This window comes from Cnephaeus nilssonii (genome assembly GCF_951640355.1).
Source record: "Cnephaeus nilssonii genome assembly, chromosome: 5".
Classification (NCBI taxonomy): Eukaryota; Metazoa; Chordata; class Mammalia; order Chiroptera; family Vespertilionidae; genus Cnephaeus; species Cnephaeus nilssonii.
In genome coordinates, this window is record NC_137076.1 from 102,053,435 (window position 1) to 102,125,523 (window position 72,089).

General features: G+C 40.8%; 2 protein-coding genes across 4 annotated transcripts in view; both read left to right on the plus strand.

The window, feature by feature from the left end:
* The first annotated feature begins 29,537 nt into the window (after positions 1-29,537).
* On the plus strand, positions 29,538-52,117 carry SPDL1 (spindle apparatus coiled-coil protein 1). Of its 3 annotated transcripts, none has more exons than XM_079772608.1 (12): positions 29,538-29,666; positions 34,242-34,423; positions 36,587-36,763; positions 39,557-39,751; positions 40,596-40,745; positions 40,839-40,937; positions 41,013-41,123; positions 43,489-43,629; positions 45,407-45,510; positions 46,088-46,275; positions 49,310-49,640; positions 51,545-52,117. In XM_079772608.1, exons 2-12 carry the CDS (start codon positions 34,265-34,267, stop codon positions 51,690-51,692), a joined length of 1,803 nt encoding a protein of 600 aa, XP_079628734.1. In that variant the 5' UTR covers positions 29,538-29,666; positions 34,242-34,264; the 3' UTR covers positions 51,693-52,117. The 3 variants fall into 3 exon arrangements, with proteins under 3 accessions (XP_079628734.1, XP_079628736.1, XP_079628735.1); XM_079772610.1 differs by having other exon boundaries at positions 51,522-51,650; XM_079772609.1 differs by having other exon boundaries at positions 29,559-29,666; positions 34,245-34,423.
* Positions 52,118-66,508: 14,391 nt separating this feature from the next.
* The window catches only part of DOCK2 (dedicator of cytokinesis 2), a 365,999-nt gene continuing 360,418 nt past the window's right edge, over positions 66,509-72,089 (plus strand). Inside the window, exon 1 of the mRNA XM_079772611.1 lies at positions 66,509-66,620. Coding sequence (XP_079628737.1) covers positions 66,578-66,620 — 43 coding nt within the window. The 5' untranslated portion in view covers positions 66,509-66,577. The remainder of the gene's footprint in view (positions 66,621-72,089) is intronic.

The window sequence follows — 72,089 nt, forward strand, 5'->3', positions numbered from 1 at the left end:
TCTTCTCTAATAAAATGGTAATATGCAAATTAACCATCACTCCGCTACATAAGCCACGCCCACCAGCCAATCAGGGCGAGTATGCAAATTAACCCCAATCCAAGATGGATACAGCCACAGTGAGCAAGGTTTCCCAGGTAACAGAGCAAGCCAAGTTTTCCATAGCCGTTGTAGGCCTAAGCCTCCACTCAAGCTACAAAGTTTCAATTATAGAAGGTAAACAAATTCAAACAAATGGCGGCAGAATGGAGCTTGAGAGAGCAGGCCAGGGTTGCCGGCGGCAACAGGGGAAGCAAAGCTTTAAAGCACACCCTGGCTGGGCCCACCCGCTTAAGGCAACAAAGTTTCAACTGTAGAAGGTGAATTAACTGCCACAGAGATGGCTGCCGCCCCGGAGGGAACAGCAGGCTTGGCTCCGCCCCAGGCTACAAAGTTTCAATTGTAGAAGGAAAATAAATCCCAGATACCAGGGCCTCCACTTAGGTTGCCAGGGGGCGTGGCTGGCCTGCAAACCACCACAGGCCCCTCGCTCAGGCCACCCCACGCCCCAAGGGAACCCCACCCTGATCTGGGACACCCTTCAGGGCAAACCAGCTGGCCCCCACCCGTGCACCAGGCCTCTATCCTATCTAATAAAAGAGTAATATACAGATTGATCATCACTGCAACACACAATATAGCTGCCCCCATGTGGTCAAAGATCCTGCCCCCATGTGGACACAAGATGGCCACCACAAGATGGCCAGCAGGAGAGGGCAGTTGGGAGGCACCCGGCCTGCAAGGGAGGGCAGTTGAGAGGGACCAAGCCTACAAGGGAGGGCAGTTGGAGGTGATCAACCCTGCAGGAGAGGGCAGTTAGGGGTGACCAGGCTGGCAGAGGAGGGAAGTTGGGGGCAAACAGGCTGGCAGGGGAGCAGTTAAGCATGAACCAGGCAGGCAGCGGAGTGGTTAGGGGGTGATCAGGCTGGCAGGCAGAAGCGGTTAGGGGCAATCAGGAAGGCAGGCAGGCAAGCAGTTGGGAGCCAGCAGTCCTGGATTGTGAGAGAGATGTCCGACTGTCCGTTTAGGCCCAATCCCACCAGTATCGGGCCTAAACGGGCAGTCGGACATCCCTCCAGGAGTCCCAGATTGGAGAGGGTACAGGCTGGGTTGAGGGCCAACCCCCCGCCGTGCACGAATTTCGTGCACCGGGCTTCTAGTAAGTATATATAAATGCATGGAAGGACTGCTATAGCAACAATGATCTCTACAAAAAGAATTGAATTGGATGGAAGGAGGAACTTAAAGGAGATCTTCACTTCCTTCCTCTCTGTATTTCTGCTCTTAAGGAATTGTTTTATAAGCATAAATTTATATATTACTTGTATAATTTTGAAAATATAAGGAGACAAATAAATAAGTAAATGAGCAAACCGAAAATAGTGAAAACAATTCTGAACAAGGGAATGCAGTATTGGAACAATCTGAGTTTCCTAGGAAAAAGGAAGTAGGACTTCTCAGTCTATGGTCACAGGTCTAATACAAGGACAGGACTATGATATGGAAATTGAGGTGGCCAGTAAAAAAAAAATAAAGGAGACACTTATTTTAAGGGCCATAACTTGCACAAATCTTGGGCCTGGCTCTGGTCTAACATTACATTGAAAACATCCTCAAAGTCAAGGTTCTGCTTCTTAGCAGTCAGGATTGCACAAAGCCAATGTCCAGGTCTGTATAATATTTATAGACTTCTCTCTCTCTCTACCACCATTTTAAAGAAAAAATATAACTTAATTGATTTTTAAACCATTGTTTTTTAACCTCTGGAATTTAAGTCTAATGTATCCCAGGTGCAATCTCTCAGAATGCAAACTGAACAAAAGCCCCATCCTCTTCCTAGCTATTCAATTTTCCCTCTGGGAATGTCATCCTGCCCCCCGCCCCCAAAAAAGTAAATAAAAATTTTTTGAATGGAGGTAGGGGAAAGTTTTCTGAATTCTTTTTAAATGTTTTAGTACTAAGCTTTAGACTCTCAAATGGTTTGACAGGGAATTCACCTTCTTCCTTTGGTTAGTGTGATGTCAGCATAATTATTTTTCTAGGAAGCTAGGGGTAGGAATGCAGTATGATGCTGACCTAGAGAGAAATGAAACAGCCAAAACAGAGTAGTATTTGTCTGTTTGCCTGAAATGCCCCAGTATGGCCCTACCATTTGTTTATAGAAGATATTAATTTTGATTGGTCAGTGCTCATGAATTTTTTATCTATCATCCTATCTAATAAAATAGTAATATGCAAATTAACCATCACTCTGCACAATACTTTAACTCCATTTACCTCCCTCCTGCCTATGGTCAGATATACCCACAAGCTACACCCACCAGCCAATCAGGAGCGAGTATGCAAATTAACCCAACCAAGATGGCTGTGGCCACAGAGCAAGCAAGAGGCTTGGGTTTCCCCGGCAATGGAGGAAGCCAAGCTTTCCGCACACCCTGGTGGGCCCAGGCCTCCACTCAAGGCTACAAAGTTTCAATTATAGAAGATAAATAAATCCCAACAAAAATGGCGGCAGCCACGGAGCTGGAGAGAGGAGGCTTGGGTTGCCCGCGGCAATGGAGGAAGCCAAGCTTCCGCAGCCCTGGCCTGCCTTGATCTCTGCTCAAGGTTACAAAGTTTCAATTATAGAAGATAAATAAATCCCAACAAAAATGGCTGCGGCTTGCCCTAGCTGGTTTGGCTCAGTGGATAAGCATCAGCCTGTGGACTGAAGGGTCCCGGGTTCGATTCCAGCCAAGGGCACATGCCTGGATTGCAGGCTCAATCCCCAGTAGGGGATGTGCAGGAGACAGCTGGTCAATGATTCTGTCTCATCACTGATATTTCTATCTCTCTCTCCCTCTCCCTTCCTCTCTGAAATCAATAAAGAAATATATTAAAAAAAAATGTCTGCAGCCACGGAGCAAGCAGGAGGCTTGGCTCCGCTCAAGGCTACAAAGTTTCAATTATAGAAGATAAATAAATCCCAGATACCAGGGCCTCCGCTTGGGTCGCCGGCCAGCCTGCAAACCACCACAGGCCCCTTGCCCAGGCTGCCCCATGCTCCAAGGGAACCCCCACCCTGATCCAGGATACCTTTCAGGGAAAACCAGCTGGCCCCCACCCCCACCCGTGCACCAGGCCTCTATCCTATTTAATAAAAGAGTGATATGCAAATTGACCATCAATCCAACACACAAGATGGCTGCCCCCGTGTGGACACAAGATGGCCAGCAGGGGAGGGCAGTTGGGAGGGACCAGGCCTGCAAGGGAGGGCAGTTGTGGGAGATCCGGCCAGCAGGGGAGGGTAGTTGAGGGACCAGGCCTGCAGGGAAGGGCAGTTGGGGAGACTCAGGCCTGCAGAGGAGAGCAGTTGGGGGGGACCAGGCCTGCAAGGGAGGGCAGTTAGGGCTGACCAGGCCTGCAGGGGAGGTCAGTTAGGGGCAAACAGGCTGGCAGGGGAGCAGTTAGACATCAATCAGGCTGTCAGGGGAGTGGTTAGGGGGTGATCAGGCTGGCATGCAGAAGCGGTTAGGGGCAATCAGGAAGGAAGGCAGGCAAGCAGTTGGGAGCCAGCAGTCCTGGATTGTGAGAGGGATGTCCGACTGCCTGTTTAGGCCTGATCCCGGGCATATGTCACTCTCAGCCTTCTCATATGCCAGGAACACAGAGGGGTCCTAGATTGGAGAGGGTGCAGGCTGGGCTGAGGAACACACACCCCCGTGCACAAATTTGGTGCACCGGGCCTCTAGTACCTAATAATAGACAAACATGTAAATACCCACAGCCAATCAGAGTATGCAAATTAACTCAACAAAGATGGAGGTTAATTTGCATACGTCGGTGTCCAGCAGCCTGGGTCCTAAGAACTTTCTCAGAACCCAGGTCACTCCGAGGTAGGCCCCGCGTGGGTCCTGAGCAACCTGGGAAGGGCCTGAGCCAGGGGGCTCCTGGGAAGGGGCAGAGCTGGTGAACAGAGGGAGCTGGGGAGCAGGGGTGGAGCCAGCAATCAGAGGGAGCTGGGGCCCCTGCCCAGGCCCCGAGGCTTTAGGCCTTGGCAGGGGTGGAGCCAGAGATCGGAGGCGATAGGTGTGAACTACAGAGGAAAAGCCTTTCCTGACTGCTCATTGGCTAAGCTCCCTGTATGCCACTGGTAATATTCTTAGTAACTTGGGTATAAGAATCCAAAAAGGTTATCTAGGGCTTTTCCACCACATTCCTGGAGGAAAAAAAACGAAGGTCCGCTGCTGGAGGGACTAAGAAATGTCATATCCTGCCCTAGCCAGTTTGGCTCAGTGGATAATGTCTAGACTTGCCGACCGCAGGGTCCAGGTTCAATTCTGATCAAGGGAATGTACCTAGGTTGCAGGCTCCTCCCTGGCTTGGGCCCAGGTCAGGACTCATGCAGGAGGCAACCAATCAAAGTGTTCCTCTCACTTTGATGTTTCTCTCTGTCTTTCCCTTTCTCTTCCACATTCTCTAAAAATGGAAACATATCCCCTCCATCGGGGGTGGGGTGGCCAGATGACTGCCTGTGGCCCCTCCCCCCGGCCAGCCCAGCTCCATTGGCCCCCATTGGGGCAGGCCAGCTGGACCCCACCTGTGTACAAATTTGTGCACCGGGCCTCTAGTCTAATATAAATGAATTCTTTTCCCATTTCCCAAGAAATTCAAGAATATTACAATACTTTAACTCCATTTACCTCCCTCCTGCCTATGGTCAGATATACGTATATTACCCACTTAGAGATACTTGCCCATTTTCCTATTGTGTTGCCTTTTTTCCTTATTGATCTGTGGAAACTTTTATTTTCAACATTCTGGATATTAGTCCTTTTTTGATTTTACATACTGCAAATATTTTCTCCTAAACTATGCTTTCTTTTTTATAAGACATCTTTATTGAGGTATAATTGACATATGATAAACTGCACATATTTAATGTGTACAATTTGATGAGTTTTGACATATCTTTAGACTTGTGAAACCATCACCACAATGAAGATAGTGAGTACATAAATCATCTCCCAAGTTTCCTCCTGCCCCTGTATAATCCACACCCCCTCCCTCATCTCCCCTCCTCCCTACCCCCACCTTCAGGCACCTACTGGTATGCTTTCTACCTCTACAGATTACATTTACTAGAATTTTATATGAAAGGAATCATACAATTGATACTATTTTTACCTGGCTTTTTTCACTCAGTATAGTTATTTTGAGATATATCCATGCTGTTGCCTCATTCCTTTTATTATTTTTCTGAGTAGTATCCCATAGTATGGACATACTAATATATTCAGATGTTGATAGACATTTGGGGTGCTAATACTTAGTATTAGCAGTCTTTTCATCTTTAGGCATTCTAGTAGGTGTGACGTGGTATCTCATTCTAGTTTACATTTCCCAATGACTACAGTTAATCGGTGCCCTTTTCTTCTGTTAATAAGGTGCCTGTTTGTATCTTTTGCCCATTTTAAATTGGGTCATTTGCCTTCTTATTGTAGAGCTGTGAGAGTTCTTTGTATATTCTGATACAACTCCTTTATCATACAGGTGCATAGTGAGTATTTTTTTCCAGTCTGTGACTTAACTTTCAAAGAAAAGTTTTGTTGTTTTGTTTTTTCTGCACATCTTAGAAGCAGCAAAGCATGTTCTGAGGGTTGGTTGAGTAAATACCAGAATCTGAGCTCAACTGTTTATGCTATCATTTGAACAAGATTACTCTCTGTTTCATCAGTGAAGTATTTACACACTATCTCCCTGATGTCAACTAAATACTGCCTAGAAGAGCACAAAGGCCCTTAGTTCACTGTCATAAAGTTGTCAGCTTTATAATACATATAAGCCTTTCAAAAGTAGTGAGTTTGTCATGTTGAAAATCTGCAACTGATTTAAAGTTCACAAGTTATCAGCTCTAATTAATAAACTGAGCTCATCCTCCAAAAGACAATTTCAGAGACTATCAGAAAGCAGACACTCTTAACTTGACACTTGAGGCTGCTATTGTGCTTTTAGCTACATGAGGCCTGTGTGAAAGTAATTCACTTCCTCATGAGGATCCTACAAATTTTCATTTGCCAAATCACTGATTTCATATGTGATCTACATGATTGTCCTTCTAAATTTAGTCAATGTCCAAAATGTCCCACCAAGAAGCCAACTAAAAGTATTTGCTCTTTGGCATCAATTATAATAATATAATAGAGGATGGGAATTAGGAGAACAGAGAAGGAGGAGGAAGAGAGGAGAGGGGGGAGGGGGACGAGGAGGGGGAGGAGGAGGAGGAGGAGGAGATGGGGACAGGGAGGAAGGAGGAGGAATCTATAAAAGACATTGCTGGGATGATTGAAAATTGTTAGATATAAATATATATTAGTAATACTAGTAAAAGCATTGTGTCATATTAAATTCTCAATGTGATAAGGTAGAAGAATGTGTTGCTCTTGGTAGACACAGAGTGAAGTATTTCAGGGTTAAATGGTATGATGTGAACAACTAACTTTCCATTGACTCAGGAAAAAAATGTGTGTGTATATAAAGAGAGAAATAAAGCAAATGAGACTAAAGTTAAGTATTGGTATATCTAAATAAAAAGTACATAATCCTCTCTAATAAAATGGTAATATGCAAATTAACCATCACTCCGCTACACAAGCCACGTCCACCAGCCAAGCCACGCCCACCAGCCAATCAGGGCGAGTATGCAAATTAACCCCAATCCAAGATGGCTACAGCCACAGAGAGCAAGGTTTCCCAGGTAACAGAGGAAGCCAAGCTTTCCATAGCCATTGCAGGCCTAAGCCTCCACTCAAGCTACAAAGTTTCAATTATAGAAGGTAAACAAATTCAAACAAATGGCGGCAGAATGGAGCTTGAGAGATCAGGCCAGGGTTGCCGGCGGCAACAGGGGAAGCAAAGCTTTCACACCCTGGCTGGGCTCACCCGCTTAAGGCTACAAAGTTTCAATTGTAGAAGGTGAATTAACTGCCACAGAAATGGCTGCCGCCCCAGAAATGGCTGCCGCCCCAGGCTACAAAGTTTCAATTGTAGAAGGAAAATAAATTCCAGATACCAGGGCCTCCCCTTGGGTTGCCAGGAGGCATGGCAGGCCTGCAAACCACCACAGGCCCCTCGCTCAGATTGCCCCACACCCCAAGGGAACCCCCACCCTTATCTGTGACACCCTTCAGGGCAAACCAGCTGGCCCCCACCCCTGTACCAGGCCTCTATCCTATCTAATAAAAGAGTACTATGCAGATTGATCATCACTGCAACACACAATATAGCTGCCCCCATGTGGTCAAAGATCCTGCCCCCATGTGGACACAAGATGGCCACCACAAGATGGCCATCAGGAGAGGGCAGTTGGGAGGCACCTGGCCTGCAAGGGAGGGCAGTTGAGAGGGACCAAGCCTGCAAGGGAGGGCAGTTGGAGGTGATCAACCCTGCAGGAGAGGGCAGTTAGGGGTGACCAGGCCGGCAGAGGAGGGAAGTTGGGGGCAAACAGGCTGGCAGCAGAGTGGTTAGGGGGTGATCAGGCTGGCAGGCAGAAGCGGTTAGGGGCAATCAGGAAGGCAGGCAGGCAAGCAGTTGGGAGCCAGCAGTCCTGGATTGTGAGAGGGATGTCCGACTGCCCGTTTAGGCCCGATCCCTGGGATCGGGCCTAAACGGGCAGTCGGACATCCCTTGAGGGGTCCCAGATTGGAGAGGGTACAGGCTGGGCTGAGGGACAACCCCCCTCCGTGCACGAATTTCGTGCACCGGGCCTCTAGTCTTCATTATATTAGTCTTACAACTTTTCAGAAGGTTGATTTTTTAAAATATATTTTTATTTATTTCTGAGTGGAAGGGAGAGGAAGAGAGAGATAAAAATATCAATGATGAGAGAGAATCATTGATTGGCTGCCTCCTGCATGTCCCACACTGGGAATCAAGCCTGAAACCAGGGCATATGCCCTAACCTAGAATTGAACCGTGACTTCTGGTTCATAGGACGTCGCTCAACCACTGAGCCATGCCAGCTGGGTTAGAAGGTTGAGTTTTTTAAACTTAACATAGTTTTTGAGATAAAAGAAAAGAGAATTAGAAAATAAAATAGTGAGATGCTAATCCGGGGCTCTCAGCAAAGAGGCTAGTGTTACAGGGGAAATGATAAAATGCTCAAATGTGATAATAGAAGGGACTTGTACCCCACTTCTACCTGGATTCCTGGGAGACAATGGCCTTGCCTGGAGGAATAAGGCAGAGTGCTGAGGGCCAAGAGGGCTCAAGACAGCCAACCACATTACCCAAGGCGGAGCAGGGCAGCTCAGCTTTGCATCATTTTTAGAGTGCTTCAGAGGGATTTATACATTGCCTGCAATGAGCTCATCTCCCCGATACCACGATTCTATCTGCCACTCTAGGAAGAAGGATGGAGAGAAAGAAACTCTCAACTTCCTGAATTTAAACCTGGAAAGACTGAGTTTACCCACAAGTGACTAATTTTATGTTTCATGCCACTCAGCAGAATGGGGCTTGATATTGAGATGAGGGTTAAAAAAAAAAAAAAAGAGTGTTAGGTTTCTTGTACACCTGAGTTTCTGGGGCCTCGGAGTCTATACCCACAACAACGTTTTCTCTCTAATAAGCAGATATTACTTGGAGGTTGGTAAGTTATTCCAAACCTTGGGCATTGGTAATCTAATCTGTATTCTGTTCCCAATAATTCTCTGCGATCAGTATTAATGACCTGGGCAAAAAGAGAGAAGGTGATTTCACATTTATGAACATCAAATAAGATTACCCAGATTTTGCCTTCTAGCAGCCAAATTCCTCTTCTGGGAAATGCTTCTCTGTTAAAATGACAAACACTTTTAAAGTGACAAATACTTTTAAAAACTAGTGTGTGGGAAGGCTTTCTAAAATCAAAATCCAATTTCAGTGATAACACAGTTGTTTCTTTGAGCTCAGGCAAGGCACCTCACAGAATTTTGGGAAAATTTACAGCTACAATTACCAGCTTAAATTGCGTTTTACCAGTAAATGTTAGTCCTCTAAAAAAAAAAAAGAGAGAGAGAGAGAGAAATACTCCTTATAGTCTGTGTTATTAAGCTAGATTTTTACTTGGCAGCACTCAAGGTGGGGATTCTTGCAACATTAAAATAACAATCTCTTCTCTGTAGATTTTTAGTACCTTGGGAATTCAAAGATCAAGTTGCTTAGAGACCCCATGGAATTTGCAGAAAAAGCAAACTCTAATCTAGACATCTGTAATTAATGTTTTATCTTACTCTAAAAACTCAGTGTGCTGGCAGCTTAGCTGAACTTTGGAAGTGAATAGTGTTCTTGCTACACTACATCCCACATGACTTTCCATCCCGCATGGGGTGTGGGGGGGTGCTTTAGAGCTCTATATGGGTTCTTCTCCTGGGTCACAGAATTAAGCTCTTGCTCTTGTTATGCAGTAGTTGCAAAGGCCTAGGTTTCTTTTCAATCCAGCTCTCTGCAGGTTTCCTCAGCAAGGCTAATGCTGGCCTGGTTTCAGTACTTTTTATACTGAGATCTCAGAACAATGTTTATGTATGAGTAAAGCACAGGATCAGTTGAAGAGTGCAAAAATATCTGTGCAGCATAATATGCAGTGAAATGTGAAGATATCTGTATAATTCTGGCACAATTTAAAAAATATATCTTTTCCTCAATAACCCAGACCCGTGGTCGGAAAACTGCGGCTCGCGAGCCACATGCAGCTCTTTGGCCCCTTGAGTGTGGCTCTTCCACAAAATACCACGGCCTGGGAGAGTCTATTTTGAAGAAGTGGCATTAGAAGAAGTTTAAGTTGAAAAAAATTTGGCTCTCAAAAGAAATTTCAATCGTTGTACTGTTGATATTTGGCTCTGTTGACTAATGAGTTTGCCGACCACTGACCCAGACCATTGGCCATTTAGACAATAGCATTATAAAACCCTGACTTAGATGTGTACCCACACATACACACACATACAAATATCAATTTTAATGGGACCAAGTAAGGCATACGCTAGTTCTAATTGCTCCAATATTTTTCCACATATTTATATTGTAACTCTTTGGACTGAGATACACAAGCACTTGGCTAACACAGAGATCAATACCATCATCAAAATTAAAGAGGGAGAAGCCATCTTTCACCTCACTCTTAAAGACAATTTCTGGACTTGACTTTGAAGCTAAAGCTATTAGAGAGAGCATTGTAGTCACCCTTTCATTCATTCAACAAATATGTATTGAGCTCCTACTCCGGGACCTGGCATCTTTGCAGAGGATGCCACAGTAAACAAGGCAGAGTAGGTCTTGCTGCCTCTAATCTAACATGCTAGTGAGTGGAGAGAGACAATAAACAAGAACAAAAATTTTAAAATAATGGTTAGATGGTGATAAGAGCCTAGAAGAAACTAAAATGGAGTGGTATCTTAGAGTGGCTTAGGGTGGCCCCAGATTGAAGGATCAGGGAACATTCCACCGGAGGTGATTTTTGAGCTGAGAGCTGACTCACAAGTGTTTAGGACATAGCTCTGTCTTCTGATTTTTGGGGTCATTTTATGGTCTAGCCATGAGAAAAAGATATCACTGGTACACATTCAAATGTAGTTATTAGAATAAACATCTTGTGGGTGGGGTTCTATATTATACCCTCAGTGTCCCCCTTCTTCCTTTTTAAGCTTCATTCTAAAATGATATTATACCACTGGAATCCACTTTGGATATATAAGTGGCAAGTCCAGACCCATTAGCTGTGAGTGATACAGAAATCCCAAAAAGATGTTCCAGCAGAGACAAAAATAATGAGTTCATTGCTGTGCTGGCTGCCATAGGCTTGCACATCTCAGCTTCTATCAGTGACCAAAATCATCCAACAAAATGACTCTTTAAGTGCTTATGATGAAGAACAGCTACCAACACACCCAGGCAAGCATTCTTCCAATCACATCTTCTGCAAATTCATCAGCCAGCAGTTTCATGCTCAGGGCAAGGAATACACATATTTCTCGTCAGGCAATTTATTGCGATGCTATAGGATGTTCACAGTCTATCATCTGTACTTCATGACTTATGAATAGTAGTCAAGACTTACGACTTAAAGACTTACAACTTACAGTCAACAGAAATAGCCACCTGAAGGTGTCACCACGCAACATTCTAAAAATGGTTATAGAAGAAAATAACCACCAGTCGTATAATCATTTACTCTCCCTAATTATTTTGGGTATGTAAAAAGAAGAAATTTAACTAGATGAACTCTAATTCTAAATCAGTATTTAGTCTTCAAGGATTCCATGAAAATGATTCAAACAATATTTCTTTCTATGTAAGGTAAGATACAAAACATTTTTATAATCAAGTAAGAATAATACTTGAGCATTTTGAGCACTGTATCCATCGGGAATATGCTTGGCTGCAACTAATAAAAGAGTTAACAATGGCTTCAACAAAAAAGGGTGAGTGTGTGTGTGTGTGTGTGTTTCAACAAAACCAAAACTCTGAAGATAGGCTTCAGTAGCACCACATGTGAGAATCAGACTATCTTTTGATCTTTTCTTCACTTGCAGCCTCAGGTTCACAAAATGGCTCCTACAATTGCAAAAATCATACCCTCACAACTGGCTGACTAGCTTGGGGGAGAAAGGCGTGGTGCCAGTTAGGTGTGATCTTTCTACCTAGAAAACAAAATATTTTGTAGAAGCCCCTCCAGCAGCCATCCCCTTTGGGCTCATGGGTCACATGGCTGACTGAAGGGCCAAGGATGGCTGCAAAAGTGAGTAGTCAGCTTTTCCAGCCAGCAGAGTAGTGATCACTTTAATGGCTCTAGGGTCAGTCATGTAGCCATGTCCATTCCTATCATTTCAGTATTATATCTTAATTTATCCACATATCTCCTTCATTACAACTCTCAGGATAGTTATACCTAGGATTTCACTAACATGCACCAACATGAAACTAGTAAATAATTGAAATTTAGGAAGGTACTGGCTTACAGGAAATGCTAGCAGGGAAAAACGAATACCAATTGAGTCAAGCAGGAATGCCTCAACATTTGTTAAAACAAATTAAGGCTAAAGTTGGCTCATTTAAAAAAACACACACCAACTTTCTAATTGTAAAAGAAACACCGGCTTATTAAACAAGAATCTTAGATTGTTAGGAATTGTAAAGAAAAAAAGTGAAAGTTGTCCCAAGTAATCCCTGACATTTGGTATAAGACCTTTCAAATGTTTTTTTTCTAAGCATTCTACATATGTTCTTCCTTCCTCCACTCCATTCTTTCTGTAACTATGCTATATTCTTCTGAAATCTACTTTCCTTCACTAAATATGTCCTTGTCCCCTCTTCATGTAGTTGCTGCGTCATATTCCATGTGTAGGGGTTAACCCTACCAGACCTGAGGCCCTGAACCTAACTGTCCCCTTAAACCACACAAAGTCAATTCAAACACATGGGGGCAGACATTTGCAATGGCTAACCATGAGGTTTGACCACAATTGGTTGGCAAAGTACCGAAAATTAGGTACAGCGGTATAGCGCAGATTCGGAAATTACCGAAAAATCGGTACAGCGGTTAAGAGTACAGAATCAAGCCAGACTGCCTGGGTGCACCTCTCTCCCTTCCCCTCCGCCCGCCCCCCCCCCCGCCCCCGCGCGCGCGCGCGCGCGCACACACACACACACACACACATACACACTCTACCATGAGCAGCCACATAATCTTGGGTAAGTTACTAGACCTCTCTGTGCTTTACCTTCCTCATTTTTAATGTGAGATAAGAATACTACCTACACAGAGTATTATTTGAAAATATTAGTTGAGTTAATCCCTATTAAGAAACTAAGTACAGGTCAGGAAAATAGTAAGTGCTCAGTAAGTGTCAGCTATTTTTATTGTATGGAGCTATGTCAACTAATTTCATTAATCCCGAATTAGTGGATATTATTATTGTTTTAAAATATTTGATTTGCGAGTGGCCTTGAGAATAAGATACATTAATGTCCTTGAGAATGGGATACATCTTTGGACACATATCCAATAATTTTCTAAGGATACATGCCCTCAAATATAATTGCTGGGCCAAAAATATATCCAGCATTTTGAAATTTGACACTTACTTCCAAACTGCCCTTCAGAAAACTGGTTCCAGGCCATGTAGGAGTGCTTGTTTTGTGCATAAGATTGCCTGTTTTTCCACACCATTTCATAACTGGTCAGTGGAGAATCTCATTACTCTAAATTTGTATTTCTCTGATCAATAAAAAATGTTTTAAACAAAAAATGTTTTAACCATTCAAATTCCTTTTTAAAAAAATGAAGGATTAGATCCTTCAAGGCTTATTTGATATTGTTGTTGTAGGTGGTGGCTAGCCTATATGCTCTTTAAATTACAGACTCCAGTTGCAAAAGTGAGCCTAACAATTTTCCAAACACTTCTTTTTACATTCTCAATGTCTGCTACCGAATTTTTCTCAGTTTGACAAAAATATCTAGTCAAGAGAAATTTTCAGCCTTTGTGAGATATGTATCGCAGAAAAATCTATAAAAAGAAATATAGTGAAGAGGTGAGGAACAAAAACAGAAAGACAACGATTTTAAATGAGAATGGGTTTCTGAATTACTTATTTGATTATTTTAAAATGTTGATTATATTTGATTTGTCCCAAATTGCCAGGGACAAAGGATCCAACTCTCCTGTTTGGCTGTGCTCCTGGTATACATCTTTAGAGGAAATATAAAACACTCAAGGACCATTTGCCTCAGCATCACTCAGAGAACTTAAACATCTGATTCTGAGTCTCAAAAGATACAGACTGGACAGCTCTATCTCTTAAAGGTCCTCCCCAGAGGATTCTTATACTCGCCAATGTTGGGAGAACATTGGGCAATGCCAGTTTATGAATATTTATTCATTCAATTGTTCAACCATTCATTCAAAGAATAATTGAAATTATTACTGAGCACCTACTATGTGTCAGCCACTGTTAAGACATGATGGAGGCGTGTGTGTGTGTGTGTGTGTGTGTGTGTGTGTGTGGAGCAAAGTAGATTGTGTGCACGTGCATTTTATTTCTAGGAAGAAGTTCTATAGATTTTATCAGATTCTCAAAAGAGAAGTTAGATCAAGGATCAGCACTCCTTGGACCTTAAGCTGGAATATCTAATTCAGCTACAGAAGGCTCATAGTTAGAATGAATGTCACGGGATACTATTTCTATACTGATGTTAGCACATTGGCACTCTCCCTCAGAATCATAAAATGCCTCATGCTTTGTAAGTTCAGTTCCCTGGTCAGTATGGTAAAGGCTTCATATTTATGTAAGAAGACATGTATTAAGCACTTTTTAAAAATCACCATGTTAGATACATATTGCTGCATAATAAACCACCCAAAATTAATACTGTTACCTACTCATGGTTCTGTAAGGTCAGCAACTTAGATGGGGCTCAGCTGAATAATTCTCCTATCTAGGAGTTCCAAGGCCTGGGTTTGGAATCCCACATCACTTTTGCCACATTCATGAGTCGAGGCATTTCACAAAACCAGAAACAGACTCCGCCACCTAATGGGAAAAACTGCAAGTCACAGTGCAAAGGGGCTACACAGAGAAGAACAGTGTGGCCATCTTGCAAACATTCTACTACACCTGCATGTGGAGAATTTATGATTAAAATAATATCATATCTGTAATTTGCTTGAAAAAATCCAAGAAAAAAATTGATAGGGCAATAGTTGAAACAAAAACCGTAAAAAGTGACCATTGTTAAAACTTGATGATGAATTCGTGAGGTTATTTACATTAATATTTCTTTTGGGCCCTTTTTTTTTTGGATTTCTATCTCTCTGCTTACATTGCCCATCTGTTATTGCATGCTGTCTAATTTATCCATGAGAGCCTGTAGCATATTAATCAGAGGGGTTTTAAGTTCCTAGCCAATAAGTCCAATATCCCTGCCATGTCTAATTCTGACTTGCCCTGTCTCTTCAAACTGTGGTGTTTTTTGTTTTGTTTTACTTTTGGGATGCTTTGTCATATTTTTCGTGCTAGCCAGACAGGATGTACCTTTTCACTCCTGTAAATAGGCCTTTCGGAGTGAGGTGCGGGGAAGGGGACCTGCACCACAGTCCCATGGTCAGGCTTCAGACTTCCAGTGGGCCCATGTCTCTGGACTGTGAATGTCACAAGCGTTTCCCAGCTGGTTTCTCCCCGCTTAGGTGGGACAGAATGGTTAGAGCTCACGAGTATTCCCCACCCCCAGGTCAGTAAGCTCTGATAACACACCAATGTTGGGCTCTGGTTAACTGCTTTCTCTAGAGTCAGGCCTTGTTAAGGGACCAGAGTGCTCGGTCTTATTTTAAAACGGTTCCTTTCTCCTTCCCCTGCTGGAAGCATGATGGGATTTTTCTCTGATATTTGCTGTGGGAGCCTGGTCAAGCTCCTGGAGGTAAATCTCACAATATTGTGGGCCTCTCCTTATGCGTGGGTCCCTTGGAGTTTTTAACTCTCAGACTTGTCCACACTGAGCCTCTAGCAATTCACCCCTTACAGCTTGGGGTTTCCTATGGGCTCCCGAATCTCTGCTCCAGGAAGCCATGCCTCCCTGCATTCAGCTGTCTGTCCCTCCAATCTTGGGGGCAAGGGTTTGCCTTGTGTCCTCCCCTCTCCTACAGATCCTAGAAAAGTTAATTTTTCAAGTCGGCTTTTTACTGGTTGTTAGGACAGAATGTGACTTCTAAGTTCTTTACATGTGTAACTGGAAACTGAAGTCACATTAGTTTCTACTTTTGTATGTGTTTGTAATTTTTTTAAATAAAAAGGTTAAAATTAAATTAACAAAACACATGCACTGAATTAATCCCTACAATAATTCTCTTCGTTTATATCTGAGGACATTGAAATAGGGGCAGTCAAGAGACTGGCCTTTGCTAAGGTGACACATTTAATAATAATGACTGATATTTTCTAAAGACATGCAATGTGCCAGTACCTTTCCAATTAAATTACATATGTCTGCTTTAATCCTCACAACACTATGCACCAGATGGCATCATCTCTGTGCTGAGATGAGAAAACAGAAACACTAGGAGGCTGCCCAGGGACAGAACAAGTGAATAAAGCAGGACACGGATCCAAGAAATTTGGCTCCAAAGCCTCCACTCTCAGACTGTTCCCTAAAAGGTAGTAAAGCGGAGATGAGAATCAAGATTTGCTTGTCTCCAGTGGCAAACTTACCCATAATATGGTGGCAGGCCGGGACTTTCAAAGCTGGGTGCTTCTGCCAGTCATGTTTTTTTCATTGCCTGTCCAAGTTTTTTCCCCCAAATTTGCACATTTTACTACAATTAATACACCATATTCAATCAGGGCTCTGACTAATTGCACAACCCATTTTCCACTGAGTAACTTGATGTTCTTCTACTAAATAATATATTGCACCTGTAAGTGCTTCATAAAATGTAAGGTAACATGAAAAGTTCACTCATCCTTCAACTTAACTAGCATTTTAAACCAACAACTATTTGAAAAGTTATTTTTAAAGACTTGCAATAGAAGCCAAAACTTGTGGTAAAGTTCCCCTTTGGGATTTTCCTCACCAGCATCTGTAACTGTGAACGTGTTTTGTTTTGTACCTGTGTCATTCATTGCAGGGTGAGAAGCAAGAAGACTCATGAGTGAGAGGGGATTTTGACTAAGAAAGCCTGTTTCCAAGAATGACTTGACAGTGCATGGAGCAGTCTGGGGTTTTTCAATTACTCTTCCTTCTGAGCTGAGGTGCTCTTGTCACTTCCAAGTACTCCCCTGTCTGTGTGTCAGAGCCTCAGCCATCCCGGCATGAAGCCATAGCTCACCACTCCTGACTCTGAGGCAGTGAGAAAGTGTAATTTACCAAAATACTCAATGGGGAAACAAGAGGGAGGGGATTTCATGTCTATGCCATGTGAAGTGCCACTAGGCCTTGTTCAACTCCAACAACAGCAGTGCCACATCCCAACTGTAACAGGAAGGTCTAGAGATGCAGTTTAGGGAGGTGTTTGTGTGTGTGTGTGTGTGTGTGTGTGTGTGTGCATGTATGTGTCTATTTTAATGTTTATTTAGAAGTCAAAAGAGGTCATAACTTATTTAGAAATTTACCAAAAATAATTTTAAAGATAGCAGTACCTCTAAGAGCTAACTGCTGATACAAAATGTTGGTGCAATATTTTGTTGAGATTAAGCATTAAAATAGTTTCCCTGGGGAGCTAAAATATCCTTTTGTAAGTTGAGCTGTGTCCCTTCCAGGATGGATGGAAAGTAAATAAAATAGTGTCTTCCTCACAGACACAAAACCTTGGATCTACTTGTCAGTATTATTCCCCCAACCATCCCAGCTTTGCAGAGGGGACATTAAAGGACTGAGGATACTAATTTATTGATTGACACTGAGCTATGCAATGTTCTCTGATGCTTCACCTTCTTAAGAAATGAAAATTAAGAAGCATGAGAAAGTACAGTGAGCCATATTTAAAAACTTAATATTTTCAAAATACAGAGAGAGATGGAAGAAAGAGAAAAGCAAGAGAGACAGAGCCAAAAGGTAGGCGACAGAGAGGCAAGCTTCCTACAGACAAGCTCTTTAATCACCCAGGTCTCAAATGCAGTCAATTACACTAACACATAAAACAGTCAAATATTTAATAAAAACACAGTCGGAACTTGACCTCCAATACACTTAGGTGCATTGTATGTATCAGGTTTCCCAGAAACAGGAGTAGTAAAAACAGATTATTTGTAATGAAGTATTTTCTTTCCCCATCCAAGTAAACTCCTCCCCTGGTAACCACACAGCTGTTACAGTAGTCTTTGGGAGAGAGGTCATGTGCTAATTTTCCATTCTTTAAGTCCCCTAACACTAGACAAAGGTAAAGCAAAATTTGAATTCTCCTTAGCTTTCAGAATTTCTGAGAAAATAACAGTCCATACCAGAAAACTGGACTAAGTCAATTAGCCAGATACTGAGAGCACTGGAACTGCTAGATTTTAAATTTTAACGTCAGTGTCACTCAGCCCGGAATGCACTCTAGGTCATAGCCCTTAGCACATACCCCTTGCAATCATGGCCACTATTTTTCTTTCACTGTGGGAATGTGTCAAATCCTTTCTCTTTGTGTGTGCACATTTGAATCACAGGAAATGGGCTTTACATTCCACTCACAGGAATGAATGAGGTGTGGGAACATTTTAATTTCACATAAATGCTTCATGTCTTTATCAGGCTGGATTTGTCTTTGTTTCTTTTATATAACTATTTAAAAATTCTAACAATTATAATAGTGATGTCGATTCATGATGGAAAATTTTGCAACACAAGAAAAGAAGTGGGGGATGCCATCTAAAGTCATTCAAAGAAAATTACTGCTAGCATTGCCTTTTTTAAGTTATGTTTTGGTTTTAATATATTTGTATTGATTTCAGAGAGGAAGGAAGAGGGAGAGATAGAAACATCAATGATGAGAGAGAATCATTGATTGGCTGCCTCCTGCAGGCCCCACATCAGGGATTGAGCCTGCAACCTGGGCATGTGCCTGACCAGGAATCGAACCGTGACCTTCTGGTTCATAGATCGACGCTCAACCACTGAGCCACACTGGCCGGGCTGGAAGCCTTTTTAATTAAAAATGAATTATAATTTTTTCATTATTAAGGATCATCCTTATGTATTCAAGAGAAGTACCTATGAAATGGTTCATAATTTCATCATACATAACTGATGATTTAAAGGCCATTATAACAATGTTATCATAATTTTTATTGTAAATTATTGCAATAAACAATAGCAACAATGAAAAGTGAAAAATAAACCTGAAACTGTACCTACATAATTAGAGGCAAAAGATAATAGGAATAATATCGGCCTTGGTGAAAGTTAAGGAAGATGGGTTTGGGTCCCAGTTCTGACACTAACCTATAGCATGATTAAGAATAAGTCACTTTACCTCTCCTAAGTTCAGTTTTATCTATAAAACAAAGGGGTCAAATGTTATTGCCAAGGTCCCTTCTTGGTTTAAAGTTGTCTGATACCAGGTGGAATAAAGTCAACAGTTGAGCTAGATTTTATCTGTAGAGGCAACTACTTTTCAATATTCAAATTACTAATTTCTGTTTTTCATTTATACATGAGCCTATCCAGATGATCATTTTAATTCTCCACCAATGAAAACACAGCCAAAGAAGAAAATCAACTGAAGAGTTATTCGGCTAGTCATAAATTCATTCACACTCCAAGTAAACTAAATTGAAATAGGGCAGAGATGATGTTTACAATCTAGTCAAGTTCCTTCCTCAAGCAAAGTGTCAGATAATCCATAACAATTTCAAGAACTCCATTTGTATAAAAGAGAAGAAGCATAGAATCAGCTCAGAGGATATTGGATTAATAATCTAATCTTGCTTCCTATTTTTAAAAAATATATTTTTATTGATTACAGAGAGGAAGGAAGAGGGAGAGATAGAAACATCAGTGATGAGAGAAAATCATTGATGGGCTGCTTCCTTCACACTCCTTACTGGGGATCCAGCCTGCAACCCAGGTAAGTGCCCTGACTGGGAATCAAACCACGACCTCCAGGTTCATAGGTCGATGCTCAACCACTGAGCTACACAGGCCAGGATTGCTTCATATTTTGAATGGCAAATTCAAATATATATATGAACCATACATATAGGTAATATGTCTCTTATATCTGAAACACTTTAAACCCAATGATAAAGTGACAGGGGTTGTGATGAAATGGAAAACTTGTGCCCACTACAAAATACAAAGATCCACCAACCACTGGCATGAGGAGTGAGGTCACAGCATAGCCAAATCTGATTTTTCAAGAGAACCTGGCAATCCAGATAATGTATGTGTGTGTGTGTGTGTGTGTGTGTGTGTGTGTGTAAATTCTCAAGTTTCTAATTTTGGCTCAAAGATTTTTTTTTCTTCACTCTGTGGGCTAAATAGCACAATGGTGGGCCACCAAACCTCCAACTTATATAGAAAAATTGATTTCCTCAATGTTCTAAAATGCACGCTACATAGACATGCTACTACAGCATTCAGGCAAAACCAACCATCTGGGAAAGGGAGGATTTAATTTACATCGCCCTAAAACAAATTTGGAGAAAGTATTTTCTCCAAATAGTACATGTTTTTTCACTTATGAATAAAAGAGTTGATGATGATTGGATTGTTTTATCCATAGGTAAATAAACATGCATCTCTTTGGTTTTCAGAGTTGGCCTCCTAAAATATAAATTAACCCTTTTAAATGAACTTGGAAAAAAAGCCTATTATCAATGTATATAATTTCCTGGAGTTCAGTTTGAACAAGTATGTTTATGCAGTATTTTGGGATGTATTATAAAAAAATAAAATTATCCCCAAGCCTCTGACCACTGCTCCTCTCAACCCCAACATCCAGCCATGAGAAAGGAGGAGCATCATGGAAAGAGATATTCCACTGCTTTGCTAATGTGCCAAATATTACAGCACTTGCCCCTCCCTCCTGTTCCTATAAAAACATCTGTGCAAAGTGGGCCCAGCTGGCTTGCAAATATGTTCCATGATGCAGGCCAGCTTTCAGCCCCTTCCTAGTAGCCTTTGTCTTGTCTCCTTTCTGCCAGCATGCATTTCCCTTTTAAACATCTAATGCTTAGTGAAAAAAAAAATCAATGTTAACAGGTTAAAAGTTAATGTGCTTCACCTGTTTCACCTCCTTCCATTAGTAAACTTGGACAGCAAAGGGAGATTTGACATATTACCTGTTTGCTTATCTCCTCTATGGAGGAAATTATGAGGGGTGCTCAATGGTTGTTCATCAAAATGTCAGGCTCCAATTTGGTAAAATCATTACAACACCTGCTTTCTGGGAATTATCATGAAACCTCACTCCTTTTCCCTTTGAATAGAGCCTGCTATTAGCCAAGAAATATACCCACCCACGACTTTTATTTACAGTTCAAGTCCTACTTGGAATGATGAGGAGGAAGGAAATTTCAGGAATCAGCTAAGTGATGGATGGTCGTTAGAGGATGAGGCTGAAGGGCATCCAAACTGCTGGGGAAGTCTCTTGGGGGTTCTTACAAGATTGTGGGAGACTTCCGAAGTTTCCATTAGTTCAGATTCAGGAGAACAGTTTCACCTGGAAACTATCTATCTCAACTCTAGCCAAAACAGCAAACATCTGATATTCAGATAGACTTTAAAAAATTTTTTTGAACAAAAAATCAAGTCTCAAATATTTGAAAGCCATAGAAATGGCTCCAATGGCAATCCTTTTAAGAGCATCGAACTGGGGTTCTTGCAACCAAAGCTTACCTTTCTCCATATCCTATTTTCTTGCATAGTGACACTCCTCCTCTCCCATACTCCTCATCTGCTGGTCACCCAACGATACCCTACGCAAAAGAAAAATGTGGGTCTGCTTGGCCACCAAGAAATTCTAAATAGTTTTTAATTCCAAAATTACTCATTCCTTTTTATCTTCCACCTCTGCAGCTGGAAGAGGTAAGAGCTACAAAACAGGTCATAAACCTCAAAGATTAAAAGGATGGAACGCTCCCCAAATTCAACTGCTGATTTTCCCAAGAATGAGCCATGCTTTCCCACCAATTAGCACTATCAGATATAGCAGATAAAAATTCCGGACACCAGTTAAATTTGAATTTCAGATAAACAGTAAATCTTTTTTTATAATACATCCCAAAATACTGCATAAACATACTTGTTCTAAAAAGTATTTATTATTTAGTTGAAATCAAAATTAATTGGCTGTTCTGTATTTTATCTGATGATCCTATTACCAATGGAATCAGAAATATGGTTGCATTTTAGAGCCCAATGAACTAAAAAAGAAAATTCATTCAACAAAACTAATGAACAGTAATTTTAAAATGTAGAAGGCCCTTAATGGCCAGAAAAAGGCTGTAGGACCCACTTTATCCTACCTCTTTACGGGATCAAGTAGACCAGTAATTCTCCACCATGGCTGCACATTAGAGTCACTTGGGGAACAGCTATTCACTGCTGATGCTTACACCCTGCCCTAGGGCAGTGGTCGGCAAACTCATTAGTCAACAGAGCCAAATATCAACAGGACAATGATTGAAATTTCTTTGGAGAGCCAAATTTTTTAAACTTAAACTTCTTCTAACGCCACTTCTTCAAAATAGACTCGCCCAGGCCGTGGTATTTTGTGGAAGAGCCACACTCAAGGGGCCAAAGAGCCGCATGTGGCTCTCGAGCCGCGGTTTGCCGACCACTGGCCTAGACGAAGTGAATCCAAATAGGATTTTTAAAGTGCCCTGTGATTTTAATGAGCAGTCAGATTGAGAACCACTGTGCTAACAAAGCAATTTTAAAAAGGTGAAGGATGATAAAGAATGCATGACTATTTTAACCCAGGATCCCAAATTTTGCTGCACATTGCATTCTCCTGGGGAGCTTTGAAAACGATTGTTGCCTAACACCCACCCAGGCATTCCAATTTAATTGGTGTTGGGCACAGACTGGGTATCAGGAGTTGTAAAGCTCCTCCGGTGTTTTGATGTAGAACAAAGTTTGGAAACTACTCTGAAACTTACCGCTATGCCTTAGGATGACAGCAGCACTAATTACTTTTGCGAGAGCAGGAACGAAATCAGACCTTCCAAACAGATTGAAGAATACATTTAGATATTACTTATTTTTCCCATGTTGGCTGGCTTGTAAGAACTTAACTCTTTACAGAGCACCTATTCATCCTTTTCCCAGGAGTTTTGTAAGTGGGAGGATAAGGGTCACTCAAGACCCTTTTGTACTTCCCTGCTTTCAATCCTATATAATAATGATTACATGCTGATGTAATTCAGAAGCCATACTTCTCTTGTGCATAGAAATTTGCTCTATGCATGAATGGATGGACTAACTTGGAGGGAAGAGTGTGATGGCAACCTCTCGACTAATTCACAAGAAGAAGAAAAAAATCTGGGTCTTGCTACATTCAAATGTAGTCATAAGGAACATTGTAGTCTTCTGATCTTTCTTACAAATTGCTGAACACAGAGCGATCCCTGGAACTGTTAGTCCTCCAACATTTAAAAGGTTGCTCACCTTCAAGAAATTATTTAGCCCTGATTTGACAGAAAGTGCAAGAGCATGACTTTTAGTGCCAAAAAAACAATAGATCTAAATTTCCAAGGAAGCATGCTTTGTGGGAGGATCTGGGCTTTACCCCAGCTGGTTGGGTAATTTGAGAGCCAAAGGAAGACGTGACTGTCAGAGAGGACACCTGACAAATTCCAGAACTTCAGCTTAGGGAAGCATTTCACAAGACTGGCCAATTTATCAAAAGTAGCCAAGTACTACCAGCACAGAGTGTATTATGGGAGAGTTGTAGGGTTCATATGTGATAAAGCCAAAGTCTGAGCATCCTGCCTGATAATGCAGAGGCAAATAAAATGGTAAAACAATGATTAATACAAAGAAAAGATCACGTCTTGCATCAGAGCTGCCTAAACTTTTGTCACTTCGGTAAGAAAAAAAAAGGAAGATTTTACTGTCTATATAAGGTAATGTAAAGCCCACAAAACACTTTCTCACATTTTGAGAAAGCTTTTGAAACATAAAATACCTTTTAAATACAAATAACTAACATTTCTCATTACTGTACATTTGAGCCTTACTCGTGTAGTTGATCATTTCATAAGGACTTGAAAGATTATTAAAATTGTACCCCTTTGAAATATTTTATAGTTCGGGAAAATTAATAGGGCAACATGTGCCAGATTTGTTTTCAGGAAATAAATAAACCTGTTAAAACATAATAAAATATTAGAAAAACGTAACTTTTAAAACTTGAAGATCATCCAGGTGGCTCTTCCTTTAAAAGAACTTAATACATGGAAGTCTGCATTTATCCAAAATGAACATTTACTTTAGCCAAGGATTCTCCTGACTTTCTTCGATAGGGTTATTTATATACCAAGTTCCCTAGTACAATTCTGCTTGGATTACAGAAACTACATCAATACATAAATTCTCAATGAAAAAATATTGATTCAAGTGAGGGACACATATTGTCATAGGTGAATGAAGCAATTAAAATTTCAGAGGGTATCAAATACCCTAAACTACCTATTTGATGTACTTTTAATTTGTTTTGTGTAAACTGATTAATACATTTTCAGCATTTTTCACTGAAGATTAAGAATAGTTCTTTCTTTTACAAGTTACTTGACTTTGATCCCTCAAAGAAAGTTTATAGAATCCCCATATAAATCAATGAGTTGCATTTTTCATCCATTCATCAAACTTGACTTTAGCACTTAACATGTCCCAAGCACTATGACACTTGCTGGGAAAAACCACAGTAAGTAAAACTTACATAGGCCTTTTTATCCTCAAAGAGCCTATAGTTCAGTGAGGGAGGCAGACATAAATTACACAAATTACTACAATCTATTATAATGTTTCAAAGGCTAAGCACAGGGTGCTATGAACTGTACATAGAAGACTTGCCCCAGGCTAAGGCGTCAGAAAAGGGGTCCCAGAGGGAGTGATATTTGAGCTGAGACAATACTCATAATATTAGCTACCATTTACTGACATTTAAAAAGTATTAGCTCATTAAACCACACAATAGCCTATTGAATTAGATACTTTATCTCATTTTGTACTTGAGAAAACTGAAGCTAAGATAACCACAACTAGGAAGTAACAGAGCCTGCAATTGAATCCAGATGCTAACTCCAGAACACATATTGTATTCTTAACCATTAGTCATAGGTCCTCTCCAAAGAAAAGGATGAGACAGAGTATGGTAGTCTGCTCAGGATGCAGTAACAAAGTACTTAAGAAACATAAAATTGATTTCTCACAGTTCTGGAGGCTGGGAAGTCAGTTTCTGGTGAGGGCTCTCTTCCTGGCTTGCAGATGTCGCTGTCTCACTGTGTGTTCACATGGCCTTTCTTCTGTGCTGCACAAAGAAAGGGAGATCTCCCCCCCACCCCCCCACCCCGATTTCTTATAAGGTTACCAATCCTATTGAATTTGGACTCAATCCTTATGACTTTATTTAATTGTAATTACTTCTTAAATCCCTTCTTTTCAGATACAGTCATATTGGGTATTAGGGCGGCTTCACCATATGAATTTGGGGGTGGGGGGGTATAATTCTGTCTTATAGCATGGAGTAAACTACTAAGTAGGAGGAGGAGAGCATTCCAGATGAGAAACAACTATGATATCAAATGACTAAGGGTGTAGATTATGACAGATATGTGTGTTTGGCTACTCTTGTAGCTGAAACTAACCATCTCTACCAACAGAATCTAATTTCTGTAACAAAGACCCTCCCTTCAGATAAAATATTTGCAAATACTGTCACCTAGTGGTAACAGGCAGGAGGTACCTTATAGGTGAGTATTACTGAATAGGTATATTCAGCTGCTTACCTGGGGGTGCTGATTTATCAATCTCCCCCTTTTATTAAATCATTACCTGAGGATATTTTTTTATTGATTTTTAGACAGAGTGAAAGGGGGTGGGGAGAGAGAGAGAGAGAGAGAGAGAGAGAGAGAGAGAGAGAGAAGACATTAACGTTAGATAGAAACATCCACTGGTTGCCTCATGCATGTACCCAGACTAGGGATGGAACCCACAACTGAGGTACATGCCCTTGACTGGGAATTGAACCTGTGACTCTTTGGTTCTTGGGCCGATGCTCTAACCACTGAGCAACCGGCCAGGGCTCAATTTCCCCTTTACTGTGTGTGCTCCCAAGGTGTTTTTCCTAGGAATAACATTCATTAAACTAAACATTACAACATCAAGGTAGTTAGACTTCTTCCTACTGTATTTACCCTCTCTCTCTCTCTCTCTCTCTCTCTCTCTCTCTCTCACACACACACACACACACACACACACACACATACAGACAAGTAATGTGACAGTTTCAAGCTCTCAGAGAAAGAACAGGAGCCTAAGTTTAATCCCATCCCATTTTGAGTCATACCAGATAAATCTGGGCCAGCAGAAGAGTAAGTGATATAGACCATCAGTAAATACGTTTTATTCAGCAGTGTAGATATGAGTCACTGTACTGGATAAAGAGCCTCAACTAGTTGAGTAATGTCAGAAAATAAAAGGAATGTGTAATGGGCACTGGAAGATAGGAAACTCATAAATAGCAACTAAAGTCTTGTGAATAGCTGAAAAAATTAGGACACTAGTATTTTTATATGCCTAAGTACCAAACTAACTAGAGTGGGTACTATTCTTGGCAAGTAAAAATCGTAACTAATATAAAAGTTCAGTCTTAACTCTAAATGGCTTAGGTGGTAAAATCACCTGAGGAAGTCCGCTTAACAGGGACATAATGATAATGTGAAGTGGTGCCAAGAGAGGGATTACATAAAAGCTGTTTGGATCCTTACTTTCCTTTAGTATATGCATTAGGCTCCCTCATTTAGGATAAACCTTCCTTCTGGTTCAACCAGGGCATTACTCTCAGAGGAGCCATCACTAGATCCTACCTCTGGAAATTGGCAACTCTCAGTGTTAGCCTCATAAAATCCTAAATGTAGAATAAGTACTTGACAGGTTCATGAGTCCATTAAAAACCAGACATGAGTATTATTGGATGTATTGCTTAAAATTCTTTACGTTGCAAGTAATACAAAAACTCAAGTTGAATCCATTTGAGTTCAAACTAAACGGTTCAGAGATAACTCGAGCTTCAAGAGATGCCTCATATAGGGCCCAAACAACACAACCAGAACTCTTTTCTTCCTCTCTATTTATCAGCTCTGCTTTTGATTCTATTTCAACCAGTCTTAAGTTTCATGGAGCCAAGGTGGCAGCTGGAAACTCTGGGCTGGAAAGTTTAAGTACAAAAGGGGTTAACAAAATCCATTTTTCCAGCAGTCCCAGTGAATATTTCATTTTATTTCATTGACGTGGATTCAGTGACATGTACATCTCTGAACCAATTATTATAACTAGAGAGATGGGATACCCTGAAGCTGAAGAGTAGGATCCGTTTTAAACAATCCATATGGCTGAAAATGCAGGTAAAAATGAATTACCCAAAGAATAATCACTAGGCTTTTGATACTTAATAATATCACTGTATTATGCACGTGAATAGATCTTAAGCATTCTCAAAGGTAGCACAATAAATATGTGTGGTAGTAATTTTACAATATACACGTCTAGCAAAATCAGCACACTGTACAGTTTAAATATATATAAATCTATTTATCAATTATACTTCAATAAAACTGGAATAAAGAAGAAGAAAAGAATGATTTTGGCAGAAAAAGGAAGAGAGAATTGATGCTGGGAAATTAGCCAGTGAAAGTCCACAATATTGGAATGGTGCACCTTTTGAATGAGGACTGTACCTATTCAGGGTGAAAAGGAGTATAGCAACGGGGCTCATGAAGAGTTGAAGCCAGTGCTATAGGTAGCAGAGCCAGGAGACGCTGCAGAGTGGGCTGTCATTGTCATTATTACTATTAAATAGTTGAAACTGCCTCCTGGTATTATTATTCATTTTGGTATCAAACTATCACACAGGGATTGTGACAACTCAATTTCTGATGTCTTCTCAGATGGCTCTTCTGTTTCTATTGTCAGATCCTTCTCCTTCTGTTCCATGAATTAGTACAATCACTAAAGTCCTGCACATAGCATAGCATCGCCTCCCCTCCTCTATCCATCTCCCTCCTCTCTCCTCCTCTCTCCTCCTCCTCCTCCTCCTCCTCCTCCTCCTCCTCCTCCTCCTCCTCCTCCTCCTTCTCCTTCTTAACCCCCCCTCTCTCTCCAGGTTTCACATACTGCAAACTTCATCTCCATCCTATGAATCATGAAAATTTGTAAATTAATCTAGTTCTTATTTGCAAACTTTGTGTCTCAGAGTCCTGGCCTTGTTCTTGCTTCATGCCAAAAAGACTAGCTTGGAGCTTTACATAATAATATGAAGGAACAAGAAAGTCTACACCATATTCTGAGTAAGGGTTTATTGTTTGGTAAATGTCCCTTCCACTAAATTCTAAGTTGCCTGGGGACAGAGACTATCCACCTGTGGTACCAAACTCAAACATAATGAACAAGTTCATGTCAAAATATACACAGCTTTCAGTATAATACAACACTCCCTATCAATCCTCTCATTGCACTAGAACAGTCATAGTGAAGAAATGATTACCAGTTTACAATAGCAGTCTATCCCAGTTTTGAACAGCTGTAGTATTAGGAATTGTATTGGGGGGCAGGGGTATGTGTGTGTGGGGTGTAGTTTCCCAGCATCAAAATTCCCTTGCTATGCTTGGTGAATCCACCATTCTGTGTGAGGAGACAAAAATCACATCTCATTATGTAAACGAATAATGATATGTTTTTCCCCTTGATCTTTGACATTTAGTGCATGGTATGTGGACCTGCATCTAGAACTGTGGATTTTCTTTTTTTTATACATAGACTAATTACTTGTCCTTTTATTTTTTTTTTAATTATTTTTATTTTTCAACTAGAGGCCCGGTACATAAAATTCATGCAGGGTGGGGGGTGGTCCCCTCAGCCCAGCCTACACTCTCTCCAATCTGGGACCCCTTGGGGGATGTCTGACTGCTGGTTTAGGCCCGATCTCACAATCCGGGACCACTGGCTCCTAACTGCTCATCTGCCTGCCTGATCACCCCTAACTTCCCCCCCTGATGGCCTGATCACCCCCAACTGCCCCCCCGCACCAGCCTGGTTGCCCCTCACTGCCCCCCCTGCTGGACTGGTCACCCCATGCAGCCTGTTCCGTCATCTGTTCAGTTGTTTCGGTTGCGATGGTCACTTAGGCTTTTATATATAGAGATTACAGTTGACATTCAATATTATATTAGTTTCAGGTTTACAGTGTATCTTAAGCAATTTATCCAAACAAGCAGGGACCACCTAGAATTCATTTCATTTATGACATCGAGGGTCCAGTGGTGGTAGTGGCTGAACTCCATCCAGACAGTTCCTAAAAATGACCTTAATTCTGATACAGTAGCTTGTATGACTTTGCTAATTACCCCTTGAATGCACTTGATCAGTCAACCCAGATCAATCCTTTATGGTCTGGCCTAGCTCAATCAGAAATAGAAGTCTGCAAAGGAATCTGAGAAGAGGAAAGCAAGGTGGGTGAGGCATCCCAAGACCTAAGGGGAAACTCAGAATTGCCCACGGCTTCACCATCCAGCGGCACTGTCTCTCCAGAAGGTACTGCCTTTAAAAAACAAAACTAAACAAAACAAAAAACACAGCAACGAGAAGCGGCCCCCTGGTGGACACCCAGGAAACCAATTCTGCAAAGTTGAGGAGATGGTGCCAGCTCCTCCACGCCCACTCCGAGCTCTCTGCTCTCGCTGGCACCTGCGCAGTCGCGGCAAGTGGGCGGAGCTGACGCGCGGCCTGGGCTGAACTTCTCGTGAGAAGTGCGCGTTCTCGCGAGAACTGCATTCAAAAAGCCTTGGCGCTTACCCGGAAGGTGGGTGTGCGCGTCGGCTGGTGTTTCCGTGGCGAGTAGAGTTACCCTCAGGAACCTGGGCGCAGTGAACTCAGCGCGGGCCGCCGCCGGCAGCAGCGGGGGAAAGGAGTGCTAGAGGTAGGGGCCAAGGGCCTGGAGGGAAGTGCGTGTGCGGAGAGGAGCGGCGGGGAGCGGCGCTGAAGGGCTCCTGCGGGGAAGAGAGGGCCCTAGGAAACCCGGGGCCTGGATCTCGGCCGGGGGCGTTGGCCGGAACAGCTTCTCCCGCGGAACCCTGAGTTCTTGCACACGGGTCCCGAGTCGGTTTCAGTTTTCCGTTGGGCCGCCTCGCCGCCCCCCGGGATGCTGCCTGAACTGGGAAGGCCTGGGTGGCCGCCTGGGCCTCCGAAAAATAACAGGCACTAGACCTGCGCTGTCCAGTATGAGAAATGCTATCAAAGTGAAATATACAGTGGATTTCGAAGACTATACAAAAGTCATATTTCGTTAATAAGTTTAAGATTACATGTTGAAATGATATTTGGGATGCATTGGGTTAAGGAATATATTATTCAAATGAATTTCAGAGATACTTAACCTTTTTTAACGTGTCTGCTTGACAATTAAAAATCACATATGTGGCTTGGCTTTATATTTCTGGTTGGACAGCGCTGTCCCAGACAGCTGCGTGTCTAATTCTCCCCTAACTGCTCTTCACAGCCATTGGCTGATGCAGTCTTCTCAAAAACCCTGTTAGGTCCATGTTATTGTCCTTATTTTATGGATGACAAAACAAGACATTAAATAAGATGTTCTGGTCATGCAGCCAGTGAGTAGTGAATGTGGGTAAGAACTCGGCAACCTGATTCCCAGAACTTCCATGCTTTGTGCAGGCCATGCTTCCGAGAGGCAGAACAGAGAAGTGGTTAGGAGCTGGATCCAGCTGTGGAGCTAGACCCTCCTTCCCATCTCACTTAGCCACTTACTAGCTGATAACCTTTGGGCAAGTTACTTAACCTTTCTGTGCCTCAGTTTGCACATGTGTAAAGGGGGGAAATACCTTATTTCATGGGGTTGTCGAGTGGATTAAATAAGATAAAGTATGCAAAGCACCAAGCACAATATCTGGCACATATTAGCTGTAGTTGTTATTCAACCCTGTCTACCTCTCTTTGCAGATGGATATTTAACGCTTACGCATCCACCAGACTTCTACTGAAAACCCACTTCCTCAGGAAAATCTCTCTTGTCCTGATCCCCCCCCCACCCCACTACCCAGATTGGGACAGTGCCCCTGTGTTTTAGGCTCAGATAGTATCGTACAGCTCTCCCTGTTGCGGTTAATCACAGTTTTAACTTTACAGTTAAGTTATTTGATTCAGTGCCTTTCCACTCAGAGACTGTGAGATTAAAAAAGATAGGGCTATTGTCTAGTTTTGCGTCACCATTGTGTTCTCAGCAATAGCTCAGTACTTGACATATAATAGGAATTCCAGCAAATCCTTTGAATGAACGAGAGCTAATATTTTGGCTTCCGTGGACATTGCTGGCTAGCTCGTTTTTCTTTGGTAAATTTTAACCCAGGACTATCAAGAGAATTAAATGAGATAATGCATTTGAAGCACTGTGCCTGGCAAATGGTAAATCCTCAATAAGTATAAATATTTTAACAGTGCAGCAGTTAGCAGCTGGCCCCATCATGTACAGGCTTTGGAAAGGGCTTGCATTTCAGAGCAGTAACTGCCAGCCTTGGGTAATGTAGGATATTTTTCTTCTCTTCTAAACCCCTGTATCTCCTCTTTTATCTTCATTCTTAAAGACCTTGCTTCCTAATTCACAGATCAATTGAAGTAGTTAGAAGGGCACTTGTGCATACTCCCACCATTATATTTACATACTTATCAATGTCTGTAACTATAGACATTGCTTTCCCATACTTTAGATGAAATATTCATGCTTCTGTCTAAAATCAGTTCCTGTAGCCCTAGCCGGTTTGGCTCAGTGGATAGAGCGTCGGCCTGCGGACTGAAAGGTCCCAGGTTCGATTCCGGTCAAGGGCATGTACCTTGGTTGCGGGCACATCCCCAGTGGGAGGTGTGCAGGAGGCAGCTGATTGGTATTTCTCTATCATCAATGTTTCTGACTCTCTATCCTTCTCCCTTCCTCTCTGTAAGAAATCAATAAAATATATTTAAAAAATAAAATAAAATAAAATCATTTCCTGTACATTAGACCTCATCTTTATTCATCACTTCAGCAGTCCTCCATGTCTTCTATGTTATAACTTTTTCTTCTCTCCTCGATCTATCAAATAGCATAGAAGCATACTGTTAAATTTTTCTTAAAATTTCTTGTTTTAATAAAATTTTCTTAAAATTTTTGTCTTGAAAATAAAGTACGTTTGATTTTGCTTTCCCTCCAGCCCCTGCCTCATTTATCTGTTCTCCTTTGCAGCCGAACTGTACATACTGTCTTCTGTTCTCCTACCATTCTTTGTCCAACTCATTCCAGTCAGGCTTTTGCCCCATCTATCAAAACTACTCTTAAGGCCATGATGACCTCTGTGAATTCAAATCCGTTGGCCAGTTCTCAGTTCTCCCCTTATTTGACTTAGCATTTGCTAGAATTGGTCACATGTACCTCCTTAATACACTTTTGTTTATTGGCTTCCAGGACAACACATGCTCTTGGTTTTATTCTTCCTCATTGGTCATACCTGAATATACTTTTCTGTCTTCTTCCCTATCTCTTACCAGGGCTTATTCCTTGGCCCTCTTTTCTTTAATTATGCTCATACTCTGGTGATATCAAGGTTCAAGGATTTATGCTAATAACTCCCAGTTTATGTCTTCAGCCCAGATCCCTCTTCTACTCATGTAGCCAACTGCTTACTTGACATATTTCATGTCTAACACTTAAGCCCCTGATTTTCTTTCCAAAACAATATTTACTCACAGTTTTCAATGCATCAACTGATGGCAAATCTATTTTACTAGATGCTCAGGCCAGAAGCCTTGGAGGCATTTTTGACTTTTCTCTTTTTCCCACATCCCACATTTCATTTATCAGAAAATCATGTTGGCTTTACCTTCAGAATATATGCAGAATTTGACCATTTCTCACTTCCTATGTGGTTACCCTGGTGTGAGCAGTTATCTCACCTGGTCTTTCTGTATCCAACTTGCTCCCCTCCAAACTGTTCAACATAGCAGCCAAATGACCTTTTTAAATATATCAGATCTCTATTCCAGAGTTTTCACTGACTCCCCATTTCACCCAGAGTAGAAACCCAAGTCCTTACAATGGCCTGATTCTACCTATTTTTCTGCTATTTAGTCTTCTGATTCAAACTCTGTCTTGTTCATTCTTTGGGCTTCCTTCTGTCTTAGATGCTATCCCTTTGCCTGGACCATTCTTTTTCTAAATAGGTACACTGGTAATTCACCTAAGGGCCTCCTCCCACTCCAATACTTACTTTAAATTTCATCCTAGTAACAACACGTCCACCTCTTGTAAATTCCCTTATTGTGTTTTTCCTCCATTGCTACTTTCTAATTATTATGTTCTAATAATTAATTAATTCTAATTAATTATACTATGAAGGCAGATATAATATGATATATTGTCTTCTCCCACTGGAAAGTAAGCTTAATGAAAGAAGAGCTTTTTTTTGTCCATTTGACCTCCAGTGTATCTGAAGTGTCCAGAATGGAGCCCAGCATATAAGGGATTTAAGCAATATTTGACTACATTGACTGGAGAGATCAGGAAACACCTTAATAATGACATGTTGCTCTTTGAAGGCAGCTGGATTTGAGTCTGGCCTAAGAGGCTGACACCAATTTGGAAAGGATGTTAAGTAAGGTTTAGTTAAAGTGGAATGTTTCTATATATATAAAGTCTTTGCTTGAAAATCTAAAATGACAGCAGTGTTCTTTAATTACGCTGAACATGGTTCCTGTTTGCATGCCCTCTTACAAATAACTAGGAAGATACTAGTGAATCTGTTTTCAATAAAGCATATTTAATGTGGCAAATATGATTTATGCAGGGAGTTAACACTGTTGTGAAAAATTATGAGCATGATATTCTTACAATGCCTTTTCATGTTTATTAGTTTCTTTATTTCTTTCATTCTTCTCTTACCTTGATTACCTGTATAAAGATATAATTATGAGACCCACCTTTTCTTAGCATTTAAGGAAACTTAGCACACAACAACTAAATAGTTTCCTGATACTGCAATTCTTAGAGGCAAAATTAAATATATTCACCATTTTTTGCTCTGTTTGATTCGGTCTCAAATCAGGTAATAAAATCTTGAGACATTCTTAGAACAAGACAATAAATATGACCACTTAAGTCAGGAAGAGCCCAGCTAATGTGGCTCAATGATTGAGCTTTGACCTTTGAACCAGGAGGTCATCATGGTTCGATCCCTGGTCACATGCCTGGGTTGTAGGCTCGATCCCCAGTGTGGGGTGTGCAAGAGGTAGCCCATTGAAGATTCTATCACTGATGTTTCTATCTCTCTCTCTCCCCCTTCCTCTCTGAAATCAATAAAAATATAATTTTTTTAAAAGTCAGGAAGAAAATCTTTAATACTATGTTTTTATATGGCAGTTGTATTGAAATATATATGTAACTATATTTTTAAATTTTTATTATATGGAATTTTTGTTTAAGCTTAAGTACTTTTATTTTCTCTATTTACAGTAGCCTAAAAACAGGAAAAAATTATGGAGGCAGATACAATCGCAGATCTTCGACGCAAGCTCAAAGAGGCTGAAGAAGAGCGACTAAAAGCTGCACAATATGGTTTACAACTAGTGGAGAGCCAAAATGAATTGCAGGCACAATTAGATAAATGTCGTAATGAAATGATGACCATAACTGAGGTAGGACTCTTAGACTCCTGTTTATAAAGGTGTACTTAGCTATTGAAAATTTGTGCTGTCTAGTGATTATTGTAAATATTATTTTTATTCTTTTCTGAAGATTTTAGATCTAGTTCCCACCCACCCCCATCCCCAATAAAGAGGAATGAACTAAATGAATTCCTAATGTTCTTTCTGACCCAGGGTGTTCTGACTTGGGAAAATTAAGTTATGATTGCTCTCTTCACCACATATTAGATTTTGTTTTGTCTGTACTCTTCGTAGGTGGCCTCACTTGTTTCATAGCTTTGGGTAACATCTAAATGCTCTAGGACCAAGTCCTTAGTTCTCCACTAAAGTCTAGACTGTGTACTCAATTGCCTGCAAATGGGCATCTCAAACTTAATATAAACAGAAGAGTTGGTTCTTCTTGCAATTTTCTTTAACTTATGCAGTAAATATAATAACATTCATCTAGTTGCCTGAGCCAGAAATGTAATAGTTTTACTCAATATTTTTTGTCCCTTCTTTCTCATATTTAATCTATTAGTAAGCTCCAGGAACTTGACCTACAAAACATTTATTTTATACTATTACCACTCTAGTCCAGACCACCATCCTCTCTCATTTCTGTTCATACTATTCATTCTTTACTTAGCAGCCAATTGGTCATTGAAGAATATACAAAAGATCATATGACAGCCCCACTACAAACATACACTGGCTTCCAATTATATTTACAACAGAATCTGAGCTCCTTACCTGGGTTTGCAGATCCCTGTGTGATCTAAACCCTGCCAACCTTTGACCTTATCTCAAACTACTTTTCCTTGTTCTTAACTGTAGTAGTCCTGCCTTATGGACTGTACATGAGCTGTTGCCTCCATCTGAGTTGTTCATATCCTACTTGCATTGATTGAGTTCTTAGCCTCTGGTTTCTGTAAGGTATCACCTCAGTGGAGATGCTTTTCCCTGATTATGGAGGGTGTCCCCCAAAATGCATACACACACTTTGAATAATTATAAAGGCAGTGTTTATCAAAATACATTGTTTTAAAAATTGAGCTATCAGATGTTAAAATGTATATACATTTTTTTGGGACAACCTGTATATTGTCTTCAATCATTCACTCTCTTAATTCTATGTAGTGCTAAAATTATCTCCAGAGTAAAAGCACCATGAGAGAGGACATTTTGTCTGTCTTGTTCACTAGTGTGTCTCCAGTGTTTGGCACACATTTACTAAAAAAGGAATTAGTATATGCTCAGTAACATGTAAACTGATCTCAAATTTTAAATGTAGCAGGTAAAAATAACTAATGGCAACTCTTGTTTTTTAATTTTCTCTTTTTATTTAATCTAATTTTATCTTATTAAAGAATACTTCTTTTGATTTTTAGAGAGAGGAAGGGAGAGGGAGAAACATTGAGAGTGAAACATTGATCAGCTGACTCCTGCATGCCCCCTACCAGGTGTGGAACCCGCCACCCCAGTATGTGCCTTAATGGGGAATCAAACTGGCAACCTTTCAGTGCACAGGATGACACCCGACCAACTGAGTCACACCAGCCTTTTTTATCTTATTTTTTAAAGCTTGTTAAAGGAGTTTGAATAATGGCCCTTTTATCTTTAAGCTCTCTTGTCAGTAAGCAAAAGTCTTATTAAATACTCCTTTCATCTCAACACTGTGTTCATTCAAAGAGTCATTTGTGAACATTCCTTATATAGCTACATTCTAAAAGTAACAGCTGACTTAGTATTTCATTTTACCCCTAGTCCACTGTTTGTTCATTCTCTTCAGAACTACAGTTAGAGCATATCATTATCAAACCAAATAATTCTCACAAGGAAAACTTAAGTGGTATTAAAATATTTTTTTCCTAGCAGAGATTACTTAATACACTGATGTGCCATGGTATACTTTTTACTTCCTTGACAAGGTTTCAAAGCAATTACCATATCCCTAGAATGTACTTGAATATAGTCTCAAAATACTCCTTAGGGGGTTTTTAATTTTTTAAGATTGATTAGCTACAAATTTATTCCAAATTTAACATGTGGTTGTTACTTAGAAAGCAGCAAATGTATAAAGCAGGAATGAAACAGTTGAAGGTGAGAACTGCTTATATGTGATGGCTTTAAGTTATTTTTATGCAATTGAATTGTAATTGAATCTGCTTTCAGAATTATGAGCAAGAAAAATATACTCTTCAGAGAGAAGTTGAGCTCAAGAGTCGAATGTTAGAAAGTTTGAGTTCTGAATGTGAAGCTATTAAACAAGATCAAAAAATACACCTGGAGAAATTAGAAGAACAACTGAGCAGAACCCATGGACAGGAAATGAATGAACTAAAAAATAAGGTTTGGATATCTATGTATTTCAGAACAAAAATGTTCCATGCTTATGCAGCAATCTGTAAACTTTAGGTGATGAAGATTTTTCTTAGTACCATCTATGCAAAATAGCTGAGGTCAAGAAGAGCCCTATCTTAATATGAGGCATGGGAACACTGAGAAACAAGAGTTTACCTAAGGAATTTGTATAAATAACGTTCTATTATTTAAATACAATTATTTAATTTTTGTAGCTGGATATTTGTTAGAGTTTTGGTTTAGTGACCAGCATGGCCCTTCTTGCTTATAGTGGACTAGAGGCCCAGTGCACAAATTCGTGCATGGGTGGGTTCTGGCCGGGCCTGCCTGCCCCGATGGGGGCCGATCAGGCTGGACTGGCAGGGAGGTTGGGAGGGAGGGTGATCAGGGGCGGGGCCGGCCAGGGGGAGGGGCCGTGTGAGGTTGCTGGGGGCTGATCGGGGACCCAATCAGGCCAGTTGGCCGCAGTGTGTGTCATAGCGACCGGTCGTTCTGGTTGTTCCGTTGTTCTGGTTGCTTGGCTTTTATATATATAGATAGTATGGCAGCCCTCTTCCAGAAAGACTAGTCCTCTAGTTTCCACTACAATTAGTGATACACTCTGTAATTCCACAACAGTTTCTTATAAATGTATGTACATCAGAATTGATACTTTATAGTTTCTTTATTGAAGATAAACTAACACATGATTCAGTTTTTATGACTACTTCATAAGGGAGGTACCATTATTACCTCCATATGACAGTTGAGAAAACCATTGTTTAAGCCTACAAAGTAGGTTGGACAAAATTACAGAGCTAGAAAATTATCGGTCAAGATTTGAACTGAAGCTGATTCCCAAGCTGTGTTGCTGCATTTAGTCTAACAGCATGTAATACTGGCTCCATTTCACGCATAAATATAGAGTAAATGGTTGTTCAGTGAGTGTCCATTCCCTTTTGACACCCCATCTATACAGCCCTTCAGGTTACTTGTAAAGAATCCAGAACTTTTTATATATATATATATATATATATATATATATATATATATATATATATATATATATATTATTGATTTTTTAAAGGTAGGAAGGGAGAGTGATAGAGAGTTAGAAACATCGATGAGAAAGAAATATCTATCAGCTGCCTCCTGCACACTCCCTACTGGGTATGTGCCCGCAACCAAGGTACATACCCTTAACTGGAATCGAACCTGGGACCCTTGAGTTCGCAGGCTGATGCTCTATCCATCGAGCCAAACCGGTCAGGGCAAGAATCCAGAACTTTTATGATGGCTCCTCTTATAGTCCATATTTTTCAAAATCCTCTCCAGTAAAACTTGTGTGACTTTTGTCCTGATTTCTCAGAAGGCTGTTTTCTAATTTTCAGTGTTTCATGTGGCATCTTTTAAAATTTTTCTATATCTGTGTACTATCTATACTGTTAATTTCTCATTAAATTGCATTTTTAAGTATTTTCTCATTTTAAAGTAATAATATCAGTAAAATGGCGTGTTTTAACTGGTAATATTTTTTCTAATATGCAATACAAACATAACTATTAAAATATTCTTTTGTGTAATACTTAAAATCATCTCACATACCACTCTGGCAAATAGTAATCCATCTTGTCTGGAACTAATCTTAGTTAAAACACCAATGACTGATAATGGTGCTTCTTACCCCCTCCCCCCAGTATTGTTTTCATTGTAGCAGTATTTTTCATTATCTGCCCTAAACAAAAAAGTAATCTAGAAAATATTCAGAGATTGAGGCAAGGCCAATTGTAGAGATGGCTTTTTGGTGGAGCAAATACTAAATCGGTCAAAAAATATTTTCAGTCTTTCTGAAGTTCTCAAATCACTTGCCATAATTTGGAGCTTTATTTGTGATCTTTCACTTATTTCCCATATTTAACCTATCAACAAGTTCTAAGAGTTTGACTTACAAAGCATCCATGTATACCACTGCCACTCTAGTTCAGATCACCATCATCTCTCTCCTAATTACTATGGTATCCTGCATCTATCACTGCTGCTTATATCATTCATTCTTCACACAGCACCAATGGTATCAGGAATCCAGACCTACCCTGATTACTTATATGGACTTATTTGTATGTTTATCAAACAAGGCATGTCACTATCTTAAAAGATGCCTAACTTTGGCCAAATTTGAAACCCCAACAGTCTCATCGTGCAGTAAGTGATGTTTTTAAGAAAGATGGCCATGTTTTCACATAAATCATTTAGTTGAAATTTTTATTTTACATTATGAAAGTAGAAAAGGGAAAACAAATCAAGCTAAGAGGCTCTAATTTTTTAAATAGAAAATATATTTTAAAAATATATTAGGATATATTCTAAGAATGCTGAAACCCTATTGACGATAATTCAATATAGATGATAATCATAACACTGAACAACAAGTAAAAGCTTTTTATTGATAACAGGAACCCTTTAGTGAATGCTAGGCATGATGCTACAGTTTTACCCACGTGATCTCAGTTGAGAGTTGTGATGGTAGGTACAATAATTTACCAGTTTTACATATGAGGAATGAAACTGACACAAGTTAAACCTAGACCTGACCCTAACACTTCACCCTTCTATAAGCTATGTATTCTTAGTGTTCCAAGATTTAGAACTATGTGACATTTTAGAAAGTTATTAAATAGTTCTGTTTAGGTCAACTATCTTCCAAAGTAGTTATCCTGCAGGTACAAGGACAGTTTGTACTGCAGTTGTATGTTCTGATTATCTTCATTTACCTTTTGAGATTTTTTTTTTTTTTAACTTTAGTTAGAGAAACTAAAAGCGGAATTGGATGAAGCTAGGCTTAGTGAAAAGCAGCTGAAGCACAAAATAGATCATCAGAAGGAACTCCTCTCTTGTAAATCAGAGGAAATGCGGGTAATGTCTGAACGTGTGCATGAAAGCATGTCTTCAGAGGTGCTGGCTCTTCAAATTGAACTGACGGAAATGGAAAGTATGAAGGTAATTTTTATGGCACATGTGTTCTCGGATTTTCTTCCCCTTTTTTGCATATGTTTTACATGTTTTTGTAATAATCCTTATGAGCTAGTTTTAAGGCTGGATTATTTTTTGGCCTAACTTTTTTTTTTTAATATATTTTAATATTTTATTGATTTTTTTTTTACAGAGAGGAAGAGAAAGGGATAGAGAGTTAGAGACATCAATGAGAGAGAAATGTCATTCAGCTGCCTCCTGCACACCCCCTACTGGGGATGTGCCTGCAACCAAGGTACATGCCCTTGACAGGAATCAAATCTCTGGGACCTTTCAGTCCAAGGCCGACGCTCTATCCACTGAGCCAAACCGGTGAGGGCTGGCCTAACTTTTATCTAACTAAAGTGTTTTACAGAGTTTTTAGGGAGATTAGTTCATGCATAATAAAGCTTTAAATTACGTGATTATGTAAGGCAGACTTTATCGTTAGATTAATGAAACCTCTGGAATAATTTGGAGACATTTACTCTGATCCTAGTTTGTATAATTTATAAAAACAAAACAAAAACCCCAATATAAAATGCTGGACCAGTGGAAGTTAATATGCATATGAATGTAGTTTTTTTCATTGCAGGCTAAGGATAATTAAAAATTAAAGCCTTAAATTCATAGGAAAGAAAGATAGTCTCTAGAGCCTTTTTTTCGTCCCTGCTGAAAAATTTAGTAATTTTTATTATTTCATTATGCACTTTATAAAACCTTTAACTAGTTCTTTAGTTTTAGGTGTGAATTGTTGCTGATAGATGAATTGAGCAGCTGCTAAATAAAAGATTATTCAAGAGTTTCCTCTTTTTCAATTCCTATTGAATAGACCACCCTCAAAGAAGAAGTGAATGAACTGCAGTACAGACTAGAACAACTAGAACTTCTTAATTCTAACCTAATGCGCCAGGTCGACAGGCTTACAGAAGAAAAAGAGGAGCGAGAGAAAGAAGCGGTTTCTTGTTATAATGCCTTGGAGGTATTATGATTGCAGTAATAGCTTTTCAAATTCATAATAAGTTGTTTTCTTGCTAATCTAATCGCTATTAGCTAAGTTTTCTTTTTAATTTAGAAAGCTCGTGTAGCAAATCAAGATCTTCAAGTGCAATTAGACCAAGCACTCCAGCAAGCCCTGGACCCCAATAGTAAAGGCAACTCTTTGTTTGCAGAGGTACTTACAAACATTCCATTGATTAAATTGGCATTTCACTTAATACAAGCATCATTAAACGTTAATATTTTCTAGGTGGAGGATCGAAGGGCAGCAATGGAACGAAGGTTTATCAGCATGAAAGTCAAGTATCAGTCACTAATGAAGCAAAATGCATTTAATAGAGAACAGATGCAAAGAATGAAGGTATGGAATTATCACCATCAAAGGTTTAATAAACCTTTTTTTTTTTTTAATATATTTTATTGATTTTTCACAGAGAGGAAGGGAGAGGGATAGAGAGCTAGAAACATCGATGAGAGAGAAACATCGACCAGCTGCCTCCTGCATGCCCCCTACCGGGGATGTGCCCGCAACCAATGTACATGCCCTCGACCGGAATCGAACCCGGGACCTTCCAGTCCACAGACCGACGCTCTATCCACTGAGCCAAACCGGTTTCGGCTAATAAACCTTTTTTGTATCAGTTTTACATGTACTGATACATCAAAGAAAGCACCTTTTCCTTCAATGAGTGTACTTACAACGTTATTTCTAGAACTGCATGATTTTAAAGATCAGTATTTTTAAATTGAGCAAAAGATCCATCTATATTTTTAAAACTATATAAAGGTTTAGTTGTAGTATATTTAGTACCCACTGTTTGTTTGATTTTATAATACTTACTCACTAGTCTTACCAGAGGGGTATAAATCTTTTTTTGTGGATTGGAAAAGGAAGAATTAAATGTTTTTATTTCTTGCTGTTGGGTTGATGTCTTTTTTTAGCATAGTCCTGAGATTTCTACTTAAACTAAAAGTAGTCCTCTCATCCTTTAGTTCTCCCGCAAAAGCTTATATATAGGGCAAAATTTGAATTGCCTTTCCTTACAATTCCTCAAGTCAAGTGTATAGGCCCTTTTAATTTTAAGGGTTTGTTAGTCATCATATTAGGCAAATAAGTGGTAACAGAAAAGCATGTAGAAGTTGGAAAGATTTCAGTGTTATACCAGCCTTGGAGTCCCGATCCCTGATCTGTATGTCTAACTCTGCTAAGGTAGTAATTCAAAGACTGGAAGGCTTTCTGCTTTTTGTTGAGGATAATGAGATCTACCAAAGAAATAGGGAGGTCAGTGATTAAACATTGGTGTTTGAAGAACCTGGGATTGAATCCTCATTCTGTCACTTGCTAGCTGTGTGACCTTGGACAAGTATTTTTACTTTTCAGAGCATCAGTAATCTAATCTGTACAATAGAGATAATAGAATCTGCCTCCTACAATTGTCCTGGAGTTAAATGTAAGCATAGAAGAATTCTTTCATGGGGCTTGGCAAATAAGGAAGTGCTACTTAATAAACAACAGCCATGGCTTTTATTTCTAAGACTTTTGACTCTGCTGCCTGGTTTACTGAGGCTCTCCATTTTCTGGGAATGATTTCTTTGTAAATTTTCTCACATTTGCTCTTTGTTTTTCTTTCAATATTTGTTGAGCTCCTACTATTAACCAACATTCCAATTATATCCCAAACTATGTTGAGATGCCACTAGCAGTCTAGATCTTTTTAGGCCAGTGATGGGCAACCTTTTGAGCTTGGTGTGTCAAACTTCGCCAAAAAACTGAGCATAACTCGGGTAGTGTGTCACTTTGAGGAAAAAACTAACTCCAAGACTCTAGTCGCAAATGTTTCATCCTCAGGAGCAGCAAATGTTTCATCCTCGGCATGCGGCCGCGTGTCATCAGAAATAGCTACGCGTGTCAGTGCTGACACGCGTGTCATAGGTTCGCCATCACTGTTTTAGGCTAAATGCATCTAGCCTCCAGTCTGAAGCAGGAACAAAAAGTGGATCCTTTAAAATGTTAGAAGTCATCTTCCTTGAAACTATTCCTGCTCCCTCATATCATTGCTTACTTTATTCAAAATTGTATTTAAACTAATTGGCACTTTTCAGAACTTCAGAAATATATGAAGGGAGAAAGAAATGTTAGGTATAGATTTTAGCTAATTTCCTTTCGATTGCTATGCAACTTTAGGTTTAGGTGAGGTCATAATTAGATAAGTTAATTCTGCTCTTAAAAAATAAATTTATATTTATATTGAATATTTCCTTAATATCCTTAGATTGCCCTTTACCCTTTGCTTTCCATCCTTGTGCTTTCTGAATCTCACATTTATGAATGTAAGTAGCTTAATAATTTCTCCCACTTAATACTATTGAAGTTAATTAAAATTTTTGAGAAACCCTAATGAGAGTGCAGCCTTTGTCCAGGCTATTTACCAGTTAGGTGATATGCTTCCAGAACACAGCTATGCAGTTCAATTATGTCTCACAGAAGTACAAATAATTGTTAACTTCGGATATCATTCATAAGTAGTCAAAATAAGTAACTATATTTACTGGTGTAAATGTTTCCAAGTTATTAGATTATTAGACTAGAAATAGCTAATTAATTTACAAAATGTGTTCAAAATAATATAGTACAAAATATGAATTATACAAAAAATATAGTTATCAGAATCTTCTCCCTCACTCACTTTTATTGGGGGGGGGGGGGGCGGTAATTTTTTTTCCAGTTACAAATCGCCACATTGTTACAAATGAAAGGCTCTCAAACTGAATTTGAGCAGCAGGAACGGTTGTTTGCCATGTTGGAGCAGAAGAATGGTGAAATTAAACATCTCTTAAGTGAAATTAGAAATCTGGAGAAATTTAAGGTATGTGTAACACCTTTTAAAAATGGAGCTAAATTTTGGATTGAATATCTTAATACTTTTCTTTGTACTTGAATAGGTTTCTTTGTTATATAATTAACATATAGTTTCAGTTGAGATTGACCAATATTTAATTTTTTTCTTCTAGTTTCTTTTTGCTTTTCATTGGTTTTGACTGTTTCTTCTTTTAGTAGAGTCAGAGTAACTAACCTTCCTCATACTTGTTATTATGTGTGAGTTATAACTTAAAGTGCCCATATCTTTAGTGTATAATTCAATGAGTTTTAACATGCCTCTTTTATTTATCAGCATTAGATATACAAATAGTCTTGAGCTTCAGAGAAATGGAATCGTTTATTATATTTCTCTTGTTCAACTCAATGTTCTGTCAGTTGAGATTTGTTCCTCCTGTTGCATATTATCAGTAATTAATTATTTTTCAATGCTGTTCAGCTCCATTTTTAAAAATGTTTTTATTGATTTTATAGAAAGAAAGGGAGAGCAATAGAGAGATAGGAACATCTACTGGCTGACTCCTGCACACCCCCTACTTGGGGATCAAGCCCACAACCTGGGAATGTGCCCTGACCAGGAATCAAACCAGTGACCTCTTGGTGCATGGGTACATGCTCAACCACTGATCCACACTGTCTGGGCCAGCTCAGTATTTTCTTGGCTACTCTTGCATGATTGTTTTTCTCTATGAACATCTTATGTAGCTTCAAAAAAACTTTGTTGGTATTTTTTATTAGAATTACATTAAATTTATAAATTAACTGTGAGAGTATATATATCTTCTCACTAACTGAATAACTAAAGTTTATAAATGACAGATTTTAAAAATGTTAACCTCTTGGGCATTTTAAATTGTAGCCAGTAGTGTATTATGAAATTTTAAGTGTATGTAACCTTTTTTTTTCCTCTTAAAAGAACTGTTGACTACAATTTTGGTTAAATTTGCAGTATATCAATTGTCAGGCTTATGTGGGCCACCAGCAGGCTTAGCACTATACTTTGAAAATTATGGCTTTAACCAGGAGGTTTTAGCCTGCAATCTTTAAAATTGTTCACAAGTTTTTAAGCAGTATTATATATTTTTACCCTAGAAAATCTTTTTTTAAAAAAAAATATATATTTTATTGGTTTTTTACAGAGGGGAAGGGAGAGGGATAGAGAGTTAGAAACATTGATGAGAGAGAAGCATCGATCAGCTACTTCCTGCACACTCCCTACTGGGTATGTGCCCGTAACTAAGGTACATGCCCTTGACCAGAATCAAACCTGGGACCTTTGAGTCTGCAGGCTGATGCTCTGACCACTGAGCCAAACCAGTTAGGGCTACCCTAGAGAAATCTTGCAGGGTTTCCATCAGAATCTCAGAAGAGTGGGCACCAAAATTAAGGATCTCCACTCTTTTTAAAATTTTTCTACTTTATGGCTTTGTCATAAAATCCAGAATTAAACTCAGAAATATTTATTTTTTCTACTTTAAAAGGAGAGGGAAATCAGAGGATGCAGGTATGGTTAGGAGCCTTAGCTTTGGGTACAGATCTGGGTTCAGATGCTTCTCAGTTTACTTGCCTGTGGCATCTTAAACCAGTTCTCTTATGTGTATGAGAGGGATGTTCAGAAGGTAAGTGAGTTGAATGGATAGTGCTTGTTAGCGCAGTGCCTGCTATGGGATAAGCATTCAATAAATGGTAGCTGATATTATTAATAAACATTTTGCTAACCTAATTTGTTATTTATTTTAATTAATAAGGATTGTTGCTTTATTTAGAGTTTATATGAAAGTATGGAATCTAAGCCTTCAGACAACTCTGGTACTCTGAAAGATACTACCTATTACACGGATTTACTTCAGATAAAGCTTGACAATTCAAAGTAAGTGTTGGTTGGATAGAAAGATGGGAGACTCTTAACTTGTTTATAATAAGTAGTATTAGTGACTACATATTTTTGTTTTAATATTGCCAAAAAAAATTCCAAAAAGGTAAAGTAACAAAAATATCTCTGGGCATTAAGTAACAAAAATATCTCTGGGCATTAAGCAAGATTTAGTTAAGATTTAATTAGTGCTGATGATTGAAGAAAAAATACTTTTAATGAATAGTTAAATATTTTTATTTCTTTGTAAAGTTTAGCATTTTAGATTGGTAAGTGAAAATAAGTTCAACGTAGAAAATGTTCTTATAATCTAAATTTTTCAAGAATATCATATAATTTTAAATTTAAAGGAATTTATTCACACATGAATAAATGTGAAAAGAACATTTCCCCCCTTTGTTCATTTTCTTTAGAGAAAGCATGGGGTTTTTATTTTATTTAAAAGTGCCATTGTTAAAGCTTAAAATATATTTTTTGACTAAGTTCTAAAATATAATAAAGATTTGCACTAACGACAACACATTTATATTATGTAATTTTAATATTCCTTGGTTCCCCTTTTTTATTGATATAGCAAAGAAAATGAAAGCACTAAAGGGGAATTGTCCATACAACGAATGAATGCATTATTTGAGAGTCAGCGGGCTCTGGATATTGAGCGGAAACTTTTTGCCAATGAAAGATGCCTCCAGTTTTCCCAGAGTGAAAATATGAAACTGAGAGCTAAAATAGATGAGTTAAAACTAAAGTATGAACCTGAAGGTATGTATGTCTTATAAATTTTGTCTTTTAATCATGAGAATCTCTACAGCTCATTTTTATACAAATCCCATTACAAAAGAATTGTATTTATGGTAAAGCATTTACTACTACAAAATGTGTAGGAAAATTCAAAGAGAACTGGGTACTAGGTATGCATGAATATAATAGCTATTTTTGGGTATCTGTATAAGAGAACCTTGAGATTTGAGACTTTTTCACTTAAGACTGCAGCATGTAATGTAATGCCAAAGAGTTCAATTTTGTTGAGGCAACTTATGTTTGGGAGCTATATTAGTTAATGCTTTTTATAGAAAACCTAAAATGATGGAGACTTAAACAGGATAGGTAGTTATTCCTTCTCCTCATACAAGTCTGGAGGAGGCATTCCAGGACTGGCCAGAGTCAGGATCTAGACTTCATTTGCATTGTTTGTCAGTATACATCTTGAGCACAATTTAGTCATGGCCTCATCTGCCTATAAGTAAAGCTGAGAAATGCAGTCTTTTTCTCAAGTCCATGTTCCCAGTGAAATCTTGGGGATTCTGTTATTAAGGAAGAATAGTAGAACCAAATATTAGAAGGCAACTAGCAAGTACAATCACTCAGATAGAAAATACCCATTTTATACACTAAAGAGAGTGATTTTACTATACCTAAATCCTACATAATAAAAGCCTAATATGCTAAGTGTCTGGTCGACTGGTCAGCTGTTTAACCAATCAAAGTGTAATATGCTAATGATATGCTAAGGCCACTCAACTGCTTGCTATGACGTGCACTGACCACCAGGGGACATATGCGCTGACCAGTAGGTTAGCTTGCTGCTGGGATCCAGCCGATCGGGGCTGAGCAAGACAGACTGGTCACACCCTGGAGCCCTCCCGCAGTCCCTCCCCAGCTGGCCAATGGCTCCGATCATGCACCGGTGGGGTCCCTCAGCCTGACCTGCACCCTTTTGCAATCTGGGACCCCTTGGGGGATGTCGGAGAGCCGGTTTCAGCCCAATCCCACAGGCCAGGCTGAGGGACCCCACTGATGCACGAATTCATGCACTGGGCCTCTAGTCCTATATAATAAAAGGCTAATATGCAAATAGACCGAACCGTGGAACAACCAGTCGCTATGACGTGTGCTGACCACCAGGGGGCATGTGCGGAACATGGCGGGTGTTGGCCGCAGCTGGATGGTGGAGCATGTGAGCAGGGGTGCCAGACCAAGGCGGTGGGCTGGTCTGTCATCAGGGGGAGCCTAGGTGTTACTGAAAATTCTTTGCTCCTGCGTGCCGTGGTCCCACCCGGTGCTCGCACCTGCTTCTGGCGCTGGCCCCGCTTGCACCTGCTGTCGGCGCCAGAGACACTGCTCACACCCACTGCCTGTGCCTGGCGCCGATCCGATCACTTGGTGCCATCAGTGGGTGCAAGCAGTGGCTGCCGGCCCTGATCGCCCTTCAGGGCTTCTCCATCTCCCCATGTTCCTGAGGGGCGATTGGGGCAGCAGCCGCCGCTTATACCTGCTGCTGGTGCCGGCCCCAATCACTCTGTGCCATCAGCGGGTGCGAGCAGGGCCGGCGCTGTCAGCATGTGGGAATGGTGGCAGTGGTAGCGGGGCTGCCGGCAGACTGGGGACCAGTGGCCACAGTGGGAGGGGCCGGGCGGGGGCGCAGAGGATGGGCTTACACCTGCCCCTGTGCCTACCGTAACCTCTCAGCCCACAGTTTCTTTCAAGGAGCACCAATTTGTGCACTGGGCCCCTAGTTAAGATATAAAATGCCACAAGTAAATAAGTCTAAGAATGTGATGGTTCTTATACAAAAAAAGTGTTGTTACTTGTTTTAGGTTATAGATTTCCAGCAGTTTTTGTGCCTACACTGTTCACATGTGTAACACTATTTTCATTACTGTTTCAAATGACTGGAGATATTCTCAACAATAATGGGAAAGCTGTCAGCAGTAGTAAGGTGTTTTTAGTTAAAAATGCTTCTCTTTCCCTAATCTCATAGGCTCCTAATTAAGAACTAATCCATTTCCAATTTCAAAGGTTGCTGAACTGAATGAACATAGCAAAGAGACTTGAGGCAGTATAGTAAACCTAGATGATGTGGATTTTAAAGGAGCAGTGAAAGAGAAAGGGGAAATAATCCTATATAATAAAGAGCCAATATGCAAATGGTCATCACGCCCTCATGCCATAACTCTGAAATGGCTCAGACACTAAACCCTGGGGAGAGGAATGGTGACCAGCCAGGCACAAAATGAGCTCACGAGAGAGGAGTGGGGACCAGCCAGGCTGCCCATCCTATGGTCCAGCAACTGGGGCTGCGGCCTGGGAGAGGGTCAAGCCTCCCGTCCCGCGGTCCTGGGCGCCAGCAACTGTGACTGGATGTGGAGCTGCATAGGGAATGGAGTGGTGTTATGTTAAGCAATGGGGCTTGAAGGGCATTGTAGTAGTCTGCAGTGAGACATAATAATATGGTTTGAACTAGGGAGGTATCCATGGTAGAAGTACTCAGGTTTTGAATATATTTTGTAGGGGAGGCTAATAGGCACAAGTTATATTCAGACAATTTGACCTGTTTTTGTGTTTTATTTTCACTTCATCCTTACAAAACACAATATTGAATCAGGTGGGTACTTTTAATTCCCACTTTAAAGATAAAGAAAATCTCAGAGAGGTTAAATACTTGCCCAAGGTCATCCAACTGCAGAGTGCTTTGTATACTAGGATTTGGACCTGGATTCCTTGACTCTTAGTTATGGGATCCTTCCTCATCTTCACACTGTGATCCTGTGAAGCCCCACACAACCTTTACCACAATACCAGAAAAGAACATTGAAGTGTTCATTCCTAGAGACAGATATATTGAGTTCCTGAAGAAAGTGACAGGCAGATGACTTTTAAAAGACAAAGTTAATGGAGTCCATGACAAAGAAAGATAAAAGACAGAAAGGAAAACTATATAACTAGTTCTACCTCTTGATGTGGATTGTGTCTTTGATTTATTAACTGGATGTACTTTTAATGATTTTATTCTCAGAGAAAATTGAAGTGCCTGTACTCAAAAAGAGGCGTGAGGTACTGCCTGTGGATATAACCACCCCTAACAACGTATGTTCTAACAGTGCTGTCGGGGAAGAAGTTTCTAGATCACCATCTCAGAAAGAGGAGGCACAGTCCTGTACTAGCAACTTAGAAGTTAACAACTTACAGTTAGAAAAGACAGTTTCTGTAAACATACCAGGAGTTACTCTCTCTCCTCACAAAAACCTGACCGTGAATATTCAGCCAACGAAGGAAAAGAAATGTGTGAAACTTGTAGAAGTTCCAGCCATAAGTGAAAGAAGTGGAAACTCTCCTGACTCTCACAGGTCAGTGTCCTCTCTTATTCAAGGCAACCAGCACTTCTCTCCGTCTCTTCTCTATGACTGCATGAACTGTGCTGTTTCTTCATCTATTTTCTTAGTGTTACATGCAGTATAACTTCTATCTACTTTCAACATTTTTAAAACTTTAAGAAACACTAAATGATTGCAAGGGGAAAGCACTTCTGAATAAGGAAATTATGTTTTAAAGTTATACTTTTCTGTTTCATGAAACAATTAACACAGTTTAATACCTCTGAACATTTTGTTGGTTTGGATAAGTGTACAGTTATTGTTTTCCTGGTTCAATAGGAACCAGGCCAGGCTGGTGTTGTTCAGTGGTTGAGCATCGACTTACAAACCAGGAGGTCATGGTTCAATTCCCAGTCACAGCACATGCCCGAGTTGCTGGTTCCATCCCCAGTAGCAGGCATGTAGGAGGCTGCTGAACAATGATTCTCTCTCATCATTAATGTTTCTATATCTCCCTCTCCCTTCCTCTCTGATTTCAATAAAAATCCTATATAATAAAAGGCTAATATGCAAATTGTCCCCTCGGGAGTTTGACCGACCGGGAGTTCAGCTACTTGCTATGATGTGCGCTGACCACCAGGAGGCGGCAGGGAATGAAGGAATGTCCCGCCTGGCAGCCAGAAGGCCCCGATCAGCCCTGATCACCAGCAGCCAGGGGACAGAAAGCCCTGGCTGGCAGTCGGAAGGCTCCGATTGGACCTGATCGCTGGCCAGGCCTAGGGACCCTACCCATGCATGAATTTCTTGCACCGGGCCTCTAGTTTATTAAAAGAAAAGAAAAAAAGAGAATGGTGATTAAAGAAAAATCAACTTGCCTATTAAAATGGCTTTCTTATGGTCTAAGAAATTTCAGCCTTTTGGAAAACTTTGATAAAATTTTTTATGGCTTTTTAAATGATTTATCCTAAGCCTTTAAGTATGGGCTTTGATACCTGTCTTGACATTTTTAAATATCAAAAGTAAGTTCATTTTTTTAAAAAAATATATTTTTATTGATTTCAGAGAGGAAGGGAGAGGGAGAGAGTGATAGAAACGTCAATGATGAGAGAGAATCATTGATCAGCTGCCTCCTACATGTCCCCTACTGGGGATCGAGCCTGCAACCTGGGCATGTGCCCTTCACTGGAATCAAACCTGGGACCCTTCAGTCCACAGGCTGACACTGTATTCATTGAGTCAAACCGGCCAGGGCAAAAGTAAGTTCATTTTTGTTTTATATCAAAACTTCAAAGCTTCTAGTTTCTGCATATTTGATTTTGTGACTAAAATAGAAAATGTCTAGATGTGTATAACTATAGGAACTCATGTTTTAAGAGCCTTAAAAAAATATTAAAGTAATAGAGGTCAAAAGGTAAGAAAATAAGTGGAAGAGAAATATCTCATCATTGTTTATTTTTTCTTAAATTATTATTCTGCTAGTTGAAACTCAATTTGATTTCTTTTATGAGACAAATACACATCTATTTATGCAGCCCAGGATCTCATGTTATTTTTACCTCATGCATTTTGCTTTTTTGTATATTATGTTAACATTAAACTATTGCTACAGCATTGTAAATCTTTTCACTAGATGTGCTTATTATGATAGGCACCCTCATTATATTTTAGTTCTTTAATTTAGGCTTTGCCCTGACTTTTTATCAACCTTAAAGATATTTCTTTAAACATTAAAAAAGTTAATCTATTGTCATAAAATATTCTTTCAGAGAGTCAGTGACTTAGTTTTCTTAATGGTATTAGAGTCAACTATAATGTTTTTCCTTATATAAATAAAAAAATCACCATACTTACTAGAGGCCCATTATACTAGAGAATGCTCTCTTCTTTCTTTTTCTTAACCACATTTGAATTCAGAGTGGGTGCTTTAATGCCTGTAGGTTAGCCGCTGAATCAAAGCTTCAAACAGAAGTTAAAGAAGAAAAAGAAACTGCAAGAAAATTGGAAAAGAAAACTTGTAAGAAATCACACCCTGTTTTATACGTGTCCTCTAAATCAACTCCAGAGACTCAGTGCGCTCAGCAGTAAAGACTGATCTTTAATAAGAGTAAAGTAACACTTGCCCAAAAGGTTGCTTTGGAGGTGAATTAAGATTGTCTTCATCTGAAGTATACCACCTTGTAGGTTATTTCTTTCTACTCACTGTGCCAGGACCTGGCATGTTCATACTGTTTTGACCAAATGTTCTAAATTTGGTTGTGATTCTAACCAGGAGAGTTCTTTACGTGATGGTCCTTCATGGAGCGTCTGTGTAAATAAACTATTAAATGAAGGAAGGTTTGTTATAAATCTATTTGTCGCATTGTATATGGATTTTTAAGTGATATTACCATGTACCATCAGAGCCATATATTATATTGTAACTGGATTTTGTCAGTGTTTAAAGTACCTATGTTCATCTTTGTATTTTTGACTAAACTTTCTAAATAAAGATTATTTTTCCCTTAAATGATTATAGACTGGTCTATAACTTAATTTCATATATACTATAGTTGGGTGTATTACTCTATCAGTGATTTTCAACCTTTTTTATCTCATGACACACATACTAATAGTCTAATTACTAAAATTCTGTGGCACACCAAAAAATATATTTTTTGCTGATCTAACAAAAAGGGGGGAGTATAATTTTGATTCATTCACAACAGATAGCTATTGTTGTGTTGACTGTGGTCATTTTTTTATTTGACAATCTAAGGGAAGGGGTCAGTGCCCCTGACTAAATAGTCAGGTATTGCATGTTTATAAAGTCTTGCAGCACATCAGTGTTTCTGCTGTGGCATACCAATTAAAAATTGCTGGTCTATACTGTATAAAAAGAGGCAGAGAGGTTTATTTTAAGGAATTGGCTTACATGCATTGGATACTGGCAAGTCCAAAATCAGCAGTCCAAAAGGTGTCAGGGTGGAGACCCAAGGAGGAGCCAATGTCACAGTTTGTTTGAAAACTGTCTGCTACAGAATTCTACAACGGGGGAGGTCAGTCTTTGTTCTATCTAGGGTTTTAACTAATCACATGCATAGGCTCACCCACGTTATGAGGGGAAATCTGCTTTACTCAAAGTCCACAGATTTAAATGTTAATCTCACCTAAAAACACTCTCACAGAAACATCCAGAATAATGCTTAATCACATATAGCCCAACCAAGGTGACATACAATTAACTATCACAGTAGGTTAGTTAGATAAGTCTATTGAAATGTATTAGGTAAAAGGAAATTGCCTCTTCTAAATAAATAATAAACTTAATTTGTCGCAAAAAGCATACCCTCAGAATATTAGATATTGCACATTAAATAACATCTCTTTCCAAAAGAAGTAGCTGAAGGCACTAGAAAACTATTTTAACCTGAGAAAAATAATAGCTTATTCATTGAATTCTACATTATAGAATGTAGATCAATTTCTTCCAACATTGAGTTTTTACTATGAGCTATGTGTTAGGAGTGCAAAAATAATCCTTCATAGCTCTCAGTGTAGTAGACCCACATAGATGAGTAATGGTAGTAGTGGTTTTACTAGTATGAATAGTTATGTCTAACATTTGAATCAACCTAATGTGCCAAGCACTGTTTTAAGCCCTTTCATGTATTGCCACATTTAATCTCATCTCTGTGAGTTGGATATTATATCTAACTTATTCTCATTTTACAGATGAAACCAAGGCCTCAAAGTGGTTAAGTTACCTGTCCAAGGGCACAGGTATTAGTGAGTGGTAAAAAAGTTAAAGGAGTGGTAGAAGTTGTAATAGAATATCCCAAGTGCTAAAGGAATTGAGAAAGAAACAAGAAACTGCCTGGTGGCTTTTTACTTTTTTTTTTTTTTTTTAATCTTTAAGCTTAGATTCCTTCAGAGGTTTCCCAAGGCATGGAGAGAACAGCATTACAACAACTACAGTCAGCAACAACCAACTTTGGTGAGGGGAGAAATCTGATTTCTAGAGTTGGCACATGATAATACTCAAAAGTGTCCAATTTTCAACAACTGTTACAAGGCAAGAAACAAAGTATGATCCAAAATTCAGAAAAAAACTGTGCCAGACATTGGACTTACTAGACAAAAACTTTAAATCAAAACAATTTTAAATATGTTTAAAGAGCCAATGACATAAGAACAATGGCAAAATGAGACTACCAATAAAGAGAAATGCTTAAAGGAACCAGATTGGAACTGTGGAGTTGAAGAGTACAATAACAAATGAGAAGCTCACATTCAACAGAAGATTTGAAAAGTAAATAGAAGAATAAATAAAATTAAAATATTGGCCAATTGAGATCATTCTGACTGAAGAGTAGAAAGAAAAGAATGAAGAAAAATGAATAGAGCCTAAGAGATCTATGAGGCACTATCAAGCATGGCAGTGTATATAAACCCAAAACTGTTCTAACAAAAAAGGCTCTTTCTGTAGTTTGAAAAGTCACGGGGAGGGGCGGGGAGGGGAGCAAGAGAGAAATGAGGGGCCTTGTAAGACAAAAGAATCACAATATCAGAGGACTCAGAAATCACCACCACTGACACTATTTATTAAAGACTGTACTTCACTATGATGACAGAAGGGGGCACCCTTTGACTAGGAACCTTGTAAAAACACCCCAAAATTTACATGACAGGCAAAAACAGACAAAGCTTTTATAAGAAAGAAACAAAAAATAAGACCACCTTGTGAACTGATGACCCCACCAGCACCACTCAGCCCTCCCCTCCCAAAAGCCATATGAAGGTGAAGTAAAGTATAATTTTTTTGTGGATTCTAGAACACTCAATGCTATTGAATTTTTAAATTGAGAAAAATCCTCAAAAACTTACCCACACACACACACTCAAAAAAAAAAAAAAAAATCAAGCACTTACAGAGGCTAGAGAATTAATCTGACATCAGACTTCCCCAGAACAGTATTCAGAAGAAGGCATTAATCATACAGACTTTAAAAGAACTTTAAGGAAAGAAATTGTAAATCTTGGATTTTATTTGCATTGAAGTTATTCTTCAGGCATCAAGGCTATAGGAAAACCTTTTAAAAATGACAGGAAGGATATTTTTGTACCCATGAACCTCCTTGAGTAATCTCTTAAGAGTAATCATCCCAACAAAAGATGACTGGGAAAACTTTTGAAGAACTGAACAAAGAAATATATTGTGGATAATTGGAACCAGATTTCTCACTGTTCGTGAAGGAAGTTCAACTAAATGAGGGGAGCCTTGCCAATGTGGCTCAATGGTTGAGCATCAACCTATGAACCAGGAGGTCATGGTTCAATACCCGATCAGGGCATATGCCCAGGTTGCAGGCTTGATCCCTGATCGTGCAGGTGGCAGCCAATCAATGATTCTTACTGTTGATGTTTCTATCTCTCCATCTCCATCTCTGAAATCAATATATATGTATTTAAACCAACTAAATGAGGGGGAAGGCGAAATGAATGAAAAAGGCTGAAAATGACTACTGTGGTGTTGGATTCCATATGAACTCGGTTTTTGAGAGATAGATTTTTAAAAAATTAGATACACATGTATACACTTGTGTACACATGTGTACACATATACAAATATGTGCACAGATATACAGACACATTTACACACACACACACACACACACACACACACACACACACACACACTTACTACTCTATCTGCTGATCCTTAGAAAATGGCATCTCAATAGCAATGAGCTCATCCAACACATCTAGCACCCAGATCTTAGTTTCATAATGTCATTCTCTACTAAGTGAACCATTTCTTTGAAAGATGGCTACTTTCAGGACTAGGCTGAAATGAATGAGATGACCCTAAACATCTTGTTCCCAAAAGTAAGAAAGTGCTTCAATGATGTTAAAATGACATGGGCACCAGCTTGAAGTGGCTCCCACTGTCCAAATCTAGGACAATTTCAGCCTAAATAAATGATGGTGATGGATTATATTGAATAGAATAAGAAACCATGAACCCATAGTTTTGAATAAATCCTATATAATAAAAGGCTAATATGCAAATCAGCTGGCGGAACAACCGGTTGCTGTGACACACACTGACCACCAGGGGGCAGATACTCAATGCAGGAGCTGGTGGTCAGTGCACTCCCACAGGGGTAGCGCTGCTCAGCCAGAAGCCGGGCTCATGACTGGCGAGTGCAGCGGCGGTGGCTGGAGCCTCTCCTGCCTCTGCAGCAGCGCTAAGGATGTCCTACTGTCCTACTGATGGCTCCTGGCCTGTGAGAGGCCACAGGCCGGGCTGAGGGACCCCCCCACAAGTGCACGAATTTCGTGCATTGGGCCTCTAGTACATTAATAAATTAATAAAGAAGGGAAAGCTTTTTCTCACAGTAGACTCATTTAATGTAGAAAGAATGGTAGAATTCAAAAATCACTAGGTAATTAGTAAGAGATTTGGAAAAGAATTACCAATAGTTGCTGAAACTAGTGAACTAAAAGTATGATGAACCCATGGGTACTGTGGCTCAGTTTTTTGAAGTGTCATACACCAAAGGATCGTGGGTTCTATTCCACATTTGGAGCATGTACAAGAGGCAACAACCAATATTTCTCTTTCTCTATCTCCCTTCCTCTCTCTAGAGTGAATAAATATGTCCTTGGGTGAGGATTAAAAATAATAATAAAATAAAAGTATGATGAGTTATAGACTCTTTATGTCATCTCATAGTATCTCTCCACAAATACACATTCATTACAATGGGAAAAATAGTAAATTTCCTATGGAGAAACTTAGAAGACCTCACCCTACTCAATGATCAAAGTTAACAGCACAGTAATAGGACAAATTGATAGTGTGCATGTCCTCATATAAAGTAGTGAGGAAACATTACAACACTTCCATGATATTCCTGCCATAAAATGCATACCTTGTGTCTAATTATGACAAAGCTTCCTGAAACACTAACTGAGGGGCATTCTATTCAATAACTGGCCTGTAATCTTAAAAATGCCGAGATCATGAGTGACAGGTAAAGGTAGAGGAACAGCCCTAGCTGGTTTGTCTCAGTGGATAGAGACTGAATAGATAGAGCCTTCAGACTGAAGGGTCCCAGGTTTGATTCCGGTCAAGGGTACGTACCTCGATTTCAGGCTTGATCCTCAGTAGGGGCTGTGCTGGAGGCAGACAATCAATGCTGTTCCTCTCTCATCGATTTTTCTATCTCTCTATCCCTCTCCCTTCCTCTCTCTCTAAAAATTCAATAAAAACATTTAAAAAAATGATGGAGGAACAGATCTTGTTAAAGAGAGACATATAGCAAGTGAATGCAACTTGTGATATGTAATTTTCTTTGGCAATAGAAAACACTGGTGGGGTAACTGGAAAATTTTGAATGAGGACTTTGATTAGCTGATAATATGGTGTCAATTAAATTTCCTGAATTTGATCATTGTTTTTAAGGAATACCCTATGAAGTATTTAGAGGCAAAAGGGCATAATATCTGCATCTTATTCTCAAATGGTTCAGCAAAAAACATATACACACACACACACTTATTGAAAGGGGCATGATTAAGCAAATGTGGTGAAATGTTAACATTTGGAGAATGTGGGTAAAGAGTTTACAGATATTTTTTAACTGTTAAAACTTTTCTGTAACTCTGAAATTCTGTTAAAATTAAAAGATTTACAATGGCATTATTTCAGATGATGACCGTATATGTAGAAAATCTAAAACACTTTATAGATAAGCTATTAAAAGTAAGCACTGAATTTATTAAGGGTACCTATTAAATTCAGGGTATTTAAAAATTTAATTATGCCATGTAAAAACAAATCAAAATGAATTTTAAAAAATTACCTGGATTACAATAGCATAAATTATATAATATGCCTAGGGATAAAGTCAACAAAAAGATGTACAAAACCTATACATTGAAAGCTACAGAACATTGTAGAGATAAATTAAAGATCCAAAGAAGTGGTGGAGCTAAAAAAGAGGGATCTCTTACCCTTTGGGGCAGCATGAATGGACCTGGAAATGAAATAAGGCAATCTGAGGAAGACAGATGTCACATGATCTCACTTATTTGTGGACCCTAATGAATTGACCAATAAAGTGTAAGACCCAAAGCATGGAGGCATGGAACAGACTGACATACCTCTATGTGGGGTTGGGGGACGAGAAGAGATAAAGCAAAAAACTTATTGCTGGGGGCTAATTCCAGCAGGTCATAAATGCAAGAAGTTCATCAAAAGGTTGGTGGACCTTGAGGCTTCAGCAGGGCTGAAGATACATATTATTGCCTGTTGGAATAGCTGAAAGCATTTCCCCAAACCTAAAGATTTGCATATATTATTGCCTGCTGCCTGATAGCTGAAGGCAGTTCCCCCAACCTGACAATGCCTACTGTGTACCAAACCTTACCTTTGATATGTATATCTGCTTTGCTTTAGGGAAATTTGTGTTAATAAAAAGCTAGGGGTCCAGAGATTCAGAGAACTTGGTTACTGAAGCTAGGTCTCCTCTGGTTCCCCAAAATGCCTTCCAAATTTATATTTCATGTCTAGTCTCTTTATTAATTTACTCACGGCCCTTCTCCAGATTCCTGAACCCTTCTAGATGCTGAGAAACACCCTGGCAACTTATATACTTATATGCATAGCCCATAGACATGGGCAATAGAGTAGTGAAGATCTGGGGGATGGGCAAGGGCTGGGAGGAGGGGGGGCAAAAGAGGGGGGAAAATGGGAGATGTCTGTAAATATAAAAATATATTAATATAAAAATATATTAAAAATAAAATAAATGGTGGGAATGTACCATCACTTCTTTCCAAATTGATCTAAGATTCAACACAATTCCAATATAATTCCTTGCAAGTGTGTTTTGTTTTGTTTTTAAACAGGAGACATCCTAAAATTTATATGCAAAGGCCAAGGAAATCTTGAAGAAAAACAATGGAGGACTTATACTAAGAGGTACAGAGGCTTGTTATAAGATGATAATTAATTCAGTGTAATATAAATGCAAACACTGAGAAATATATCAAAGGAAGAGAATAGAGAATCCATAAACAGAGCCAAACACATATGCTCATCTGACTTGTGACCAAAAAAATGACTACAAATGCAGGAGTGGAATGGGCGGTCTTTTTGAAAAATAATGCTGGGTCAATTTGTATAAAATATGGGGATGGGGGAAAAAACCTTCCCTATCTCCACCTGACACAATATCAATTCTAAATGTATTGCAGATATAAATGTAAGGTATGAGAATTTTCTGTTGGAACCCAGTCTTATTCCCCTAATATATTTAATTAATTAATTAATTAATTAAAATTAATTAAATGTTTGGGTGACATGGGTTAATATGATTATACTAGAGGCCTGGTGCATGAAATTCATGCACTTTCGGGGGGGCTCAGCCTGGCCTGTGCCTTCTCACAGTCTGGGAGTCCTGGGGGCATGTCCAACTGATGGCTTAGGCCCCCTAATCCATCAGTCGGACATCCTTAGCATTGCAATGGTGGTGGGAGAGGCTCCCACCACTGCCGCTGTGCTCGTCAGCTGTGAGCCCAGCTTCTGGCTGAGCAGCACTCCCCCTGTGGGAACATACTGACCAACAAAGGGCAGCTCCTGCATTGAGTGCCCCCTGGTGGTCAGTGCGCATCATAGTGACTGGTCATTCCACCATTCGGTCATTTGCTATATTAGCCTTTTATTACATAGGTTTATTATATATGATAGCTTTCAGGGTTTCTGTGTTGCAAGATATGTATATTGCACTGTGTGCCCCCCACCCAAAGTCAAATCTTCTCCCCTTACCATAAATTAGGCCTCCTTCACTCCCTACCCCCTTCCCACTGCTGTTTGTGTTCATGAGTTTTAGTTTTATATCCCACATATGAGTGAAATCATATGAAAACCCAGTCTTAAATCCAGAAAATTTTATCCCCAAACTAGTGTTCTTTTTAATAATGGTACATCCTGTGAGCCTTGAGAGATTCCTTATATAGAAAAAGAAGATAAGAAAAGTCTGCATACAAACTATAAAAGAAGCACAGGCAATGAATAGTTCAAAAGAGAATAAGAATAGTGAAATTTAAAACCTAAAAAAAGTGATTTCTTCTAACTGAACATATGGCCCTTTGAAGCAATGTTTTTCCTATCTGGTTACAATGAATTCCTTACCAGGAATAATCTGTTATTCACATTTCCTCTAAATTCTGGTTGTGAAACCCTCTCTCATTGTTTTTAATAACTTCATTTTACTGCTGTACATTAGAAAGTAAAATGAAGAGAGTCTTTCCTATGCAAATTGTCCACAAAGTTGTAAAACATAGGATACACATATGTTTGAACAGTATATTAGTTACATGTCTACCTTGGTCACCCTATCCACCCCTAGTCACTGGCTATAAACAACCCATGAGAAATGTAGTCTCGGTGTGACTGAGGAGGAAATATTTTCAGAAGCCACCACTTGGGACCATAGGCAATTATGCTCTTTGCAGTAGATTTAAAAGGCACATTTCTATGGTCACCACACCTCTTATGATTTCTTCTTAATTCTATGGTCTCCTCCAGATTCCACCCATTTATCTGCTCTCCTTTCCAGTAAAACTCTTTCAAAGAGTTGCTTATGCTCACTGCTTCTATTTTCTTACCTTATACTAGAGGCCTGGTGCACAAAATTCGTGCACAGGTAGGGTCCCTAGGCCTGGCCGGCGATCAGGGCCGATCTGTGGCACTAGACTCACCCCTGCTGCCACTGCCCATCGCCTCCCACAGAGGGAGGCGACTGGCAGGGCTATTTGGGGGCAGTGCCAGCCCACTCGCCAGCTGGCCCTGCCCCTGCCACTGCCACTGGTCACCTCCCTCTGTGGGGCAACCAGCAGGGTGATCAGAGGGCCTCTGCTCGCACCTGTCTTGGCTGGCCTGGGGCCTGCGGGCTGGGGGCAGCTCCTGTGTTGAGCGTCTGTCTCCTGGTGGTCAGTACATGTCATAGCAACCAGTCGTTCCACCGTTCAGTTGATTTGCATATTAGGCTTTTATTATATAGGATTCTCTCCTTAACTAACTCCAGCCAGGCTTTGTCTTGCCCCTCTACTGTCTCAATAACTATTTTCCTATTATTCCACAGTAGTAGACCATTTAGTTAGACATATGGCCACCCAGAATAAAGACTATTTTCAAATTTTTCTTCCAGTAAGGTGTAGCCATAGGACCAGGTCCTGGACAAAGAAATATAAGCAGAAGTGATGTGTGCTACGTCTCAGCCATGCCCTCTTCTTCCTCTGTCATACTTCCTGCTAGCTGGAATGGGGATGCGGTAGTAGATCCATCGTGGATCATGTACTTGTACTTCATTTTGTAAACCTGAGGGATGGGTGGTGGAATAGAAAAAAGAAGGAGCCTGCATTTCTGATAATTTCATAGACCTGCAATGCCATCTAGGACTTTATGGGAAAAAGAAAATAGGCTTTTATCTTGTATAGGCTGATTTAATTTTGGGTCTCTGGCTTTGGCCGTACTTATCTCTATCTTTGTATCCATACACTTTACAGGCAAGTCCTGCTGATACCACCTCTGAAATATTTATTGAATTTAACTGCTTTTCCCCCATCACTTTGATCCAGTCATCATCTTTCCCTGTATACTAAAGCAGCCTCAAACTGGTCTTATTGCTTTTATTCTTAACCTATAGAGTTTATTTTCCAATGAGAATAATTTTTTAAAAGATTCTATCACCTCCTACTTAAAATCCTCTAGTGACATTTGTTTATGCCCCCATCAAAAGACCACCACCAACACCCTGACAAGTGTGGCTTGGATGGTTGGAGCATTGTCTCATGCATTGAGAGGTCTCTGGTTCTATTCTCAGTCAGGACACATGTCCAGGTTGCAGCCTCCGCCCACAGTAGGTAGTGTGCAGCAGGTAGCTGATTGATGTTTCTATCTCCCTCTCCTTTTCTCTCTCTCTCTCTAAAATACACACACACACACACACACACACACACACACACACACACACACACCACCGCCACCACCACCACCAGCAACAAACCTAAAGTAGAACACGTTTAGTTTATTGCCTATGACTATACAACCATAGAGAGCCATAGGGTGTCTCAGTAAGAGGGTATTAGAAAGGATTTTATTACAGGATTTGGGCTTTCGTTGGTGATTTTGAGTAATGTTTAAGGAAGCAAAGATAATTCTATAATTAGATATATTAATAAATCTCACGTAGAAAGAAGGACTTTAGATTATAATGAGGCTTAAGCTGAAATTGATGAAAAGAAAAAAGCACCAGTCACTGGTATTAGCCATGATAGGAAGATGTTTTGGTAATTTTTGTAGTTTATACAATGTTCTTGTTTTTTTCTTTCTGTTTCTTCATGATTGCAGAGCAGTCTAGTTTTTATCTTTATCCATCATGGCCACGAGTTAGCCTTGTCTGAAGTTAATGTTCTGAGAAATTGTTGATGTTCAACAGGAGAACACCACAGCCGAGCTCTAAGTGTGAGGCCTGCACCTGACCGTCCGGGGGGGCGGGGGTCGGGGGGAAGGGCTGCTTGTCTCTTTATCACTTCCCAGTGCACTTAGTGTACAATTCAAACTCCTTACCATAGCCTTCAAGGTTCTACATGATCTAGTTCCTACCTAACTTCCAAACTCATCTCCCACCACACCAGCAGTACATTCCCATACAATGGTCCTTTTATTTTTTTGGTTTCTTGAATGACTCAAGCTTGTTCTCCTTACATCTGTGGTTAGTTCACTCTGGAATTTTCTTTTTGTAGGTGTCACTTCTTAAATATTACTTCCTTAGGGAGTCTTCTCTGACTCTCTCCTTCTCCACTTCCCCCAAGACACTGTTTACATCACTTTGCTGGTTTATTTTCTTTATTAAACCTTATCGTGTCCTTGATTTTCTGCCTTTCCTGCTAGGCTACAAGATCCATGAGAGAAAGAATCTTGTCTGTTGTTGTTTGCCAAGGTATATGCTCAGTGCCTATCACTCTGCTTTTCACATGATGGGCTCTTAGTAAATGTTTGTGGAGTAAAGGAGGTCTGAGCCTCTAGGGATGGGTGGAAGCCAAGTTAAGTCCACAATTCGAGCATGCTGTGCAGATGTGCTTCTTAGGAAAGAGACACACCCAGATTGTTGGAGGCTTACTGTCAGAATGCAAATGCTTATGAGAAATCTATTGTCTCCTGTTAGCCATGTACTTGCTCTGATCTTGATTTCTCTAGACTGAGATTGTTCCAGAGGTCTCCTTGGCTCTAGCAATTTGCTTCCTCCAGAAACACCTACGATTTGTATTCCTGACTGGTTTGGTTCCCTATCACCCAAAATAAAGACCAAAAAGTGTTGGCCTACCTAATTTCCAATAAACCCACTGGGGGGTCACATCGCAAATGTCTACAAGGACTCAGCAGGCACCTTAAATGAATGAAGCGAAGTGGGTGTGCTTTATTATGGCAGCTGAAGAAAAACTCTTTTGACACACACCTCCATCTAGAACTATTCTTCACATCTATAAATATATACCCGCCTCTCCCATGTTTCCTGAAACATCCTGTCAGCCTCTCTTGTTTTCCCACTTGTGATGGAACATGGGCTCAAGCAGTTTTTCATTTTTACCTTTACCTTAAGAAAAACAATATAAATGGCAAATGAGACCTGGCCTCAGTATTGGGGGGGGGGGGGAGAAGAGGGAGTGCTGGAGACTATGGCAAACTAGAGGGCAATGAGTTACCTCCCTCTGATTTCTGCCTTGTGGAAATGCAGACCCGGTATTACCAGACCTTCATATTTGATTTGAGAACAACTATAAATCTAGAAGTTTAGGTGAAATCCCTTGATTGTTAATAGTTAACATTAAAAAAAAAAAAAAAAACCAACACCTAAACACAGCGAGAATCAAATGTGCTTGTTAAACAAATAGGTCATCTTTCAAATTTGTGCACTACTGTTGCTGGATCTCTGTTGCATGTCTAGTTGTCTCTAGGTAAGGAATTACTCAGTGCCAATCAGACATGGATAAGAAACAGGGTTGGTGACACTGTGTGCACAACGTGAGTCTTGGCAGCTTTGCCTAGAGTTTCTGGACAGAAGAGGCAGCTAAAGACTGAGAAAAGCAATTCATGAGAATGGGCTGCTATGGGTGCCCAGGAGGGTTGTCTAACTGGAGAAGGAGTTGGCAGGTGGTGGGGGTGGGGGTGGTTAGCATGGAAGTCTTCCCAGAAGAGGTGTTCTTGTTGAAGGAACACACATGTAAGGACTTGGAGACTTCAAACAGTACCATGTGGCAAGATACCACCTCTGTCATATGGTGTCCCGTGGTATGGAGTGTGTTTGGTGCAGGGGAGTGGTGGGGCTGTAAGAAGGGGCAGGGCGGAGGAGGTAGGAAATGAAGCTGTAGAGGACAGCTGCGATCCAATCATGAGGGGCCTGCGTGATGTTCTTCGGAGTTTAGTATCCTAAAGGGTATGGAGGATACACTGAGGTATGTTAACCAGGGCCTTGACATCTTAGTTTTGCCATGTAGACAGATCCCCCTCACAAGCCATGTGGAGTGTTAGTTAGCAGTAAGGTTTGAGGCTATTGCCATTTAATGGAGTAGAGCAAACCCTATTAAGCAGTAAAGCTCCAACCCCACTCCCATATTGACTTCTAGAGATTTCACTGTTACCTTAAGGCGGACTTATTTAAATGCATCCTTATCTAGTCTTCCTTGTTGCTGTTGCTGCTTCCTCTGGTGCAGGTAATTACTTCTGAGCACTCAGGTTTTTCTTACCTAGAGCCTTTTTTGGTCCTAATAGGCACCTAGAGTTTCCTCTGATAAGTAAAAGTTGGGTAAATACAAGTTTCAGCCCCAGGATATTAGATCTACTCAGAACATGCTAATAGAGGCTATATGCCATGACTCTTATGAATAACACAAGTAGAGATGAAAATACTGAATAATACTATGGAGGCTTCAGTTCCCCAAAACAGCCACATGTCGGACACCAGTGGAGGATGGACCAGAAAACCCTTGGCACTTACCTACCGACATGCCAGGTAGATGTCTCCCAGTTACCCTGGGTGCAGGTGTTCTCTGGCTGAGAATTAAAGAGACACACAGGAAAGGGGGCCCACCCCGGTAAACTATAGGGGACAAACTTGGTGCCCAATGAGGGCTTCCTAAGAATATACTCAATTATTAATATCAAATTTTGAATTTTATCCATAAAAATTGTGGAAACGTGAGTTCTCTTTTGTTTTGTAACTACCTAGATAATATCCTTGATTATGCCTCTTGTCCTGCAAAGACTTAACTATTTACTATCTGATTTTTTATAGAAAAACGTCACCAATCTTTGATGCACAGTACAACTTACAATACTGCTGTGATGGTTAGTTTTATGAGTCAACTTGGTGTGACTATGGGCCCTAATTAATTATTTAATCAAACACCAACCCAGGCCTTGCTTCCTCAGTATTTTGTAGATATGATTAACATCTGCAGTCAGTTGAATTTAAGTGAAGGAGATTATCCTCAGTAATCTGAGTAGGCCTGATCCAATTAGTTGAAAAGGAGGAAATTCCATCTGTGGAGAGCAGCTTCAGCTTCTGCCTGAGAATTTTCCAGACTTCTTCCTGTTGGCCCGTGCTATGGATTTTGGACTTACCTAGCCAGCCCTATGTTCATATAAGCTAATTCCTTGCAAATAAATCTCTCTCTCTCTCTCTCTCTCTCTCTCTCTCTCTCTCTCTATATATATATATATATATATATATATATATATATATATATATATTTCTGTTTTTCTGATGGAATCCTGACTGATTCAGCTGCTCACTATAAATAATACTCCCTAATTTGTGCTGCTAAAAAACTGAAAAGGAAATAACTTTAGAAAAATTAAATTAATATTTTGCCACAGGTGCCTGTCAGCTGTGACATTGCCTATTGTATCTTACTGACTCTATAGTATAAGGCAGAAAAGGGGTAGAGGGAGTTATGAATAAAGGGGAAAAATTCAAGAAGACTTTAATTCAGTCTTATCACTGTGAATCAATGAGACATATTTTGTTTTGTTTTGTTTCTTGATAGAATCTGTTCCCAGAGCAAAAATGAGTTGTGTTGTTTTTTTGTTTTTCAAGAAATGTCTCCATTAGCCTAACTCTAGGACTCCTCCTGAGGTCACTGTTACTGGCTGCTAGAGCACCCTTGACCTCCTGGCATCGTTGGTAAATCCTGTGCTTGTGTATTTACAGAGAAGAGGTTCTTGAGCTCTTAGCAGATGTTCAAATGGGTCTGTGGCACCAAAAGGATAAAAACCCAAATGACTTCCCCTCCAGTGGATGTTTAATTCTCTGTGTCACCTACTGCATACATTCTTCCTCTCATCTTCACAGTCTCTCTCATGTGTCACCCACTGCATGCATTTTCTTCTCTGAGCTTCACAATAATCTTAGGAAGTAGGTACTGGTATCCCATTTTACAGATGAGGAAATTGAAGCTTAGAAAAGTGAAGCCATTTGTCCTAGTTGCACAGTGCTGGGGCACATGTGGATTTGAACCCACACCTGACAGAGAGGCTTGTGCAGGGGGTGGGAGGAGTTCTGTTCAACCTCTAGGCCCAGTTATCTGGGAACTTCCTGCACTTGTGGTGATAGCATGGGTGGCCCCAAGTACCTGCTTGGCCTCTCTGTCCACTGGCCTGCCTGGGGAGGGGAGGAATTGGGGGGCGGGTGTGGCCCCAGCTTCTCAAGGGGGGCACTTCAAGCCACTAGCCTTCTAATGTGCCCCAGCTCATCAGGAGGAAGGAGGAGCAGGGCGCCCCGGGGAGGAGGGGAGGGGAGGGCGGGTCCTGACGGGGAGTTTGAAAAGAGGAAGGAAGTGGGGCCGGCAGAGTGCCTTGCCACCCCCTGGCTGCTTCCCCGCGGGACGACTCCTGGGGCCCACAGGCCCCCGGCCCAGCCATGGCTCCCTGGCGCAAAACCGACAAGGAGCGGCAAGGCGTGGGTAGGTGCGGGCGTGGGGTCCGCAGCTGGCAAAGGGGCAGGTGGCCGGAGAACCGCGCGCTGGAAGATGCTGGCGAGCCCGCGGCTCCGGTGCGGGCAGGGCGCATTCACTCCAGGTCCCAGGGCGCGCTCAGTGGCTTCCTCAGCCTGCCCGGGGCCAGCTGGGCGGGGAAGAGGAGGCGCGGGGAGAGGAAGGTGGGCACCCAGCCCACCAGGCAGCGCCCAGCCCGTGCCCGCACCCTTTCCCTCCCGCCTCAGGCTGCCCTCTCTCCTGAATGCTTATGCATTGCCCAGATGGCGTCCAGCCCAGCGCTTGGCAACTCCGCTCCCTGTGCCGGCTCAGTGTTCCCAGGACGCCCTGGCTGGAAGGAAGCTTGTCTTTATAGAGGGAGCACCGCTCTCTTCCTTGGGCTGCGCTTGCCTGGCCCCGCGTGCTGCCCTCCACCTCTGCCCAGAGGACATCCATCTGCCTGCTTCCCTGGCCTGCTCCTCCTGGGTCAGGTGACCTCTGATTTGGCTGAATGCTAGTCCAGAGGGCTGTGTAGGCCGGGGGCTGGGGGCTGCAGGGTGGGGATCCTTGGCTTAGTCCTAGAAAGCCTCTGGGGAGAAAGGCTCCTACCAGGTTATCTGGGGATATCCAAGAAGCCCGCTCATCAGCTTCAGCCGTCGAAGCTCCCAGAGGCCTCTGCCTCGAGCTCAGGGGCGGAAGTGGTGGCTGGGGGAAGGGAGGCTTCAGGTACTGGGACTCTTTCTACCAAGTGGCATCTGTGGTGCAATCCCCGTAGACTCACGTGGTTTTCAAACTTGACTGTAAATTTAAAACCGCTCTATGGTTTGCTACACAGGCAGACGCCACCCCCAGAGATGAGGGTTGAGCGGGTCAGAAGTTGGAGGAGACCAAGTGTCAGAGTGATTAGGGGCCGGGGGTCCCAGGGCCACCGTTGTGGAAACACTGCCTTGGAGAACTCAACGTTTATCCATCTACTTACTGGGTTCTAGGCGCTGTTTTAAGATACACAGTTCCCATCCAGAGAACACATAATCCAAACCCTCAAGGAGGCTCGGTTACTCCATCTGCAAAATGGAGAGTTTGAACTAGATCCACTAAGGATCATTTTTAACGTCAAAGGTTCTCTAACTCTGGCCTTCCAGCTGGGGCTATCAGGCTAAAACTCTTCTCAGGGGGAGATGGAGACTATGAAATGGGGCAGGCCACTGTGGGTGGGGGATTGGTGTTGTCTAGGGCATGAAAGCTGGGCATGAAGGACATCCACATCCAGGGGGGGAGGGTGCATTGAAGGGAATGATTGTGCTCAAACTAAGTCCGAGTTACATTTTGGAAGACTATGGATGCCAGGCTAAGAAGCTGAGACTTTTCCCACTTAGGCAATGGAGAGCCATAGAGGGTTACTGAGCAGGGGAGGGACAGCAACATGTTTGTGCTGATGTCAGTGTGGAGGGAGGCTGAATGGACAGAAGAGCAGAGGTGCCTGTGTGGAAGACAAGGGACAGTATTGGTGGTCCAGGGCAACTTGGACATTTAATGGGGGAGACTGAGTGTGGTGGAGGAGTCCCACCCTCTGTCCCAAGGGCTGCAGCAAATTCCTGCTAGTTAGGCCCTGTGTGATGGGGTGCAGATTATGGACTCTGGAGCCAGACTTGGATTCCAGCCTCCAACAATTCCCAGCCCTGTGACCTAGACAGGTTACTTACTCTCTCCAGGCCTCAGTTTCTTTGTCTGTATAATGGGGATGATAACAGCGCCTGCTTCCCAGGGCTGTAGGAGGACTAACTGAGTTAATCCACATGAAGTTCCAAGAATAACAATTTCATAAAACAATCCTCACTTAATTTTAGGAATTATTTTTAGACGTTGTCCTCTGCATGGGGGCCCAGTTGAGGATATGACATCACAGGGTGGGAGGGGGTTACAGGGTTCTCACCCTCCCTAACAGAGGAAATCCCACCTATGTGCTTGGCTTCTGGTAACTCTGGTAGGCCCTAGACCTGGAGCTTCTTGATCTGATGGTGTAGACATTTTTGATGCCTACTTATGAAAATTCTATTTTAGGGGAGCTCAGAGGGTCTACGACCTTCTAGGGAGCTAAGAGAGTGCTTGCCAGGGGTCTCTTCTCTCTGCAGATAAATGTCAGAACTAAGGAAAGTAACCTTTGACCCTCATCTGGGTAGATGGAAGGAAAAGTCAAGGCTTGGCTTATGATGAGAAGGGAAACTGGAGCCATCCAACAGGAAGAACAGTGGAACTTCTGAGTAGGTTTTCACCTGTAAGAAAATATAATTAATTGGGAGAGGGGCGTGGATAGAGTAGAAGAACAAAAGTGGGTGACAATTTACCTTTCTACTGCCTTCCTGACTAGTTAATCCTGTGGGAGTCCACTTATATTTAACATTTCCTTTTGGCCTTTACTCTTTTTTAAAAAATATATATTTTTATTGATTTCAGAGAGGAAGAGAGAGATAGAAACATCAATGATGAGAGAGAATCATTGATAGACTGTCTCCTGCATGTCCCACACTGGGGATCAAGCCTACCACCCAGGCATATGCCCTGATTGGGAATCAAACCATGACCTCCTGGTTCATAGGTCAATGCTCAACCACTGAGCCACACCAGTTGGGCTAGCCTTTACTCTCTTAATCCCTTACCCAAAGACACCCCCCCCCCCGACACTTTCTCTTATATCCTATTGGTTAAGACCTAATCACATGACTAAATTCAGCTGCAAGGGAAACTAGAAAATGCAGTTTATAATGTAGGCAGCCACACACCTAACTAAAAATTAGGAGTGCCTAAGGAAGGAGGGGAAGAAGGATATTGGGGATTACATATTAGGTTGTTCAGGCTGCCATAACAAAAATACCACAGACTAGGTGGCTTAAACAACAGAAAGTTATTCTCTCTTGGTTCTGAAGGCTAGAGATCTAAGACCTAAGTGCTAGTAGGTCGATTTTTCCCAAGGCTTCCTTGGCTTGCAGACAGCTGCCTTCTCATTGTTTTGTCCTCACATGATCATGCCTCTGTGCATGCTCCCCCCTGGTGTCTCTTCCTCTTCGTAGAAGGACACCAGTCATATAGGATCAGGGCCCTACCCAAACAGATTCATTTTAATTTAATCATATCCTTAAAGACCTGATCTCCAAACAGGGTTACATTTGGAGGTACTGGGGCTTGGGGCTTCAACATAGGAATTTATGGCCAAGAGTAGTGGGGACAAGAGTTGCGACTGTACCAGATGATCTGTGGTCTGTGACATGATGTTTAGGGATTGTAAAAGAAGGCTTCAAGGTAGGGATTCTCAGATAATGGGTGAGGGTAGAACAAAGATTTGTTTGCTCTGGAGCTGGGGCTGCCAGGTAGGTTTGCATAGGAGTGTCAGTTCTGTTTAGAAACCTCTTCTCTCTGCAAGTTGTCTCTAGTTATGGTTGTGTATCTGTGTGTGGTGTTGGACAGTCTTTGTTGGTCCTTCTGAGAGCTGTGAGGGCCTGTCCCCTCGCTTCTCATGGTTTGCTGGCAATCTTTGGTACTCCTTGCTTGTAGAGGTATCACCCCAATCTCTGCCTCCATCTTCACATGGTGTTCCCCCTGTGTGCATGTCTCTCTCCAAAATTTTCCTTTTAGTAAGGACAACAGTAATGTTGGGCTATGGCTCACACTAAGGACCTCTTTTGACTTGATTACTTCTATAAAGACCTGATGTCCAATTATGTCACATTCTAAGATACTGGGGGTTAGGACTCTAACACATCTTTTGTTTAGGGGAAGGAACACAATTAAAGCAATAACAGGCTCTGTAAAAGCAAAGAAGGGCCTTTCCCGCATTTTGATTGGGGAATATGGATGAATCTGAGATCATCCTCTGGTCCAGGAATGCAGGTGATTCTGCTGCAGCCCAGGACCCTGGACAGAGCTAGTCCATGCCAAGGTGGACAGATACTGAGTGGGCAATGGGTGCTTAAGTCTCTTGCAGCACAAGCTCGTATTACAAGGAATAAAATCCACTAAACTAGTTTGACCAAAAAAAATGTGTGTGTGTGTGTGTGTGTGTGTGTGTGTGTGTGTGTAGGAGGGAAGTAGTGTATTTTAAGAGTCAGGGAAAAATCAAACGGAAGTCCAGGAAACAAGAGCGGCAGGCCTCTGGAAGGACCTGAACTGAGGAGTCTGGAAACCTCTGCCTCTCTTTCCATGGCTTCCCACATTCTCCAAACACATCAGCCTCCTCCTTTCTCTCCTTGCCAGCTCCTCATTCTTTCGCTCCTTCCTAACTTTGATATTCTGATAATACCATGATGATGGTCCCAGCATGCCACCTGCCCCAGCTATGCATGACGTTGCAGCTCAGGCAACTACTGAATCTTCTCTGTGTGTTTACTTGTCAAAGTGCTGAGGGAGAACATCTGACTGCCTCACCTTTTTAAGAAAGGCCACCCAAGTTGGGGATCATTGTCCATCTAAGAATAGACCCCACTCTGATCAGGACCCAATATGCTGTGGCTGTGGGATGGGGTCATGAGGCTTGCTACTCATCTAACGTGGGTGGGTACAGATTTTTTTTTTTTAGGAGGCATAAGTCAAGCATGCGTCCCAGGGCAGGACTCTATGACAGAGAGACCAGTTTCTACTGTGCTTGTTGTCAAAGGCAACATTTAAGGAGGAAGGATAGAGAGCATCATTAACTCACTAACTTGTTCATTCATTCACTCATTCTTTTTCCTTTATTTCTTAACTATTTGCTGGGTGTTTCCTGTGTGCTAGGCACTATGCTAGACACTAAGAGAACTAGAATAGGCAAATTTTGTTCCTGCCCTTTGGAGCTTATAGTCTGTGGGGAAGACAAAAATGAACTTTATGGACAATTTGGTAGTCATATAATTACAAATTGTGGTATGTGTTATTGTAATAAAGGAGTGTTGTTCCATGAATGAAACTACAGGAGGGAGGGGTCTTAAATAGATGGTCTGAGAAGGCCTCTGAGGAGCAATGGAGAAAAGAGTTTCAGTTTGGCCAGTGTGGCTCAGTGGTTGAGCATTGACCTATGAACCAGGAGGGCACAGTTTGATTCCTGGTCAGGGCACATGCCCAGGTTGCAGGCTCTATCCCTAGTGTGGAGCATGCAGGAGGCACCCACTCAATGATTCTTTCTCATCACTGATGTTTCTATCTCTCTCTCCCTTTCCCTTCCTGTCTGAAATCAATCCTATCTAATAAAAGAGTAATATGCAAATTGACCATTACTCCAACACACAAGATGGCTGCCCCCATGTGGACACAAGATGGCCACCACAAGATGGCCAGCAGGGGAGGGCAGTTGGGAGGGACCAGGCCTGCGAGGGAGGGCAGTTGGGGGCAATTAAGCCTGCAGGGGAGGGAAGTTAGGGGTGACCAGACAGGCAGAGGAGGGGAGTTGGGGGCGACTGGGCCTGCAGGGAAGAACAGTTAGGGGGGACCCAG

Bases quoted from the DNA above. Each gene is read 5' to 3' on its own strand.
- SPDL1 (XM_079772608.1), top strand. From the start codon at position 34,265: ATGGAGGCAGATACAATCGCAGATCTTCGACGCAAGCTCAAAGAGGCT. The intron at 40,746-40,838 runs GTATTATGATTG...TTTTTAATTTAG, and splicing joins CTTGTTATAATGCCTTGGAG to AAAGCTCGTGTAGCAAATCA. The intron at 49,641-51,544 runs GTCAGTGTCCTC...TAATGCCTGTAG, and splicing joins AACTCTCCTGACTCTCACAG to GTTAGCCGCTGAATCAAAGC.